Source organism: Cricetulus griseus, chromosome 4, assembly GCF_003668045.3.
Source record: "Cricetulus griseus strain 17A/GY chromosome 4, alternate assembly CriGri-PICRH-1.0, whole genome shotgun sequence".
Classification (NCBI taxonomy): Eukaryota; Metazoa; Chordata; class Mammalia; order Rodentia; family Cricetidae; genus Cricetulus; species Cricetulus griseus.
In genome coordinates, this window is record NC_048597.1 from 37,613,974 (window position 1) to 37,686,062 (window position 72,089).

Consider the following 72,089-nt stretch of genomic DNA (forward strand, 5'->3'; position numbering starts at 1 on the left):
TCTTAACCTCTGAACCATCATCTCAGCCATTCCCATCTTAGTATTTTGACATAGAATTGCTCAACAAATCTGGAACTCACTGATTCTGCCAGACTAGCCAGCAAGCCTCAAAATGTTCACTGTTTCTGCCTCCCAATTTTTGGATAACAGGACTGAACATTTTAACAGGTATTGTTAGCTGGACTCATGTCCTTATGATAGTATAGCAAACCTTTAACCCAATGGATCATCTCCATAGCCTCTAAAATACTAGTTATCACTGTATTAGGAAAATCACGATAGAGAACTTTCAAATTTAATGTCAAGTTATTGAATGGAGAAACAATAATGTGAAATATATAATATATAATTTTATAACTAAATATTCATATTAGGCAAATTTTCAGTTACGTATTTTCTGCATTTATGTTTGATCATAAGAGTAATATTTCTTGTTTGCTTACTGATCGATTTATCAATTGTTATCTTTCCTATCATTAATATTTCCTAAGCTAATGCAAAAATCTTAATTGATAGTGATTGAGAACTCACACAATAATCAAATAAATTATAAAGAGGTTCTGAATTATTATTAACCGTGTATTTTACCTATAGATTAAGTAGAGAATTTTTAAGATTTATTTCACTTTTAATTATCTGTACATTGGATCTATGTACACAGGTGGGTACAGCTAACCTAGCATTCACTTTAGCAGGCATTGTGAGCCATTGTAAATGAGTACCCGAACTCCATTCATCTGCACAAACAGCACACATTCTGAGCCTCTGAGATGCCTCTCTTAGCCTGAGAGACCATCTAATTATCTGCCTGTTACACCTATCTCTATTTTTCCTCACCATTTAATGACTTTTGATGGATCCTCAGGTTGTGGGACAAATTTGAAAATAGAACAAGACTTTATCAAATCTTTGTGGACCATTAAGAAATACTGATGCCTAATACAAGCTTGAGCTCTTTCCCAGGATTCCGCTCATGTAGCCACACGGCTTTTGGGCAACACAGTTTCTCAAAATTATGCTTTCCATGTTATGTTTTTCTTCATTGTGTTTATAAACATATCACTGTAAGGAACAGGGTTCATTTAATCTAATGTTGGTTCTACTACAGCCACAGGACTAAAGCTGCATGCGCAGATCATCAGAAAACAAAATTGTATTGTTGAAACACTCAGGTACATTTTCTTTTGTAGGTGGATACTAACAACAAAGACAACTTCAAACAAATTGGAAGAAGAAATATTAGGAAATGAGAAGCCGTCTAAGGGGTGTATGAACACAGAGGAGAACAAAGTAGGGAAGGTAGTGGGGATTGGAGCTGTAGTCAATCCTGGTGTACCCTAATGTGAAAATATCACTGTAAACCAATTTCTATGGGCACTTAAAATCAATTACTAACTATAATAAAGTTTTCAAATTTTAATAATAACAATAACATCAAATAGTGGTTAAAGACACATTCACAGTTTAGAGTAAATCACTCTATCTGAGGATGCAAATTTGTTACAAAGTACTCTGCAGAGCCTTGTAAGTCTAATTCCAGAGGATTTGAGACCTTGCTCTGAAGAGACAATTGCCCCCATATGCACAACCCGCTACATAGTCACAGTTAAAAACAAAATAAAATATTTTAAAATAGGTCTATAAAACATGGTAAACGTATACTTTTTGGCTTTCAAATCCTTCTATATAATCTAATATTTATTTTCCGAATCTGTTCCTATGGTTATATTTAAACTTCCTGCAAACTTTCTATCTCTCATGAGTGTCTGCTTAGTTTTTTAATATTCATGTAAAAACTTTAAATTTTGTCTTTTTTTGCTCATTAATGCCTGTAATACATGCTATGTATTCCATTATATATCTTTTTCTGAGCATGTATACACACATCTGCATATAATTCCTATTACTGTACTATAATAAAGTCAAAACCATAATGTGTACTCAGCTGTCAAGTGGTAACAGGATGACCAAGTTCAAAGGCTCCCTTCTTTGACAGAAGCAGGAAGTTCAAATACTGTATATTAGATGTATTTCATGTGTGTACAGTGAATGAATGAGAGTATTGAATAAGAATTCAATATAAAACCTAATATTGGCTTGCAATTTCAATAATCTTTCCCATATCCAATACACTAATTCACCTAAAATAAAGGTAGTTACAATAATTATCAGAATCAAGTGATGAGAAGAAAAGATTATATGATTGTTACAGGTATGGATATTAATATTATTTTCCATTATTCACAAAGCTCATGTATAATTCCACTAAAATTAATATTTTTATGGTGGATATGATCACCGTGCAGTAACTGGCTTATAACAGAATGTTCTCCTGATGTTTTTCCTTCCAAAACAATCAACTTAAAATAGAAACTGAAGGCAAATAATATACAAAAGATACAAGGACATGTCAAATCTGTAGTTCCTGTAAAAGAAAATAATAAGCACAATGCACAACACTTCAAATCTTATTTCCTTCAGAAAGAGAGTTTAATCAGAGTGTAATGAGCATTGAAATTAATAAATTAAAAATAAATGTCCATAAGAGAAAAATGTATTTCAATCAGAGAGTAATTATGTTTTCAACTTTGTAAATTAATTCCCCAAATGAATATATTTCAGTGTACCAATTTATTATCCATTTTCATCTTATTTTAAGCTTTGTGTTTTTAACTTGGCTAATCCACATTATGAAAAAAACATAAGTGTTCGTTAATATTCCCCATAACATTCCACCCTCTTTTAATAATTTCTTTCGGGTTTACATGTTGAATTCCAGAAACTTATTTTTAAGGGTGATACAGAAACAAATGATGGATCTGTATTTGTAGGGACACAACCTGTTGAGGTATTAATCTATCAATTTATTGAAGATAGAGAGAACAGGTTAAAATATTAAATTACTAATCAATTCAAATATATTTTCTCCCTATAAAACAGTTCAGCATCAGGCTTAGATGTTTAAATACAATCTCACATTAATATCAGTTTTAGTATACAGTATATATATATATATATATATATATATATATATACATATATATATATATATATGTGTGTGTGTGTGTGTGTGTGTGTGTTTGCTTTATTACATATATAATCATCACAAACATATGCAGCTTTTTCTAAAAAGGGAAATGAGAAATATTTATCTTGCAAAATAGTCATGAAAAGGAGTTGACATTTTCCATGCATCCTTCATTTACCACAATGTACCACTATAACATGATAGTACATATTCTTTATTATTTAGCTTACTTATTAAATTACTGCTGTATATCATCATGTCCCTTTTTAATTTAAATTAGAAACAAGCTTGTTTAACATGTAAATCCCAGTTCCCTCTCCCTCCTATCCTCCCCTGACAACACTGACCCCATATCCCTTCCCTTTTCTGCTCCTCAGAGAGAGTAAGATCTTCCATGGGGGATCTTAAAAGTCTGTCATATAATTTGGAGCCGGGCCTAGGCCCTCCCCAGTGTTTCGAGGATGAGAGAGTATCCCTCTATGTAGAATTGGGTCTCAAAGTCCATTCATACATTGGGGATAAATACTGGTATACTGCCAGAGGCCCCATATATTGCCCAGGCCTGCTAACTGACACTCATGTTCAGGGGGTCCAAATCAGTCCTATGCTGGTTTCCAAGCTATCAGTCTGGGGTCCATGAGTTCCCCTTGTTCAGGTCAGCTGTTTCTGTGGGTTTCTCCTTCTAGGTTTTGACCCCTTTGCTCAAAACTCCTTTCTTTCTCTCTGCAACTGGGTTCTCAGAGCTCAGCTCAGTGTTTAGCTCTGGGCATCTGATTCTGATTCCATCAACTACTGGATGACAGCTCTAGGATGGCGTATAAGCTAGTCACCAATCTCATTATCAGGGAAAGGCATTTAAAGTAGCTTCTCAATTATTGATTAGATTGTTACTTGGGGTCATCCTTGTAAATCTCTGGACATTTCCCTAGTGCCAGAATTCTCTTTAATCTATAATGGCTCTCTCTATGATAGTATCTATTTTCTTGTTCTCCTCTACTCTTCCCTTACTTGATCTTTCTGCTCCCTCATGTCTGACCTCTCCCCTCCTCTTCTCCCCTTCTCTTTCTGATGACTCTCTCTCCCCTCCAGACATGCTCCCAAATAGCTCAGGAGATCTTGCCCCATTCCCCTTCTCTGGGGACCTCTTCGGGTCCTCCTTGTTTCCTGGCTTTTCTGGTGGTGTGGAAAGTAGGAGGTACCATTAATCAAAATTGGTAAGGGGATCCCTTCTGAACATAACACTAGTAGCACAGACACTGAGATAGACAATTAATAAATGGGACCTCCTGAAAGTGAGAAGCTTTTTTAAGGAAAAGTAAACAGTCAGCTAGACAAAATGGCAGTCCCCAGAATGGGAAAAGATATTCACCAACCCCACATCTGACAAAGGCTGATTTCCAAAATATATAACCACCTCAAGAAGCTACCCACCAAAACACCAAATAATCCAATTAAAAAGTTATTTACAGAAATAAATAGAGAATTCTTAATACAGGAAACTAAAATGGCTGAAAGACACTGATGAAAGTGGTTAACATCCTTAGACATCAGGTGTCTCATCTATCTTGACCAGCAAGGGAAAGACGACCACGACTCTTTTTCAAGCAGTTTATTCAGGAACTTTGTACATCAGCTTCTACTTCCCCCAGCCCCCCAGAAAGCCCTTAAAAGTAAGCTCATTACCCAATTAACTCACGCCACCTGGCGATCCTGGATAGGTCACAGCTGGAGGAGGCACACCAGATCCACTAAGCGCTTCCAAATAAGGCTTGTTTACAGCTAAGCTCCGTCTCCCTGGCATCCAGCCAGGTGCCATCTTGGGGCTGTGGCTCCCCACAATCAGGGAAATGCAAATTAAAACAACTCTGAACAAATGGGAGCTCCTGGACCCCAGATTGATAGTTGGGAAATAGGCATAGTACGGTTCCAGACCCAGTGAACAAGGATGTCAGTTTGGAGGTCTGGTTAATCTATGAGGCCTCTGGTAGTAGATCAGTATTTATCCCTAGTACACAAATGGACTTTGGGAGCACACTCCACATAGAGGGATACTTTCTCAACCCATAGGCATGGGGGAGGGCCTAAACCCTACTCCAAATGATATGACAGAGTTTGAAGATTCCCCCATGGAAGGCATCACTCTCCCTGGGGAGCAGAAAGGGGGTGGGGTAAGGGATCATTGTGGCGGGGGCATCGGAGGAGGAGAGAGAACTGGGATTGACATGTAAAACAAACTTGTTTCTAATTTAAATAAAAAGAATAAAACAACTCTGAGATATCATTATACTTCTATCCAAATGGTTAAAAATCAAAAACACCAATGGCAGTTTATGCTGGAGAGGATGTGGAGAAAGGGAACACTCCTCCATTGTTGATGAGAGTACAAACTCATACAGCTATTTTGGAAATCTGTATGGCAATTCCTCAGGAAAATGGGAGTCAGTCTACCATAAGATCCAGTGATTCCACTCTTAGCCATATACCCAAAAGAAGCACATTCATACATCAAGGACATCTGTTCAACGATGTTCATCGCAGCATTATTTGTAATAGCCAGAACCTGGAAGCAACCTAGATGCCCCTCAACTGAAGAATGGATGGAGAAAATGTGGTACATTTACACAATGGAGTACTACTTGGGCGGGGGGTGGCAATGGAATCTTGAAATTCACAGGCAAATGGGTGGAACTAGAAGAATCCATTCTGAGTGAGGTCACCCAGTCACAAATAGACAAACATAGCATATACTCACTTATATATGGATTTTAGACATTGAGCAAAGGATTACCAGCGTACAATCATCTTGCCCTTTTTGCCTTCTTCTGCCCAATGACTTGAAATTATGTATGGAATCATCTTGGAAATCCATTGCTCTGTGTGTCTTTAAGATATACTACAATGTACAACACTGGATGTAGTACACAAAAAGACCTATTCTGGGAAGGATCATGAATTAATCCACCACAAGAAACTCCCCATGAATTAAGCCAACACAAGAAGCTGCTTGTGCTGAGTAGGATTGACTATCAACTTTAGAAGATTTAAATCACTTCACCAAGTAGGGGACTTATCTCTGAATACATCTCTGTGTTTTTAATGGTTGACTATGAACATTTCTCAAAAGGTCTTTAAAATGTTCAAGACCTAGTGTTGAAATCCTTTATTTGAAAGCATCTTCTAAGAAAAATCATCCAGATATGAAGACATTGAGAAAACATCAGTATACACCTATCTTCCTTTATCTCTTTCTGAGAAAATAGGTATATCATTCTTTATATGAGACTGTTTCAGCCTTCCAGTGTGGCTCAGTTCCAGAAAATTTCCAGCGAATTTTCACCCTGACAAACTTACATTGGGAATGCTCAGGCATCAAGTCACAATAGCTGAATAGCTATCCAGCCAATTCGACAAATTTTTGTATATAAGACATGGGTATTCTATTGGGTATGTTCCACTAGAAAACCCTACCAATACAATACATTTAGTTTGGGTTACTGGAATCCAGGAAAGATAGCTAAGTGGTATGTGATTCACTTTGTGTCAGAAATAAATTTCACTTGAAGAAGTAAGGATTGACTTCTAATTTTGTTTGTAAACTCAATATTTTAGGAAGCTAGGTTACTTTATAGCTCGTTAAGTAAGATTTTGTGATGATTAGAAGATAGATAACAGTACATACTCATCTTTGGTAGTCTTTTGCTACTACAGAAAGAACATTTGGTAAAAGGGAGAGCACATAGCTTCTAATTCCCTCTATTATGAACTGTACATAACCAATACTCAGTTTTCTTTAATAAAACAATAATGAATGTTGTAACTATAAGTTGCTTCAGATTCAGAGACTGCATTAATATATGGGAGGATATTTCTCAAAGTGTAGGATGAGAACATGCCATCTACATAAATAGGGGATTTTCTTTATAAATTTCAGTAAATTCTATTACAATAAGTTTAGTGCACACAAAAACAATATCTCACCTCTCTTCCACTGAACTTCATGATATATATATATATATATATATATATATATATATATATATATTAAGACCAATGCTTTAAATATTCTTCTTTTGCAAACAGTTGTTTTCATTAAATTCTTATCATTGTAATCATATATTTATTGCCTTATCTTTATTTTTGGAAAATGAGAAACTGTTATTTTAAAAGTTTTGTAAAATGATATTGCTAACATGAAAAGGTACTATATGATTCATCTAAAATAATTAGAGACTGTTGATGACTTGGATGAATTAAGATTTTATTTGTCAGCTGGGCATTGGTGGCGCATGCCTTTATTCCCAGCACTTGGGAGGCAGAGGCAGGTGGATTTCTGTGAGTTCGAGGCCAGCCTGATCTCCAGAATGATGCCAGGATAGGCTTTAAAGACACATAGAGAAACCCTGTCTGGAAAAACCGAAAAAAAAAAGATTTTACTTGTCATATTTGGCCAGTCACTAAAGCTATTTCATTATACTTCTCACTATAATTTCCCTCAAAAGTATTGTATACTCATAATATTATAACTATATAACAAACTCAATTTGGTGTTTGGAAATAGAATACTTTGAAAATATGAAAAAATACTATTTCATGAATTAAAAAATAAAACTAAACTATAATTTAGTATTTGGTTATCCTAAGAGAAATTTTCACTTCTTTTACAAAAGTATTGATATCATGGGAAAATATGGAAAGTTTTTTGAATAATACACTTTATTATGTGAGGATAGCATCTTGCACAAACTTTCAATCATTCTAGGATGAATTTCTGAACTTATTTGTTGTTCTCATTTGAGAAATGAGAAGTATAATTAATTTATTTTTCCTTTATTGAAATTTTTCTCATATATCTTTATTACTCCTTTTTCTCCTTCTGTTCCTTTATGTTCTTCTCCACTTCCCCTCTATATGGAATATACTCCTTTTATCCTATAATTAAAAAATACATCAGGCTTCTTAGGAATAATTCAAATTAAAAAATAAGATTTTTTAAAAGTAATAATTGTGAATTTGACTAAACAAAGAAAAGGAAAAGCGCCTAAGAGAAGACACAACAAACAGCAATGCAAGTGTTTGGAAATTGAAGAATCCCATAAAAACCACCCACTTGGAATCCTTAATATATAATCAAAGGACTTTGTGCCAAACCCTGAAATCCCTGTGCATGCTGCCTCTGTATTATTGAGCTTATATAAATTTTGGTCATTTTGATTTAAAGAGTCTTGTTTTATTGGTGTCTTCCATCCCTTCTGGCATTTACTTTCATTTGACTTCCTTTCCCATGAGGTTCAGTGAACCCTGAGGTAAGGGATTAAATAGAGTCATTCCTTTAGGACTGAAGGTTCCCAGGTCCAGCATTTTCTTCATAATGTCTGGCTGTGTGTCCTCTCTCATTTGTCCCTGTCTACTAAAGAGGAACTGCCTGTGATGGTGGCTAATCCAATTTCTGATCTATAAAGCAGAATGTCATTTTACCACTACTTTTGTATTTGTTTGTTTGTTTTAGAGAGGGTATATTGGTGTTACTCTAGATCCATGGGCTATTTATTCTCAGGTTCTTTGTCACACAAGCAGTGTTGTGTATGGCTTCCATCTCCTGGAGAGGACCTTATGTCAAATGAGTTATTGGCTGGTTAGCACCACAAATTTAATGCCTCATTACCCAAGGTTATCATAAAGGTAAGATACCATTGTAGACCAAAGATGTTGTTGCTTAGGTTGCTCTTTTAGTAGCATGCAGAATACACTTCTTTAACAGAGAGGCTGATACATAGATTTGAAGGTTCTAAGAAGGCATCTTCTTCAAATTCCAGGTTCAATATAGGTGTTGACTTTTGTAGTGCTGCCCTGTCATTTTATAGAGAGCATTCCCTAGTCTTGGTAATAACATGGGTGTAAAGATCAGTCTTTACTCCATCAGCCTGAGCCATGTGGGTGCCCAGAGTCTTATATTAATTTACAATGCTGCTGGCTAATTGACTAGGATTTCTTATATGCTAGCTCAGTCTTAATTATCATCCATAATCATAAGAGTTATCTTATGGAGGACGCTGGCAGTAAGCACCTTTTCTTGCCAGAGGATCACAAGGTGGCTGTGTAGAGAAGAGAGCCCAGGATGAAGAGAAGAGCAAGAGAAAAAGGATGACTTCCTGTTTGTCCCTGCTTATATATGAGTCTGCCTGGTATGTTACTTCCTGCCTGTATCACAAGACTTCTTTTTACTACATTTCCCAGAATCCTCCTCGACTCCTAGTCCCTCCTAAGTTGCTCCCCTATTGACCAACAGTGCTTTATTCAACAACCAATAAGATAAATATAAACATTGAAGGACATTCCCCATCACATGGGATTTTAAAGTATTCCCAAGGAACCACTTTAACCAACAATTCAACTAGATGTTGCCCAATTCCAGCACTGAAAGGTTCATTTGGTAAAAAAAAACAATATATATATATATATATATATTATTATATATATATATATATTCTGTTGAGGCCCTCCCTCCATTATTTGGCAATTTCTTTAACAGAGAATTTTAATTTAAATTAGAAACAACCTTATAATCCCAGTTCCATCTCCCTCCGATTCCCCCTTCCTCCCCAACAAAACCCCTTTCCTCTCCCCAGGGAGGGTGAGGTCATCCATGAGGGATCATTAAATATCTGTCAAGTCATTTGGGGCAGGGCCTAGGCTCTCCCCTGTGTATCTAAGCTAAGAGAATAACCCTCCATGGGAAATGGGCTCCTAAAGTCCATTTGAAGACATCCTGGTTCCACTGCCAGATGCCCCATAGACTGCCCAGTGCTTCTATCTTATACCACATTCAGGGGGGCCTTGTTTGGTCCTATGCTGGTTCCCCAGCTGTCAGACTGGAGTCCATGAGTTACCACTTGCTCAGGTCATCTGTTTCTGTGGGTTTTCCTGGTGTGGTCTTGACCCCTTTGTTCATCACTCCTCCCTCTCTGAAACTGGATTCCAAGAATTTGGCTCAGTGATTGGCTGTGGATCTCTTCTTCTGCTTTCATCAGTTACTGGATGAATGCTCCAGGATGGCATTTAAGGTAGTCGTCATTCTCATTATTTATTTCTTATATATGTGTGGGAGCAACACAGATGCTATGACCTATGTGACACATATGTGGAACACATAGACCAACTCAGTGGAATCTATTCACTCTTTTTATACATGAGTGAGTCCTGGGGATTTAATTTAAGCCTTCAGGCTTGGGGTGACCAGCCTCTTTTGCCTGATGATCAACCTCACTTATACAAGAGATAGTTGCTGTAGCCTACCTATACAGAGAATATGATCTCCAACTTTAAACTTTCAAAATGTAATGTGACAATAGTGTCATAGAAGCAATCCAAAGTGTTCACACCAGCTGTGATTATGCACATAGGCTGACTCTCTTCCCATCTATATCATTGAGATGATATTTTAAAGCCTAGAATTTTTCTACCATATAGCATATATTCACATAGTCAGTTATTTTTAATTTTCCAATTTTGTAAAGAAAAATTTAAATCACTGGATTGTTTTCCTGTCTATTAGCATTTGAAACATTTAATGATGACTCATATCTCCTGATGATAAGCTTCTGGTAGCATTTTCCCCTGATTATTTGATGCTTTTTTCTTTCTATGTAAGTACCAGAGAAATCACCTTACTACTAAAATAAAACTGCAAATAAAAGAAAATATCCTGAACTACTTAGAACATGTACTTAATATCAATTAGTCCTCCAATGTGAAAAAAATTCTAATTGAAATATGGCATAGTAGGTATAACTTAAAACATATCATGATTTTTATATATTTTACAGCTACAGTATATTTGATAGTGTTTAAAATCTCCTTCAACATTCTTTGAAGAAAAGTGTTAAGTCATTTATATGGAAGGACATATAAGTGACTTATACTTTTGTTCAAAGGGTGTTGGAAGAATCCTTAAAGCATATTTGAGGGCCAGAGACATGGCTCATTTAATAGAATTACTTGTGAACTAGTGTGAGGTCTTGAGGTTGAATCTGCCAAACCCACATAAAATTCACTATAATCCTAATGTTTCTACAATAAATTTAGAGAATACCAGAAGCTGGTAGACCAGCTAGTCTGATAAATACAGTGGGAAAACAACAAGTAGCCGTTCTCAAACAGGGCATGTTAGGAGATCAACATTAAAGGTCTTCGACTGACCCCCACACCTTCACTATTGCATTTGTATTTGGGTGTGTGTGCGCACATGCACATACCCACCCCCCCACACACACACAGAGTGTGAAAAGTCAGAGAGAGAGAGAGAGAGAGAGAGAGAGAGAGAGAGAGAGAGAGAATATGTTAGACTTTAAGGAAGCTAAAGAAAAATTATAGTGTCCACATTTTCTTTTTGGTAATAAATCTCTAAATCTATTTTAGACACCAGACTTATTCATTATGTATGAAATAAAATATTATGAATTTTAAAAAAAATTATTACTTATAATACTTTGAATAACAAAATAACCCTCAAATAACAAAAACTTAGTAGTTGCAGGGTCTGCTACTACTTTTTTCCTCATATTATTTCTAAATTACAATGGACATCTCTATTTTTATTTTTACCTGCTAATAAAAAGGTAAAATTATAAAAGTTGAGATTTTACCATTTAAAATTCCCTAAATTCTATACTAAAGGGAATCCATGTAATGTAAACACCAATTCAATAACTGATTTTGAAATTTACATTACACAGTAAACAATTAGTCACATAGCAATAGAAAAACAAATAAAATATTATCTTCTTAGACAAGCTACAAACTAAAATATGTAGAACACAAGGAAGAGATCACAGAAATATGTAGCCAATTTAATGTTTTATACTGTGATGTGCTAATACGGTTTTGACTTGCTCAGTTAGCAATCGTTTCTCTGAGAGGTAATGAGATTTCTTCATGTGCCTAAATGCTGAGGCCAAAAGACCAAGCTCCCAGTATCTGGATCTTTTGGAGGTTTTGTAGTCGTGTTCAAATGTGCAGTATATAGTACTTACATATCTTTGTTGTCAATGTGACCAAATATTTCAACAAGAAGTTAATTAAGGCAGAAAAGGTTTACTCTGCATACCATTTTAGGGTGAGGTCCAATACTGAGAAGTCATATAAGTGTTGGTGGCAGCAGGAACATGTTTTCATGGAAAATAAGCACAGAGAAGCTGGGATCCTCAAGGCAATTTGCATGGGCTCTTTCCTCCAGCACTGATCCATGTCATTATGGTTACACAGATTCCCAAACAGTGCTACTCACTGGAGACCAACTTCACTTTCAGGTGAGCCTCATTATTTTACCCCTTTATTATCAGGCAAAATAATAATAATTATAATATTTAGGAAAAACACCTCAGGAGTCACCTTCAGTCTGGAACTTTTTGAAGCTTAATTGCAGTATCCTGGAGAGTGATAATGAATTAGATGGTTTTTCTTCTTTCTTCTCAATCAGTTGGTGCATGGTTGCATGGCATTATTGGCATCTTTAGCTTCCAACTAGGGACACCATTCCACTATGTAAGGTTTAAGAGAGTGAACTACTTTAAACAATTGCTCTTGTAATTGCTAAGAATTTTCAAACCATAAGATTTAAGTCTCTGAACGTGTTTGTTGGTTAGAATAGCAAACTTTGCTTAAAAATTTTGCATATGTTGAATTATAATAAGGATTTTTTCACAGGCACCAGCGCCAGCGACCAAAGAACCGAACCAGGTGAGAGTCTGTGGATTAAGAAGGACACAACTAGGATCATTCGCCGTTGGTTTACTGAAGCCAGAAGTTTATACACCAAGAGGAGATTTAAAAACATCACCTGCTAGCAGAATGCATTCCCATCCTCATCATAAACAAGGAAACCACAACCCCCACCTATGGCCAATGAAGCAAGAAGGGGATGGGGGCAAGGCAAAACAAGAAAGGTTCACAAAGGATATTGATACTAATGGTCAAGGCAAGAAAAAAAGGAGGTACCTGTGGTTATGCTGGGAAACAACTCACAGAGACCCCGTGGGGGCTGGGTCCCAACAGTTTTTCATCTCCTGAATTTTTTTTTTTTTAGTTTTTCTTTTAAATCTTATTTTATGTTTATATGTGATTTGCTTTGCATGCATATCTGTGTACTACACGCATGCCTGGTGCTCAGAGATGTTAGATGAGGATATTGAGTCCCTGGAAACTAAAGTTTTACATGATTAGGAGCCTCCACATATCATTTGGAAATAGGACTCTGGTCATCTAAAAGAAGAACAAATGATTTAAACCACTTAGTCATCTTTCCAAACACTACCATACATTTTTTGACTAAGAAAACTATAAAAACAATTATTGACTAGACAGTGATGAGTCAAATTAGACATTGAACCACTAAAAAAATGTTAAGTGATTCATACAAATATTTAAAACATTATAGAAAATATTTTTTACTACAGAAATATCTTCTGTCTTTGCAAATTTTGTCTTTCTCCAAGTAAACACAAAGGAATCATGACACCTTAAAATTTTTACTAGACTGAACTTTAAAGATACAGAATTATCCTAGTTGGGAAAGCAATGTTCTCAGTAATCAATCCACATTACTGGTCTTTATTTAAAAACACAAGTTATGAGATGATCATTGTAACTAGTTTCTTATAGCAAAATGAAACTTTTAATTGTAAACAAAATGATCTCATCAGAAATGGTTTAACATGAATGTTGCTGAATTGTTGATAACTATGAGGCTGTAGATCTAAGTAGATCTATGTAGACCCATGTAGCATGATTATGTAGTTTTGCTTAGGAAAAGGCAATCACATTATTAACGCTTTATTAACAAATAAACAGCTAAGGTACATTACTATGTACCTTATTCATTAAACATTATTCAATATATGACTGATAAAATGGGTCTAATCATTGCTGCTTTAGACATTAGAGTTCTGTTATAAAACAAATTAATTTTTTGTCTTGATTAGGAACCTATTTCTCCTGAATCACATATTTTTAAATAAAATAATTCTGCTCTAGACAGTGGCTAGCAGCAAATTCTCTTTGCCTCTAGTTAATCAATAGTGTGAAACCAAAGACCTAATGTGACCTGCTCAGAAACAGAACTACACAACATGGAGACATGATGCTGCAGAGCGGAGAGTGTATTCAAACGTTCTAGAGAGACATTGCAGCTTTCTCCTAATGTACAGCTTCCTTCCTCCTGCATCATCAGAGGACAAATTTTCCCACACTATAAAGTGATATAATAAATTTGTGCTAGCCATATCTATGAAAGGAACATGTTTTAGTGTGCTTTCAAATTTTGGAGAAAAATTAAAATATGCTTCAAATAGAAGTCTTTTGCTGTTCCATATAGAATTTTATCATGCACTTTATCTGATTCTAACCTTTTTTATTTAATTACTAAAACTTCACCTTTTTTCTATAAGGAGGAAAAAATAGTCCAGTGAAATTGACAAGGGTTTCTAGTAATAAGGAGTATGTTTTTGAAAAATCTACTGTGAATAATCTACTGTATAAGCCCAAACATGCTTCAGAAAACAGTGGTTACAAGCTAATCACAATTTATAGCAGGCAAGAGAGTTTATCAGTTACACTTGGTAAGTTTTAAATATTGTTTCCCTGTATTCTTTCTACATGAAAGAGTGTAATATGTTCCCTCAGGGCTTGCTTGATTTATTGGGAAAAATAATATGTATTTTGAAAAATGAGGTCTATGAACATTGTTGAAAAATTCTAAAAGAACACAGAAGGAGTGGTTACAGTTGGCTGCATAAATAATGCATTAGAAATCTGTTCCCACTCAAAAACACAAGTGAAATATTTCTGATGGAACCCAAATTGTTAATTCCTGAACAGCTTTTCTATTAGAAATGCTGTCATCATTCTGTGTTTGAAAGATAATGCAATTAATTGTTTAGAAGCTAAAGAGGATGTAATTTTTAACTAATTGCATTGTAACATAGATTATAAAGAATGAAAAATACCCAACTGTGAATATAGGTTAAAGATAACAACTTCCTGGCTTACTTATATTTTATTAGTTTACACAGAATTTATATATATATATATATATATATATATATATATAAACTTGTCAATCACTTGGGTAAAGAAAGGAGTTAATATGAAATAAAATAATTTCATTACAGAAAAATTTCAAAATAAGAAGTATAACATGTTGAATTTACAAGTTCATTTAGCCAAATATAAATTTAACTTTATTATTTGTTTACTAACCTCAATTAATAGACAAAAATAAATGACATGTAATTGAAAAAATACTTATATTCACTGTAAGATACTTTATGTCTCCAACCACAAGTTTTCCTTTTAAAATTTTTACTATATTTATTTTCATTTATATTTTTCTTCAAAGTGTAAGGGGAATAGCTTATACAATTATATCAAAGTCACAAATTAATAGGTTAGCCAGAAAGTATAATTAAGATGAATTTCATTAATGACTTTTATAGAATTAAAAATCATTGCTTTTGAATACATTATTATTTTATTCTGCAATGAAAATTATTTAACATTGTATGTTTTATTAAATATTCTTAATTCCTTACTTTTTTGTGAATGAGTGAGTTTATTGCCATTACTTAGGGAAGTGTTGGTGAGGGGTTCCCCATAGGCCTATGGATGACTAAAACACAGGTGCTTCACCAAAAAGGCCACCCAAATCCCCAGTCTAGATAGTGACTTATGCAAATAACACACCTAGAGCTCTCTGCAGCTCAACAGGCTGGAGATTCACCAGGAAGCTTGGTCAGTGGAAGAGTCCCCTGTAGGCAGATCAGCCAGTCAAGTGTTCTCTGCTTGTATAATCCCAAGGAAGGGCCTTGTCAATCATGTAAATTTCAGTTTCCCTTACACTGAGTTGGTTTACTTCCTGAGTCTCCTGAGTGTCCAACATCCTTCCATGAAAGAATTTTTTAATTCAGAGGAAATTGCTACTCAAAACTATTGCAAAGGGACACTCACGTTTTTAGTTTTTGTATGTAGCTATTTTCTCACTTAACTTTTCTTATTTCTTTTTATTTAAATTAGAAACAATCTTATTTAAAATGAAAGTAACTAAATAATTTTGAATTTTTTAAAAGTTTGTCTTAGTGTTACTTTATATATTTGTCTAACATCCATATATGGATAATAATAGTTTAAATTTAAATGCTTATAAATCCTTATTGTTTTGCTATGTACTATAACTTAACAATGTCTTTCTGAATTCCTATCCTAGAAATATCTAGTATAAATTCAACACTCCAAAGATAGAATGGACAAGTTGGCACTCCCACCAGCAGTGGAGGAATGTTCCTCTTTCTCCACATCCACTCCAACATAAACTGTCACTGGTGTTTTTTATTTTAGCCATTCTGACAGGTGTAAGATGGTTTCTCAGAGTTGTTTTGAGTGCATTTCCCAGATGCTAAGGATGGATGTTAAACACTTTCTTATGTGTCTTTCAGCCATTGTAGATTCCTCTATTGAGAATTGTCTATCTAGTTCTGTACCCCACTATTTAATTGGATTATTTAGTGTTTTGGAGACCAGCTTCTTGAGTTCTTTGTAAATTTTGGAAATCAGCCCTGTGTCAGATATGGGGTTGGCGTATATCTTTTCCCAATATGTGGGATGTGGTTTTGTATTGACTTACAGAAGCTTCTCAGTTTAATGAGGTCCCATTTATTAATTGTTGATCTCAGTGTCTGTGCTACTGGTGTTATGTTCAGGAAGTGGTCTCCTGTACCAATTCATTCAAAGGTATTTTCTAATTTCTCTTCTAATAATTTTAGAGTGGCTGGGCTTATGTTGAGGTCTTTGATCCATTTGGACTTATGTTTTGTGCATGGCGATAGACATCTGCAGTCTTCTACATGCCAGCATCAAGTTATTCCAGCACCATTTGTTGAAGATGCTTCTTATATTCTGTTGTATAGCTTTAACTTCTGTGTCAAAAATCAGTTATTCATAGGTTTGTGGGTTAATATGAGGGTTTTCAACTCCATTCCATTCGTTTACCTGTCTATTTTTGTGCCAATACCAAGCTGTTTACTTATACAGCCACTCTAGAAATCTGTATGATCATTCCTCAGGAAAATGGGAATCAGTCTAAAATAAGATCCAGCAATTCCACTCTTAGGCATATACCCAAAAGAATCACATTCGTACCACAAAGGACATCTGTTCAAAGATGTTCATCGCTGCATTAGTTGTAAAAACAGAAACTGGAAACAACCTAGATGCCCCTCAACTGAAGAATGGATTCAGAAAATGTGGTCCATTTATACAATAGAGTACTATTCAGTAGAAAAAACAATGGATTCTTTAAACTCACAGGAAAATGGATAGAACTAGAAGAAGCCATTCTGAGCGACGTAACCCAGTCACAAAAAGACAGGCATGGTATTGTACTCATTCATATGTGGATTTTAGACATAGAGTAAAGGATTGCTAGCCCACAGACCATGATGCCTTAAAGGCTGCTAAACAAGGAGGACCCTAAGAGAGACGTACATGGTCCCCTGGAGACAAGGAAAAGGAGAAGATCTCCTGAGCAAATTGGGAGCATGGGGCTAGGGAAGAGGGAACTAGGAGAATGAGAAGGGGAGAAGAAGGGGGTGAGGAAGACATGATGGGCCAGAGAGGTTGAGTTGGGGGAAGAACAGAAGAGAGCAAGATAAGAGATAATATAATAGAGGGATACATTATAGGTTTAAAGAGAAATCAGGCATTAGGGAAGTGTCTGGAGAGCTACAAAGATGACACCAACTAACAATCTAAGCAACAGAGTAAAGGCTACCTTTAATGCCCTCTCCTGATAATGAGATTGCTGACTAATTCATATGCCATAGTATAGCCTTCATCCAACAGCTGGTTGAAGTAGAAGCAGACACCCACAGCTAAACCTTGAACTGAACTGAAATCCAGTTGCAGAGAAGGACTGATGAGCAAAGGGGTCCAGACAAGGGTGGTAAAACCCACAGAAACAGCTGACATGAATAAGGGAGAGCTCTTGGTCCCCAGACTGATAGCTGGGAAAACAGCATGGGACTGATCCACACCCCCTGAATGTGGGTGTCAGTGAGGAGACCTTGGAAATCTATGGGGCCTCTTGTAGTAGATCAGTACTTATCCCTAGCATAGGAATGGACTTTGGGAGTCCATCCCACATGGAGGGATATTCGCTGAGCCTAGACACAATGGGGTTGGCCTAGGCCCTATCGCAAAGAATATGACAGACTTTGAAGACCCCCTATGGAAGTTCTCACCCTCCCTTGTGAGCAGAAAGGATATGGGATAGGTAGGGGGTTATTCAAGGGAGCAGGGGAGGAGGGGGTAGAGAGGGACCAGGGAATGACATGTAAAATAATTTTCTTTCTAATAAAAAACACAAAGATAGAATAGAAAGCCTTCATTATTAATATATTATTATGCCCCAAAATAAACTTCTTCACTGATAAATGTGAGATTGATTTTTTGAATGAACCAGAGTGGAGAGCTGTACCTGGAAGACCACAGTAAACGTACATGCAAATATAAAGATCATTTTTATAGCTACAATGTATTAGTGGTTGAATTTTGTTTCAGTGTCTAATGGATTCTTGCCTGTCATGTAACATTAAATAAATAGATAAATCACAGAAATCTTCTTCTATATGATTTTGAGTAAAAAAATCTTCATTATCAATCATTTACAGATGAAAATCTATAGTTACTCAGAACAGTATCTTGATGATGAAAGTATTGAACCCAACAATTAGTAAATGGGTCACTTTGTTAATTTACTTTATTCATTACTCAATCTTGAATGAGAAATATTTACCACACTTTTCCCTCAAGACTTGGATCTATGTGAAAGAATGGGAAAATGGTGATAAGGGACAGAGGTGGTGGGAAATTTTAGAGAAACTCATTTTACCAGATACAACAGGGCTAATGCACAGCATATAAACTATATCCAGATGCACAAGACCTGCACACCCTCAACCTGGACAAAATCCCAGCACAGAAGAAGCAGAAGGGAACAGAATGTGCAATCTGTAGTCAACAAAGCTAGTCACAAATGTTAGCTGGTGGAAGAGAGAATACCTATTGTCTTCAATGAAGTGACACTGGGCTTATCAATTCCTTTCCAGGACATGCCACATGTTAAAGAATATTGGGCTTAGTGGTATTTTCGTGGCTTATTTTCCTTTCTTAAGTTAAAGAACATCAAGTTGGTAAGTTGGAGAGGGTCCTAGTTAGGGTTTCTATACTGTGATGATACACCATGCCCAAAGCATCTTGGGAAACAAAAGGTTTATTTGACTTACATGTCCACATGACTGTTCATCATTGAAGGAAGTTAGGACAGAATTTCAGGCAGGACAGGAAACCGGAAGCAAGAACTGATGCAGAGTCCATAGATGAATGCCACCAACTGGGTTGTCCTCATGGTTTTCCCAGTTTGTTTTCTTATAAAATGTAGAACGGCAGTTCAGGAAGAGCACCACCAATAATTGGCTGGGCCCACCCTAGACAATCACATCTTAAGAAAACTCCCTCCCTCCAGCTTGATTGAATGGCAATATTTTCTCATAAATCTATAGAATGAACCAGGCAAGCAGCAATTAGAAAAATTTTCCACATGCAATATTAATTCATTTCAATTATAAACTTATGCACATATATACAGAAAGAATAAAGTTACTTACTATTTCTTTACAAAATAGCTTTTGTTCTGGACGTGGAATGAACTGGAGAGATGAAAGTCCTGTTGAATTCTCATTTAATCCTTCCGAAAATTTTCTGTGAAGAATAAAGCTATTAATTCAACTTTTTCAGCCAGTTGTTATTCTAGAAAAATAAACTCTAGTATAGAATCTCTGGATATGAAAAATGAGAGGAGAAATGCTGAACTAGGGTGGCTGAAATAGTTTAGTCTCAGTAAGAAATTCACCGAGTATTTAAACTCACTGTTTAAGTAATCACTTACAATTAAAACAGATATATTGAGCTGCAAGTCTAAATTAAAATGTTGTTTAAGTCTTGCTCAACAGGTTAAAATGCTGGACCAAAGATCGATTGAAATTAAATGGTTTATCTTGCTTTTCGATGTCTGAGGAAATATTGAAACATGATTTCTGTATATAGTCTTTGAAGAGTATGTTTGCTTTGACACCCGAAAAAATGCTGACCACTTCTTGGGGTTAATATTAATTTTTATGTTTTAAATGAGGCATCAAATAATTAGATTATAATTGTTACTAGAAGGAATTTCAGGCTGTGTAACATTTCAGTTCATTTGGTGAAATATTTTATTGATCACCAAATCTCTCCTCCTTTAGAAACTATTGCTGAAATGAAGTTTTTAAAAATATTTTAGTTTTCAGTCATATTTTCTTCAGGTGCATATAAAGAAATAGTAAGTAACTTAATTCTTTCTTTATAATGTGCATAAGTTTATAATTGCAATGAATTAATATTGCATGTGAAAATTATTCTAATTGCTGCTTGCCTGGTTCATTCTATAGATTTATGAGCTATACACTAAGCATTTTATACAGAGTTATGTGACCAAATAGAAAAGCAAATTTCATTATCACCCATGGTTGCATGTCTCTAGAGTGCAAATATGGGCACATTGCCTATTTCATTTGTAGGGCCCAGGATTACTTAGTAGAAATAGCATTCACCATGTATCATGCTGTTAGTGGGCACTAGAATAAGTAAAATCAATAAAAGTTTATGAAAGCATTCATCAATCTTAAGCTCTTTAAATAAAATCTGTGATATTAAGGATCAGAGGAATAACAAGAAATCTTTTCTGCCTATGTATCCTTCTTAAAATGTCAAAAATATCTACTCATCTTTGTGGATATAAGTTTTAAAAAATTACCTCATTATTTTTTATCCTTGCTCAATAATGAATTTTCATAGGGAAAGATTTTTAATATTTTTTCATTTTTTCTATTGTTTTTGATATGACAGATAATTACAATGTCTTTTAAAGTGAAATTCAGCTTCAAACAGTGTAATTCCAAAGTTAGTATATTTTTGACAATGTAGACCTATTTGTTCTTAATATGTCATAATTTTCATGTAATTCCTTGGCAGTTAATAGAAGTGGTGACTTTTTAATATAATAGCATCACCTAACAATGCATAGCTCATACTAATTTTGAAAGGTATTTTTACACACATTGTTTCATAGGTATAAATCAGTGACAATGTACCAACAATTGCAAGGGAAAATCGTCTTAGGCTCTTTAGCCTCACATTTATGGAAGATAGCTAAGAAGTTCAAACTACCATTGATCTATTACACTATCCCATTATCTATATTCTGTATTATCCTTGTCCTTATACAGTAGTAGTAGAAAAATGTCTGCAGGCAAAGATAGACATAGAAAAAGAATCCTGGTTAACTCCAGAAATGAACACTACTCATTTTCATCTACTGCTGTTTATATACAATTTACCTAATTATGAAAAATGGCTGTGCAAGCAGAGCTTTCCCAGCTTCTTTGACCCCTTTCTCTGAGTCTGTCTTTTGCAGTTCTCTGTCCTTGTGTTCTTGCAGTGCCCTAGAGAACGTTTCTCTTAGACCTTATCACACACTTGCAGTTTTTTTTTTTCAGTTATGGACTCCATAACTGGGTCAGGGTTTGTACCTGAGGAAGAATTTCAGGCCATTTGAACCCCTAATAAACCCAAGAGACAAAGATACCTCGAATTTTTACCTCATTAAAAAAATTAAAACAATTAGGACTAAAGGGATAAATGAACATTGTACAGTATGTTCTGTTCTTATAGGGGACTGACTTTTGTTTCCAAAACCCACATTGGGCTGCTGGAAATTGCCTGGAACTCTAACTCCAGGGCATTTAACATACTCATGTGGCCTCCACAGTCAATTGTACCTAACCACCTCCAATGCAAATACAGTTAAAAAAATAAGAACCTAACTCTTTAAATATATGAGTAGTTGGAGATAAATATAGAATGACTATTAATTACAAGTGTTCAGATCTGTTTCTTTCTTTTGAAAATTTAAATTAAGGTTGAAATTAAGATCTGTACTTTAATAGCAAAACTTAAAAGCAGAAAGTTATTTCACAATTATGCCTCAGTAGTTATAATTCATGTGTGGATCTTGCTTCACAAAAGAAATATAGTTCAAGTAAATGTCCATAGTCAACAGCCATTAGGGCATAAACAAACAGAATGCACGTAGCTATCCAGTTTTATTAGCACCATTTGATGAGGATGCTGACTTTTTCCAAGTGGGCATTGTTTTCTTTGTCAAAACATCAGTTTCTGTTGGAGTTCAGCCTTATATGTGGGTCCTCAAATCTATTCCACTGGCCAATTTGTCTATTTTTATGCCAATTTCATGTTCTTTTTAATCACCATGTCTCTGTAACAGAGCTAGAAATCCAGGGAGTGAATAACTCTATACTGTGGAATCTAAAGGGTAACCCTCAGGGTTCTTTTGGATATTGAAGTTCTCTTCTTTCTACATACAATGTAATCTTTGTTCATTTCTGTGAAGAATTGTATCGGTATTTTAATTGGAGTTGCATCAAATCTATTGACTGATTTTGGTATGATGGCTATCTTAATAAAATATTAATCTTCACAATCCCAAAATATGTACAAGCGAGGTTTTTGGGTGTTTGTCTTGTTTTGTTTTTTGCTTGTTTGTTTCTTTTCACCATCTTTGGAAAAGGGAGAATTAGTTTTCTTTACTGTGGATTCTTATAGATTGAACAAGCTTCAGTAAATAGCCATACACTAATTGGACCTGGATAGGTTTAAAGAAAAAAATAATGAGGAAGCAAACTCAGATGTGTATGGTATGGAACATAGATCTAAGAGAAGTCTTGGATTTATAAAATTCTCCAAGAATATATTTGTGAATATATATATATATATATATATATATATATATATATATATATATATGATTATGCACATTTACACATATATACTGATATAAAACCTCAAAGTTAAAGATTTTTGACCTGAAAAACCAGGCATTATAAGAATGGGAAGGGTTTTAATATTCTCTCAAATAGACCCAATCACAGTCTTGGTTCCCATGCTCCCCAAAGTGGAGCAACTCATAGAAGACACATTATTAGAGTAAGAAGTTAAGAATTTAATTTGAACAATCAAGGAATCAAGAGCACATTCTCTAGGAAAAGAAGATGCTGAGCTGAGCTGTGCAACAATGGCAGGATTCTTAACCAACAGAAAAGAACCTATAGCTCCACCTTCTTATTTGCTATTTGTGCCTCTCACCAGATGGGCATTTTCCACAAATGCCCATGCAATTTGTTGAAAACAAAGTTTTGCTGCTATCCAAATTACCCTAGGACTGTCAGTTTACTTTGTCTTATTTTCTTTATCCTGTATTCACCTATTCATTGCCATTGGCATCCCAGTCTCATGTGTTATCTGTTTGTTACCACTAAAAAGAAAAAAATAAATACTTGGCAACTTATACCATCACACTTCTCAGTTTTTAATGTAGAGATACTTTTAAAACATATCGTATTTGTGTTGTGACTAATATTCTATATACCATTTGTATTCTTTAATCTTTTTGTATCAGCTTTAAAATAGCTTAAAAGTATTTTGTCATCTACTTAGCATGCTGCAAGAGTTTATTTAAATATTATCTTGTTATTACCCACAAAATGTCTTGATCCATCACTTCTTACCCATTGTGTGCACTTAGTATAGAATCTTATCTCTACTTATCTTTTCATATTTTTATATTATTCAGAAGGAAATCTATGAAACTAAAATAGTAGCTACTTCTATTCATTCACTAGTCACATACTGAATAACTTTACATAGACAGAATCTGGTTGTCAGTCTTAAACCCTAGATGCAAATGGTGTTTTTTTAAGCCTAAGATAGTTCGACAGATATTTACACATCACTGATTGTTAGCATGCATTGGTATCATTTGATTTCTACACTCTCTAGGAGATTGTATCAAAGATTGAAAATTGTTTTACACACAAGACCTATGGAAACACACAGCATATGGCTTCCTTACTGCTCAATTCCTTGATTGTCTCATAATTCTACAAGAAATAATAATCAAAGGGCTCTGTGAAATTTGTTTAATGGAAGCCTGGTGAAGTACCATCCAGAATTCATTTTGCATTTTATTTCAACTTACATAACCTGCATTGATGTTTCAGGCTAACACCTCACAGAATAAATAGCTTTGCAGAATCAAGTCTTTATTGGTATAAACTATTCCTGTGTTCTCACAGATGTACCATGGACAATTGATTTGTCAATCTTGTTACAATATATTTCTACCATGAATAAGCAGAACAATATTTAGCAGAACAATAAGGCTTTGGCTTCATAGACCATATTCATTATGTTCCTTCCAGTATTTAAGGAATAAGTAGCATTTGACATGCATAGAACTATGCCCTGGGAAAGCAAACATTTAAAACATGTCTCTCGTTCCCTTATTCAGAATATTTCATTAACTTATGCATATTCATTTCCATTGAAATTTACCAAAAAAGAACTCTTAATGTAACATAACAACTCTAGTTCAAAGGAAATTGAAAAATATGTTATTCTGAGCCAAAGGCAGTTAAGTATGAATGACAAACACAGATTCAAGTTACCTTGAATGACATGACCTAATGCACAAGCAGTTTTCCTGAACTATTGATTCAATGGTTCAAAAGAAAGTAAAAAAATCTCCACATATTTATCATTTTGGGGAACATCATAGAAAAAGCTACAGCAAGGTGGCTGTATTATTATTCTCATAATAGAGAATGGGTAGTATAACAAGGGCCATCTGTGTAGCAGAGAGGTGGACAGCCAGGAGCTTCTTAGTTCACTAAGCTTGGTGCCTTGGTAATCCCAAAATGGCACTGAAGGCCTGAAAGTTTCCTAGAGAGTTGTCAATATTGAGTCTACCACTTACAAAACCAAAATATGTAGTCTGGTCTCACTCAAAAAGAAACAAAGTTAGGATGATGGGTGCTATTCTTTTGAGAGCTCTTTATTGTGTATGGTCAGGCACTCACTCTGAGGGTGGGGCTTCTCAGTTCATTCTCAAAAGATGGAGTGAGTGGCAAGTGTTATAAGTGTTTCCACCTCAAATCATTTTGGCAACAGAGATGAGTCTTCACACTGAAACTTCACAGAAACATCTTTGACATGTTTCAGGTTTTATCTTGCAAGATCCATAACTTGGCTTGACAGACTAGAGGGGAGTAAGGTTAGTGGTGAATTCTAAATGCTTATATAATATTCACTAAAAAGTTAGGCCTAAGCCAACAGGTGGGGGCACTCACATTTAATCCCAGTTCTCTGGAGGCAGAGAGGATTTCTGTGAGTTGGAGGCCAGGCTGATCTATAAAGCTACACAGAGAAACTGTGTCTTGAAAAGAAACAGTTAAGCCTAAACTAAAGTTGAGGCAAATGGCTGTCGATAGACTTAATATAGTCTTTGGTAATTATTGCTTTCAACCTACGGTTTTACATTCCAGTAATGCCCATGATGTTACATCAGCTAGGCATTCAGCATAATATTTATGATAGATGAATCTTCCATAGAAAACGTCAAGTCATAGAATAGAATAATGAAGATTCATATACTTACCAGTCAACATCAACAAATGTCAACACTTGACAGGTTTTTTTTTTTTTCCATCATACTTAGACTATAGTTAATGATCTAAGTACTGTGGTTGAATGCTCGGCTACCCATGGAAGTTTCCAGGTTCCTTTTGCATGGGACAAAGAACTGAATCCAGACATATAGTAAGGCAATAGAAAAGCAATCTGATAAAGAGGAAACACTCCAGAGAATGGTAATAGGCTCCTGAGATGCTCATATTTCCTAGGTCATTTACTGGGCACCGATGTGTTCTATGGTTTGTGGGGGAGTGTGTGTTTGTGTGTGTGTGTGTGTGTGTGTGTGTGTGTGTGTGTGTGTGTGTGTGTGTGTGTGTGACAGAGAGAGAGAGACAGAGAGACAGAGACAGAGATAGAGACAGAGAGACAAAGAGACAGGGAGGGGGTGTTTGTGTGTGTCAGGGAAGCTTTACTTTTGTCTGTTTTGTTCCATATGGGATTTCCAATTTTCTGCTGTCATATAATTTGTTTCATGCATTAATGTGAGTCTCTTTCTCTCTGTCTACAGTCCCTATTCTTCTGCTACATTGTAAAATTTTGTTGCTGGAAAAAAATTAAACTGAATTTTTTATAATTTCTTTTTATTTAAATTAGAAACAAGATTGTTTTACATGTCAATCCCCATTCCCTCACCCTCCCCTCCTCCCCTGCCCCCCGACTAACACCCTACCTATCCAATACCATTTCTGCTCCCCACTGAGAGTGAGGCCTTCCATGGGGGTCTTCAGAGTCTATCATATCCTTTTGGATAGGACCTAGGCCCTCCCCCAGGTGTCTAGGCTGAGGGAGTATCCCTCTATGTGAAATGGGCTCCCAAAGTCCATTCCTATGCTACAGATAAGTACTGATCTAATACAAGAGGCCCCATAGATTTCTGAGGCCTCCTCATTGACACCCACATTTATGGGGTCTGGATCAGTTCCATGCTGGATTCCCAGGGATCAGTCTGGGGACCAAGAGCTCCCTCTTGTTCAGGTCAGCTGTTACTGTGGGTTTCACTAGCGTGGTCTTGACCCCTTTGCTTATCATTCCTTCTCTGCCACTGGATTTAATGCATTTTAACATGACATCTGTTTCTACTATATTATGTATGTGAAAACAGTTATTCACATAGATAATATCATTACTGAATCTCAGAAAATTAAGATAATTATAATATATTGTCAAGTATACAGTCAATAAACAAATTCTCTGAATCATTATAGATACTTAAAAGAATATTAATGAAGAAATTAGACTTTTGTGTCAGTGTTAACTAAAATTTTAAATTATTTCTGTCATAGGTATTAGTTGATATCAAATATGTACTAATTTGTATTGTTTAGTGGAAGGTAAGTTATATAGAGATATGTGTATGTTTGTGTGTGTGTATCCACACACACCATAAACAAATAAACAAACACACAAAAACATGGAGTCAGTTTTGAAGGTCTGCTCCTGAATGTGACTAAGATTTTATGTGGATAAAGTGTTGGGGACCAAATATGAATATGATATTTCAGATAGAGGCCTCAGCTAGATTCTAGGAGCTTGAATCTCCCGTTGTCTTTAGATGTCAGCTGGTTACCTCAGAATTGCCTGTCCACAGTAGAGAATGCCTCCTAGTTTGTGTAACAATAGGCCTAGTCTCTGGGCGAACCACATCCATGCTGAGACTGGTGAAGTGTGCCCTTGTGGAATATCTGAGGGCTTGACTACGTGCCCCCTAGGACTATCGTGATGATTAAAGGAAGTGTTTCCTAGTCAGCCCTATATACAAGATAAGAGATGTCTTATGGAATATCTCAGCTCTTGGAAATTTATTTAAGAGGACGCTTAAATAAACCATGGTCTCCAGTACTGACTGAGAGCCCTCCTGAGATGACAATATGTCTCTCTCTCCTCCTTAACGCTTTCGGGTAGCTAGGGCTCCCTGATCCACACTTCCCCACTCAAGGTCAGACCTGAGGCTGTTCACCTGGTTCTGGTCACAGCCCTAAAGACATCAGTCTGGAGAAGGTGGCCTCTGTAGTGTGGGACTGATACAGATCAGACCCCGGAAATAAAGTATAACAATGTATTTTCATGAAGAATATAATATTCCAAAATTATAGAAATTTCACCAATTAATTACTTTTATACTTCATTTTCTTTACAGTGAACAGTTTATGTTTTTAAACTTTTGAAACTTTTGAGATTATAACATAATTACAGCTTTTACCTCTTCTTTTCCTTTCAAATTCTCCCATACACTCATCATTTACACTTTCAAGTTCATAGCCTCTTTTTAATTTATTTTATTGCATGTAAATATATATATATATATATATTTATATCTATATATGTATATGTACATGTACATACACATATATTCCAAAAATCCCCTCAACATGCATTTATATATATGGGCTGTCAGAGATAATCATTTGGTATTAGATAATCAATTGGTATGTTCTTCCTTGGAAAAGACAATTTCATTATTTTCAGAATTCTTTAGTTATGAGTGGGTTTTTTGTGTAGGGTTTTAAAGATTGTGGCTATAAATTTTATGCTATGCACTCTGTACTATCCAATAGTTTCCAGTTGAAATGCTAGTATGTAGTAAGAATTACATTGAATAAAAATCTAGATTATCTGAATCCTGTATGAATGCTGTGAACCTCATTTTTGTGATGCCTATGGAAGCCAGAGAAGAGGTTTACATTCACTGAGACTAAAGTTACAACAGGGCAGTGGCCATAATGGCAGTTCTGGGAACTGAACGTGGGTCCCCTGGAAGAAGAGCTCTGGCTCTCAACAACTGCATCATCTCTCTAGCCTTGTGTTATACTTAGTTTTAACAACTTCTACTTGAATTACTAAAAGAAGTCTTTTTAACTGCATAAAAGCTAGATAGCTTTTAAAGGCAACATAAAGTATATTTCAAATGATGTGTATTTTTCATCATCTTTCCAGTATGAAGATAATATACAATTTGTGTGTAAACAAGGATAGATTCTTTAGTGGCAGAGCTTCAAAGTGTCCCTGATGCCAATTGTTTGAAAAGCTCCATATATATTTTATCTTCCTATTACTTATTAATAAAAGTGGCTTACAAATTTGGAGTCACATTCTGGGGCAACATTTACTGATAAAAGAATACGTAAAATAATCCACTGCTCATGTTGTGATTCTTTTCCTTATATATAAATGCAGAACTAGAAAATACAATTGAAAATACAAGTGATATATTACAACATTCACAGGTGTCAGAATTTGGATACTGTCAAGAAAGATAGAGTGTCTTCAAACTACAAAGAATACAGCCAGAAATTAAAACAAATGGGCAAAGAATGGTTGTAGTACTTTTTAGGACAATAGCCTCTATTGGCTCATATATTATAGTATTTGGTCTCCAGTTAGAAGAACATTTTGGAATGTCAGATGATAATTCTAGAAAGCTTAATATTGACTGTGCCATGTAGATAAGAAGTTGCCTTGAATAGTTAAGACTGCCATGTCAGTCATAGACTCAGCCTCTGGAATAGTAGCTCTATTAAATGCTTTATTCTATAAGTTACCATGTTCATATTGTCTCTTTATAGCAGTGGAAAAGTTACCAAGAAAACTGAGGACTGTTGCTACAGCTAACAGAATTATATAACACAGGTAAAAATACATATATTGTATTCATTAAATATTATATAATATTATATATATTCCTGAATATATGTTTATTATATATATTCACAAAGAAAGAAGAACTATATCAATAATCTGCATATAGACTTACACATCTAAATATTAGGCAACTGTAAAAATAATGATGTTCAGGAGAACAAAATAATAAGAAATTTTAAGTACCAAAAACTACAAAAATATTGGTAATAAGCTGGGACATTGAAGTACCTACAAAATATTTAATGGTAGATTAGACATGGGTAGAAAAATACCTAGTAAATGTTTGCTCTGAGCCCTAGCTAGGATAGAGCACACAGGGGAAATATTTAAAAGTAACCAAATTTATAGAAATTCTCTTTAAAAATTTATGATGTCTTTTGTAAGTGACCAAGATAAAGGGTCCTGTGAAACTACCTTTCAGTCCTATGGAGACAAAATACTTCAGACTATTCAAATTAGGATGAAAAACACAAAACAGTAGATTCAGGCAGACTATAAACTTCAAGTATTGTAAGCCATGCAGAAAGAAAACAGCATGTTCCCAGGCCCATTATGATAAAACTGAAAAAGGTGAAATCAAAGAAAAGCAAGAGCAAAATAAAGCACATTGAAGATTCTTTAAATCACCAAAGATGAGAAAGACTAGCTCTACCAAGGTAAATTTGACTGAGCAGTGGAATGAAGGATGTGAATAAAGCTGGTAATGATTGAAGTCAACCCAGATAGTTACAACTATCATAACAAGTAAAGAGACTTAAAGAAAAATAATCATAGTCATCTCTTCATAAAAACATTAGGTTACAAATATAAAGAATATATATATATATATATATATATATATATATATATTAGAAAGAGTGAATGAATCATTTAAAACATTCAAGATATTAGTATTCCAAAAAATGAACTATTTTCAATGTCATTTTAATCAAAAGGAATTTTGTGTGTACTTAAAATCAAAGTAACTTAAAAACATATGTGATATAAAAATCAAAGTAATTAAAATATATCTGTGATATATATGAGCTAGAAACTATCAAGACTACCTAAGTAAGCATGGAGAAAGCCGGGCAAGGCATTATGAAGACAAACAAATCTTCCATTATCAGATGGTATATCTCATTCTAACTTGAAAGGGACACATAGTAAGCCATGCATTGCATTTGGTATTCCTGGCTCTGTTTTTCAGAGTCTAATTGTTGGTATCTCTGGGAAGCTGTTAAAAAAGATTAGTAGACAAAAGAGAAAAGGGTATTGCTTAATCTTATTCCCAAAGCCAGACGACAGAATGTGGGTAGGTTTGTCACCTAGGAGACATGGGTAGATGGTATCCATTGCTTATAAATTTACTCCTTAACATATGTCAAATAGGTGAGCATGTATTTAAGTGATCCAAAATGCTATAAAAGTTATTCATATTTTTTCCCATTCTGTGGGGCCACCATTTTGTCTTGTTCACAGTGTCCTTTGCCTTACAGAAGCTTCTCAGTTTCAGGAGGTCCCATTTACTAATTGTTGATATCAGTGTCTGTTCTACTGGTGTGATGTTCAGGAAGTGGTCTCCTGTACCAATTTGTTTGAGGGTACCACCTACTTTCTCTTCTAAGAGGTCCAGTATGACTGGATTAAGGTTGAGGTCTTTTATCCATTTGGACTTAAGTTTCGTACATGGTGATAGATATGGGTCTATCTGTAGTCTTTTATACTCCAAATGATGACAGCTTTTGAAGATTCCCCATGGAAGGCCTCACCCTCCGTGGGAGGCAGAAAGGAATGGGATTGCAGGTAAATGGGGTGCAGTGGAAGAGGCGAGGGAGAAGGAACTGGGATTGACATGTAAAACAAGACTGTTTCTAATTTAAATAAAAGAAAATTTACTTAAAAATAAAAATAAAATAAAAAATATAAAAAATTATTTATAACCAGAAATAAAAATTTGAAAAGTACCTAATACATAATTATAAACAACTTTTGTCATAGCCATACAATGTATCTCATATAGCAATTAAATATAACAAATTTTGTGATACACAACTTAAAAATGGAGGTCACAGGAATTTCAGTAGTGAAAATAATGAAACAATAAGAACTGTATAATTTTAATTAAAATATAAATACACAGTATGTCATTTCTCTCCTTCCTTTAATCCTTCCATCTCCTCCCATGTGACTATTTTCCTGTTCCCTTTCAAATTCATGGCTCTTTTTTCTTTGTTACTGTTTTGAACACACACACACACACACACACACACACACACACACACACACACACACATGCACATATATTTACATTGATTCTCTGGATCTCACAGTTGTTCTGTATTCTCTTCTGAGTTTTAGGTGCAGATGTTATGTTGTGGGTGTGTAATTGGAGCTGATGACACAAAGTCTATACAGAACTAAATTTGTAAAGGATGGTGAGGTTATTCAATGATTTCATATGGTTACTACAACAAATTATTGCAAATAAGTAATTTATAATAATACACATTTTTCCTTTATAATAATGAAATCTAGAGTTTATGATCCAGGATTGTCATAGGCAGATCTTCTTGGAGTTTCTGAGGAATATCTAGTGGTGGCCAGAAATCCTTGCTGTCCCTTGAGTTACAAACAAAGAAAATGTTTATCTGTTTCCATCTTCAGATCACATTCTTTCTGTCTCTGTAGCCTTCTTCTGTTATGTAGAATAAGAGTCCTAAGACTATCAACCTTAATCTAGCCACATTTAAATTTAACTATTAATATTGGTAAAACCCAATTTCCAAATGAGGTTCTCTTCTGAGGCTCAATGTGGACATGTTTACTGGGAGGACATTACTGAACTCCATTTAAACCCTGAAGGGATTTCTCAGATTACTGCTAATGTGAGGTATGCTTAGTATTTTTGATAGCATAAAATGCTTCTTGAGTTGTGGTAAAAGTTTCATTTCCTAAATCTTATTTTCTGTTTTATTTCCACAATTGTTTGAAACAGGAAAATATTTATTGATCAACCAAACATAAATGCTAACAAAATAAACAGTGGGAACATCTACACAGTTCCAGTATTATGAATTGCAACAAGCAGATTACAAAACCAGAATGACTGTTGGAGTTAAAATTGCCTGTGATTATTCTCCCACAAATTTACTCCTAGGTAGAAAACTACTGTAGGATTACCTATAGCCACACCTGCTTAGCGTCTGCCTGACCATGCATGCGAGGGCGTGGTCAGGATGACATAGACTGGGAGGCGATCAATGGCTGGTCACTTTCAGTTTTCCTTTTCAGCTTGCTGTACAGACTGCTGAAATGCCGGTTGGCTAGGTTGCTCTTTAAGTAATGCTTTTCCCTATTAAATACCCTTATATTTCTACTTGGTGTCAGGAGTGGGATATTGGAAACCTACACCCCATTTGGGACAGGCTATGGATTCAACCAGGCCTGTGGCCTAGGCCAGTAAAGCTCCCTCTCTCCACAGGTGCACCTGGCTCCCAGCTGACCCGCTGACCTGCTGCGCCACAGAAGCACATTCCCACTGCCGCTGAGCTGCTCAGAACCATCCGTTCAGCTTGGAGACAGTTTCTACCTGCCTATTATCAAGTAGGACTCGGCTTTCAGCAGTGGCTTCCCCTGGCTGCTGCTGTAGTAAAGCCGCATCTTTTTCAGTGGTTGTGACCACAAGGCTGTATACGCTCTAAGAAAAGTGTAGCCGCTTTGTGACCTCTCTCCACTGCTGCCACTAACCTCTGCCAAATGCCCTGCCAAGTAGCTGAACACCTGTACCACCTGCTGATCAAAGATGGTTACTGTATCTGGAGCAGAATTCAGGTAAAATTATAGCAGAATATTTATCATTTGCTAAAATTGGTAAGATTTTTGATTATTGGGTGAATTCAATGTTTGAGGAGGATGCTAATTTGCCAATTACTGGCCTATATGCCATAATGGCAGCTAGCTTGCTGGTACAAATAATATTACTAGCCAGAGGGCTCAGGAACAGGGACAGAGATAAACTCTCCACCTGCTTGCAGGAAATAACAGCTTCACACAATGAGGTTTTGGAGAACAGATTAGGTGAGACAACAATTGTGCAACAAGTGGAACAGAAATTTTATGATAAGCTTGGCTCTGTGTCCAATATGCTAAAGACAGAGCTGCCTGTTACTCAAGATGAGATGCAGCATATTTATGATAAGATAAACACAGAGAGATCCTCCATGTCTGAGGGCTTAGACACTAAGCTGTCAGAAGACCGTGACGAGCTAAAGAATATCTGCAGCCAGCTAGAAACTCAGATAGGCAATGTCACCCAGAAACTAGATGCAAAGGTGCAAAATACCCAGGATAGGGTTGAAGAATTGGACAATGCCATTCAATCAATTATTGAAGCATCCAAGGTAGCAGATCGCAAATTTGAGTCTAGATTTGAATGTTTGGAAGATAATTTACAGTACAGGGCTGACAGATTACATACGTCCATACAGTCGATTGCTGAGGAGTCAAAATCAGCAAATCATGACATCGAATCTAGACTCCAATATCTAGAAGGCAGTTTCCATACCATCCAGATGCTGCCTAAGGAAGACCATATTAAAGACCTAGAAAAACATGTAGAGGAGCAGTTAGAGCAATTTACAGATTCACTAAAATGCTTGGAATCTTTTATGATTAAGGACATTAAAACTTTTCATAAGGATATCATTACTATGCTTAAAGATCACTGGGACGCCTCAGAGGCAGGATCACTCCAATCTGACGCACCTACTGCACCCAGGTATCATGACTATTCCTCTAAGGTTGGTACTCATACACCATTAGTGTACCCAGCTTCCATGGTAGAAAAGCCAGCTTAAAAAACACCCTCATGGACGGATGGCTTATGAATGGCAACCTATACAGCTGAAGGATCTTAAGAATATTAAAGAATCAGTTGTCTCATATGGTCTCCATAGCCCATATGTAAAACAGCTATTACATTCATGGGCAACCTTCAATAGGGTGACACCCACAGATGGGGTACAATTGGTAGCAGCAGTACTTGAGAATTCTTGCCAAATCCAGTGGAAGGCATTCGTGAGGGAAGGGGCAAAGCTCCTTGAGTGTCAGGGCATGAAGGAAGGATTTGAAGCCCCTCTAGATAAGATTCTTGGTGAGGGTATTTATGCTAATCCACAGGCTCTGGCTGAATATGATGACGATATACTGTCCCTATGCAGGAAAGCAGCATTAAGTGCCTGGGATAAGGTTCGTGAGCCAGGAGAATGCCTAGAAGCTTATATCAGAATAGAACTGGGACCTACAGAACAGAATAGGGCTTCTTACAATGGTTAACTAGGGCAGTAGAATTACAGGTAACAGATCCAGAAACAAGACAATCAATTATATATACAATAGCTTATGAAAATGCAAGCCCAATATGCAATAGAATACTTTTGCCTTTAGAGATCAGATCAGCTCTGCTAGAAATGGGTTTTGCATGCAGCCAACATTGACTATCCTGTAGAAGACACTGGAGCTTGAGTAGGAGAAACCATTTCGAAAGGTTTAAAAAGGCAACAGGAAATTAAAAGTTCTAGAAGTGAGGATGCAAGGGCTTGGAAAGGAGAAGCACCTTACAGAGGTCAACATATGTACCAAGAGGCTAGAGTTTACGACTACTGTGAACAAGAACTTTGGTTAGGAAGAGGCTTCCCCTGGAGACCATGAAAGTGCCAGGAACCTAGATGTTTCAACTGTGGTAAAATGGGACATACTAAAAGAAATTGTAGACAAACGAATTCTTACAATGTCTCATATGGATTGCCACTGCATTCTGGATTGTGTAGAAGAAGTGGTAAGGGTAGACACTGGACCAATGAATGTAGATCGACCAGTGACATGCAAGGAAACCTGTTAAGGCCAGGAAACCATGAGGGGGAACTCAAGAAGGGCCCCACTTCGAGAAAGGTCTGGTCATTCCCAGTAGTAGTGGGAGACAATCTTTCACAGGATGAATAGATAGTTCTTTGCCTATTTTGAAAAATGATGCTGCTCTAGATGGTAGTTTGAATAGTGATGAAGAATCAAGTGTGAATTGACAAAATGAGAAGCGCATATTTTCACAAACGTCTATTAATGATAAAAGGCCTCAGTTGAAAGTGAAAACTAATAATAAAGTTATTATTGGCTTAGTAGACACTGGGGCGGATGTAACTATTCTTACCCAAAAGTCTTGGCCTCAGAAATGGCCTTTTAGAGAGGCAGATGTACAATTTTTATGAATTGGAACTCTATGTAGAGTTCCACAGAGTGTTAACTTGCAACTGGACCGGAAAGACAGAAAGGGAAACTGAAACCATACGTGGCAGATATAGCTATAAATACCTGGGGTCGTGATCTCTTACAGCAATGGAATGCTCATATTAATATTCCTCCAATGTCAGATACAAATTATGTAGAAAAGATCTGGTAAGATGCTAGGGAAAATGTTCACCAACCATTCATGCTGTACAGAAACTGGGTACAAATGATGGACCTTCAGAGGAACCAAACGCCCTGCCATTGAAGTGGCTTACAGATGAACCAGTTTGGGTAGGACAATGGCCTATGAACTCTGAGAAGCTAGAGGCTTTAGAAAAGTTAGTATAGAAACAGCTGGATGCTGGACATATAGAGGAATCTACCAGTCCTTGGAATTCTCCTGTATTTGTTATCAAAAAGAAATCAGGAAAGTGGAGAATGCTGACAGAGCCATAAATAAGGTAATTCAACCAATGGGCTCTCTGCAACCTGGAATGCCATTGCCTTCCTTAATACCTAAAGGTTGGCCTATCATAGTCATTGATGTAAAAGACTGTTTTTTCACAATACCATTACAGGAAAATGATAGAGAACATTCTGCATTTACTGTAACAACTCTTAATAATTCACAGCTAGTTAGGAGATATCAGTGGAGGGTTTTGCCACAAGGAATGCTAACAAGGAGTCCTACTTTTTTCAGCACTTTGTACAGCAACCTTTGGAAATAATTTGTAAGAAATTTTCACAATATCTTGTTTGTCATTACATGGATGACATTCTTTTGTCAGATTCTAATAAGGAAACTTTGAAATAGTGAAGTAAGTTCTTCCTCATTGGGGATTACAGATTGCCCCAGAAGAGATACAAAGAGGATATTATATTAACTATTTAGGTTACAAGATAGATTTACAAAGGATCAGACCTCAAAAGGTACAAATTAGAAGGGATCATTATCAAACTCTTAATTCTTTTCAAATTGTTAGGGGAAATTTCTCAACTACAGACGATTATTGGTGTAGAAGGACAAGACTTAAAGCATTTAAAAATGGCCCTAAAAGGTGATAAGGATTTAAACAGTCTGAGAATATTATCTGCTGAGGCACAAAAAGAGTTACAATGGGTAGAAAACAGAATATTGGATGTGCATGTAGATTGGATAAACCTTGATTTAGACTGTATTCTGGTTATCTTGCCATTCAGAAAATACCCTTCTGGGATTCTGATGCAGAGGGAAGAAACTATATTGGAATGGATATTTCTGCCACATAAACAGAATAAAAAGTTAAAGACACATATAGAAAATATTTCTGATTTGATTCTAAGGGGCGAATTAAGACTTCGTCAGGTGACTGGAAAAGATCCAGCAGAAATTATAGTACCTTTAAATAATGAAGAAATTTCCTCATTGTGGAAGCATAATGAATATTCACAAATAGCTCTTATTGACTTTTTGGAACAATTAGCAACAATTATCCCAAAACTGACAGAATTAAATTCATAAAAAGACATTCTGGATTCTTCCATGTATTATAAGACAAACTCCCATTTCTGGAGTTCTTACCTTCTACACTGATACCAACAAATCAGGTAAGGCAGGTTATAATGCAGGTGAGGTAAGTAAAGTATTTCAAAGTTCATACATATCTGCAGAGAAGGCAGAATTATATGCAATTCTCATAGTACTTATGGATTTTACAGAACCTCTTAATATAGTTACTGATTCTCAATATTCAGAGAGAGTTGTGTTACATATTGAGACTGCAGAATTCGTTCCTGATAATACAGAAGTAACTTCTCTGTTTTTACAATTACAGGAAACAATCAGAATCAGCAGTAATCCTATATACATTACACATATCAGATCCTATATGGGTCTGCCAGGCCCACTAGCACAAGGCAATGATGAGACTGATTGTTTTTTAATCAGAAGTATGCTAGAATCCTCAGAATATCATAAAAACATCATGTAAATAGCAAAGGTTTGAAAAAGGACTTCTCCATCACTTGACAACAAGCCAAAGAGATAGTGAGAAACTGTCCTACTTGTTCCTTTTATAATCAAACTCCATTGCCAGCAGGTTGTAATCCTAAGGGCATTCGGAGAAATAAGGTTTGGCAGATGGATGTCTTTCACTTTGCAGAATTTGGAAATTTGAAATAAGTACATCATACTATAGACACATTCTCAGGGTTCCAATGGGCTACTGCTCTTATCTCTGAAAAAGCTGATTCTGTTATTATACACCTGCTAGAGGTGATGGCAGTTATGGGTATACCTGCACAAATAAAAACTTACAATGCTCCAGCATATGTCTCCACAAAATTGGAACAGTTTTTTAAATATTATAACATAAAACATTACACCGGTATACCACACAATCCTACAGAACAAGCAGTGGTTGAGAGATCTAATAGAACACTTAAGGAGATGCTCAACAAACAGGCTTGGAAGACTAAGCCCTCAAACATAGTTTGCTTTCTTAACACTAAGCTTTCTTAACGCCAAAGAAAAAAGGACAAACAGCTGCAGAAAGACACTGGACTACAGAAAAAACTGCTGAACTCAATCAGCCAGTATACTTCAAAGATATACTAACCTCTTTATGGAAACCAGGACATGTGTTATGTTGGGATAGGAGTTTTGCATTTGTTTCTACAGGAGAAGAAAAACTTTGGATACCATCAAAGTTGATCAAGATTCGAGTGGAAAAAGAAAAACCTCTCAACGATGACAAATGACAGGTATTCTACTGAGGTATATGTTATAAATGAAATAGAAACCTCCCACAGGAAAGGGAAGTGTTTTGCTCTTATCTTCACAGGAAAACTCATCTCCAGAAGGCAATGGACACTGCATGGGTAGATTCTTAAGAGAAGGTAACTATAACCATCAAACAAATGGAACGTGCCATATGGTAAACTTTACAGCTGTCTCTCAGAGAACTCTATTTCTCTTTTTCTAGTCCCTATTCAATTAAATCAATGCTGGATTTAGAGGTGGATTTGGCTTTCCTCCTCTAAAATCCAAGTATGTTATTTATCTAAAGTTTAGAATTTCTGTATTGTATCAAGAAGCCAATTGATGTAATACAGAATAAAAGAAGAATTTGGGGACTGTCTTTGTCTTCTCTTGGATCTTTCTTTCAAGGTGTACACCCTCTCATATCGTTATTCTCCCATGGTTGCCTTTCCCAATATGTATACATTGTAAGCAAACATTTCTCTGCTAACTGTTTATGTTTGAGTCACACACAGCCAATGTAGACCTGCCTGACAGCAATCCCTGAACACCCTGGAAAGAAAATGGTCCACACCTCCTCGACTGCACTGGATCCAACTTGCTCCATTTTAACTGACACTCCTGCCAGAGCTTTGGGTACTGACTTTAATCAAGTTGAGGATTTCAAGTGAGATCTTCAATCAAATAAATCACATCTAACATGGACTGGATACAATTCATTCAAGATTTTTACTGTACTAACATTTTCTTCCTACAGGACCCCATAAGGATGTCATCATTTCAGCAGGAAGTAATTTGGAAGACGCAATGCCCACTTTCCCCACTGTTGTCATTTAGGATAGTGTATATACCTAGTTAGGGATAGCTTCCTATTGTTTATGGTTGGGATTGGAAGGAGGTGTTCAGGCTTGGACACCTCTTTCAGATGACTTTAGGGTTTAGTTAAAATAGAGAGTTAGGATGTGACATAAGCAGATTGTTGTATCTTCTTGTATTTCACCTTTATGATTGTTAATTTTGGATACTTTACACTGTTAAGTTTTAATCCTCTTTTAGACTAAAAGGGGAATTTTAGGGGAACCTGTAGCCATGCCTGCTAAGGGACTGGCTACAGTTCTGCCTGACCACGCATGCCAGGGCATGGTCAGGGTGATGTAGAGTGGGAGGTGGTCAGTGGCTGGACACTGGTTTTGCTTTTCGGCTTACTGTGGAGACTGCTGCCATGCTGGCTGGCTAGATTACTCTGTAAGTAAGACTTTTCCCTACTAAATACCCTTATATTTCTACTTGGCTCCGTATTGGTAATTTCCCACTTTAAACTACAATAATTGTGTGTGTGTGTGTGTGTGTGTGTGTGTGTGTGTGTGTGTGTGTGTGTGTTTCTGTGAGTGTCCAATGAAGTACATGTATAAGACTGTTTAGGGCAGCAGTTTTCAAAATACCCTAAATCTGAAAATATCCACAAATTATTTCAATAATAGATCTGATGGATACTTGTGTCATGTTGTAGAATTAAACTATGAATTAAAAAACTAGTTTCAATTTTTTACACACAAAACTATGTAAACCTGGAGTTAACAGAAATAATGTGTCACATTTTTTAGTTTCACTTAAAGGTCAAATAGAAGTAACTACTGTGAGAGAGAGAAGAAAGGGAACTGGGAACAGAGTAGTTGATAAGGTAAGAGTCAATAGAATCCTGGTAGTTAAGCATGCAGATGACTGAGATTTTGCAGAATGTTTCTGTCATATCTTCAGATTAGATAGTGATTATACAGTAAGGACATATGTTCAACTATGTTCATAGCAGTATTATTTGTAATAGCTAGAACCTGGAAGCAACCTAGATGCCCCTCAACTGAAGAATGGATAGAGAAAATGTGGTACATTTACAAAATGGAATACCACTTAGCGGAAAAACAAAATAATGGAATCTTGAAATTCATAGGCAGTTAGGTTGAACTAGAAGAAATCATCCTGAGTAAGGTAACCCAATCACAAAATGATAAATATATTATGTACTCACTCATTTTTGATTTTTAGACAAAGAGCAAAGGATCACTAGTCTACAATCCACACTGCAAGAGGAGGAAACAAGGAGGACCCCAAGAGAAGATTGCATAGTCCCTCGAAGAAGGGGATGGGGACAAGAACCCCTGACCAAAGTGGGAGCCCAGGGGCAGGGAGAGGAAGGACAGCCTTCATCCTGTTGCTCTTCAAAGCAGAAACAGACCCACAGGTAAGCACTGAAACATGCTACTGGAATTCAGTTGTGGAGAGGCAGGAGGGATGAGCAAAGGAGCCAAGACAAGGTCTGGAGAGACCTGCAGAAACAGTGGATCTGACCTACTGATAGCATGGAGACCCTTGTCATAAAGCTGGGGAAACAGCATTGGACCAAACCAAGCCCTCTGAATGTGGGTGCCAGCTAGAAGGCCAAGGCAGTCTATAGGACCTCTAAAGGGAGTCAGTTTTCAACCCTAGAGCACATATGGATTTTGGGAGCCCATTCCCTATGGAGGGATACTGTTTAAGCCCAGATACAATAAGGAGGGTCTGGGACCTCCCCCAAACGATATGACAGACTTTGAAGGTCCTTGTTGGAGGGCCTCACTGTCCCTGGGGAGGAGTTGGGGGATAGTTTGGGGGGGTTGGTGGGGAACATGGAAGGATGGGAGGGTGAGGGGATGGGGGGGATAGATATGTAAATATGAGAAGTAATTAAAGAATTTAAATAAAAATATGTAGATAGTGATTACACAACTGTTTATCATATGAAAAGTCAAAATGTTAGTTATCTTTACTCACATATTATGTGTATTATGATTTTTCTTCTCTTTTTGGTTGTTGTTTTTTTCAATCAATACTTTTTATTTAAATTAGAAACAAGCTTGTTTAACTTGTCAATCCCATTTCCCACTCCCTCCCCTCCTCCCCTGTCCCCCACCAACCGCCATCCCTACCCCCTTTCTGCTCCCCAGGGAGGTTGAAGCCTTCCATGGGGGAATCTTCAAAGTCTGTCATATCATTTGGAGCAGGGTCAGGGCCCTCAGCTGTGGGTCTAGGCTGAAAGCTCTAGGATGGCATATAAGGTAGTCATCAATCTCATTATTGGACAAGGGCATTTAAGCTAGTCTTTCCACTATTGCTTAGATTGTTAATTGGTGTCTTCCTTGTAGATCTCTGGACATTTCCCTATTGCCAGATTTCTCTTTAAACTTATAATGTCCCCCTCTACTATATGTATTATTTCTTAAAGAATTTAAGTAATATTCAATTCTCACACTAATCATATTTATAAAACTATTTTCTTTCCCACTTTGTATTAGATTTTTGCTGACTATCTCTATTTCTGTTCACTATTTGTGTGTGTGTGTGTGTGTGGGTGTGTGTTTGGGTGTGTATGTTTTCATAAACTATTAAGTCTTACACAAAATAATCCATGCACTAGAGGACTCTATACCTTGTTTAATTAACTGATTTCTGTGTTGTAGAGTTATATCTATGTGCCTTTTCTGTTTTATAATTCCCATGTCTACAATGCAAGGATTAGAGGGTTTTGTTTTGGTTTTGTCTTTTGATAAATTATGCCTTTACTGTCTAACTATAGTAATTTACAGAGAAATACAGTGATTCAGTGGCAGCTACAAAGTAAGAAATCAAATCAGACAAACAAATGAATGTTTCCCTGCATGTAAGCAACAAAACAAAACAAAATTCAGGCAGCAGCCCAATAAGCACACATGAGCCAAGATTAAGACACTTCTAAAGGAAAACCCAACTACAGGCAAATCACACACTCCTGAGAGCTGAGGCATTGCATTTTACAACATTTATGATAAGAAAGGATCTTCAAAATCTCAACTCTCAAACTGAAACAACTGAGTCTCTCAGAAAGGCATGATGTCTCTTTCAAAATGCAACTTCAAAATGCAAAATGTGCTGACTAAGTGGATTATTATCTAATCAGGTCAGATCCAGACCACATGAGTGTTTTCTTAGTAGATAGACTGCAGTTCCACTATGCAAAAGTAGAATTTACAAAAAAAGAAAAAGTAATGACTTTAATATACTATTGTAATTTCTTTTCTAAGGAGAAGATAGGGTTTTTACTGAACAAAGAACTGAGTGACCAGAATGCAAACAATGCATAGAAAATCATTACAATGTCAATTTCACATGATTTCTGAATTCTTTGGAAGCCTTCTGTAAGTCTGGAGATATATGTCTCAATGACAAGAGGAAAAACATATTTTTCTTTTGGTGGGAAATGCAAGTTGGAAGGGAATGCTTGAGTTTATACCTTCCCCAAACAATATTAATATACACATGATATGTATAGTATTACATAATGAAGACTAGCTCATACAAATTTTGTTTTACATCTAAATTAAGCAATATTTTAATTAGCAAATATAGGTAGATATAAAATTGAATGCATTTATATATTAACAGTATCTAATGATATTCAAATGCTGAACATACTGCCCTATCCCAAGCTGCATGACTAGTAAGTAGGTTTTCTATTTTGTGATTACAAACATATGAATTGAAAAAGAATGGAGATTCTCCATAGAAACCTACTATATATATATATATATACATATATATATATATATATATATATATATATAAAGAGAATTGCTTTATTTTTTGAAACATAGAAGTACCCTAACTTTGTACCTTTTGTGAATTCTCTATGCTTTTAATGTCAAAAATGGTAGCGGAATTTTTATGTCCTATTGGACAGATGTAGTCTCATTATACCTTGTTTGTAAAACTCTTACTTGCATTTCCTGCTTTTTGCTGGCTTCTCAATCTGTATGAAAGAATAGCACAGTAACATGTTTAAAATATGAGACTTAAATTAATTGATAAGCGACATTGGGGATTAATAATCATGAAGCCAAAGCTGAGAAATGAATTTATCATTCTTTAAAACCTTTGAAGTTCCTTCTGATAGGTAATTTACAGACTATGTAATTGCAGTGAGCATAAGTTACCAGTGATGGTAACTATTGTTTTAAAAAAAGTTTATGCCTTCTTGTACTTTCCATGTAACTGCTTCCACTGATTCCTACATCATTATTTAAACAAAAATATTTCTTTTATTGTGATTAGAAATCAAGCTTAAAGGAAGGAAAATACATCTATGGCCTTTTGAACACTGCATTTGATACATTTGGGAAGACTATAAATCTAACTGAGCTGTATTTGAATAAACAGCCACTAAAATAATGATAGTTTTGATAGAATGTACAAAATTCTATGATCATATATATCAGATGGCTTTATTATAAATGGCTTTAAGAAGTGGAACCAGTAATAATCCCTAGTGTATGAATGCACTTCTGGGGACCATTCGCCACGGAGAGATAATCTCTCAGCCTAGATACATGGGGGAGGGCCTTGGTCCTGCCCCAAATAATGTGACAGATTTTGATGATCCCCCATGAGAGGCCTCACCCTCCCAGAGACGAGGATGGGGGTTGGGATGGGGAGATTATTTGAAGACAGGAGGGAGACGAAATGGGGATTGTTATGTGAAATAAGATTGTTTTTAATTTAAATAAAAATCAATTAAAAAGAAAGCATTTATATGTTGAAAATCAAAGCACTGTGAAGAGTTAGTCATACAAAGAAATATGACAAAAGACTGAAGAATATAGAAAGCAAAGCTGAAAACATAGATAGTCTGACAGGACAAGGAACACAGCTGGGTGAAAGGCCTAGGGCTTGGAGTCTACAAGGTAGTAGACTCCATGTAGAGAACGTAGAGAGTGCATTGAAATGAGTCATTCATCTCTAGAAGTGATATGTATGATTATACTTATCACAGAGTGTACAACTATGCAAATAATCACCAAGTAAGCCTCATTCCATTGTTCTAAAGAAAAAGAACCAGTAAGAAACATGAAGAAATAATCTATGCTATTGTGGGGTTCACAGGTCAATGCCTGGACCTCATCCATGACACATTTCAGGAAGGTTAGCCCAGTATCTCTGGCAGCAGTGAAGGTACAGTCTGCAGGATGATTGTCCTTGTTCCTAACTACATACATTATTCACATCTATTAAATCCCTTCATAGCAGTAGCAAAATCAGTCTTCAACTGAATAGTTGTGGATGACATCATCTTACATCATACCTGAATTCTGTTTGGAAGATCTTACCAGTTATTGTAAACAGAAACCATAGTCTGACCTCACATTTAGAAACTCAAAGAAAACTATGATGTGCCTTTAACTTATATGATTCTTTTCTAAAACTAAACTTCCAAACAAGTTTTCTTAAAGGCAGTTAAAGCTATTTTTTCTCATCCTTCTACTGATAACTGTATTATGTAATTAATATTTAAATATATTAGTTGTAACCTAAATTTGGACAGTTTTATTAATTTATTTATAATAAATTAATTCATTGCATATTCTAATATATTCCCGATGATTTGAAATTAATCAGTATTTCCAGATTGAATTTTAGGAGCTTTTATTCAAGCATTACAATAATTAGAACATTTTACCAAATAATTATAGAAGATAAGCCTATAAAAATTCAAAATGTGCTCAAATAAATCTTAGGCAACAATAATTAAATATTAAAGTACATGATGAACAGTTTAAAATGATCGTGTAAATTAGTATCTTTTAATGATGTATTTTAATTAAAATTATATTTTATAAAATTTTAATGACATGAGGAAATTCTAGGTTAACCTTGATAATACTAAAGAAATAATAAATCTTTTAAATGGTTTCAGTTTTTGAGAGCAACATCGCCTAGGTCCCTGGACTGCCACCTTCCCCAGTCTTGTCTTCTATAGGACACTGCCATCAATGTCTCTCTCAACATCTGTAGTAACTGGGTAACTGCCAATTCTCTAACCCTGCTTTTCTGAGACTGGTCATATTGCCCAAACTATAAAAGTATTCAGCCCAATATATGAGCAGGAAAGACCCTATACTATTACCAGAGATCAGAGAGAATCTGAAGACACATGACTTCCTGAGTGGTTTCTTTTAGCCCACTACCCGTATATCTTGCTCTGCCCAGCTATATTTATAAAGTATTAAGTGTTCTTCCCATCTAAAAATCAGCATTTTTCCTTAGCATAGGATATTCATTTTAAAAGGCTCCTTGTCATTTAAAGCATAATTAACTAAACATGACAGCCCACAGACTGGGAAAAGATATCCACCAACCCCACATCTGACACAGGGCTGATCTCCAAAATATACAAAGAACTCAAGAAGCTAGTCCCCCAAACACCAATCAACCCAATTAAAAAGTGGGGTACAGAACTAAATAGACAATTCTCAATAGCGGAATCTAAAATGGCTGAAAGACACATAAGAAAGTGTTCAACATCCTTAGCCATCAGGGAAATGCAAATCTAAACAACTCTGAGATACCATCTTACTCCTATCAGAATAGCCAAAATTAAAAACACCAATGACAGTTCTTGTTGGAGTGGATGTGGAGAAAGGGGAACAATTCTCCACTGCTGGTGGGAGTGCCAACTTGTAGAGCCTCTTTGGAAATCAGTATGGCAACTCATCAAAAAAATGGGTAGAATGAGTCTACCACAAGATCCAGCAATTCCACTCTTAGGCATATACCGAAAAGAAGCACATTCATACAACAAGGACATATGTTCAATGATGTTCAAAAATTCTTTTTAATGGATATTTTACTTGTACAACCAGGAATCATTAGTGTGAAGCATACAGGTAGGTAAGAGTCTCAAGATTGGAAACTTGATCTTAGAATAAGTTTGTTGCTTCGATGGGACTTCACAAAAGAATTACCAGACACCCCATATTGTGTAATAGTGTCAGTTTTACCTTTGAATTAACCAGTAGCTGTCTAATTATAATTAGGGTCTACCGAATGGTAAGGACTTCATGTCTGGTACTATTAACATAGCCAACTAACCACAACTGGTGAGGCCATTTAACCTAGACAATAGCCTACTACTGATACTTTCCTAAACTACTATAATTTCAAATTACCTTCTAAATATATCCTTCTCTAAAATTAATGAATATGTACAGCTGTCCTCATCAAAAAACCTTTATTTTGCAACAGATGGAGAATTCTGCAGAATTCCACAACTGGTCAAAATGCATAAAAGTGGAGTGGCCAAACACAACTGTATGAAACTTTCATTCCATTGTATTGGCAAAAGCTCAAATATAATTTGAAAAACATCAAAATCTTCTTTTTTATATATACTTTTTAAATTTAATTTAGAAACAATCTTATTTTACAATCAATTCCTGTTTCCTCTCCCTCCCATCATCTCATGTGCCCCACCAACCTTCCTATCCCACCCCCATCCAATCACCAGGGAGGATGAGGCCTTCCATGGGGGAATCATCAATATCTGTCACATCATTCCGGGGAGGGCCTAGGCCCTCTTCTGTGTATCTGGGCTGAGAGAGTATTCCTCCATTGGGAATGTGCTCTTAAGTCCATTTCTGCACTAGGGATAAATACTGGTTCAAATGTTCTTCTAGCATTTCAGCTAAGAAGGTTTTGATCTTGCTTTGGAAAAGCAGTCACAAAATTTTGAAGTATTTTTAATTTATACTTTTATAAAACTAAAGTAACTTACATTTATTTAGCATTTTGTCCACTGAAAGCACATTTTCCTACTGAACTACTGAATAACTTATTTTTTAATCTAATATTCTCTATTAAGTCTTTTGCAGCTATGTTGTTATATTTTCAACAGTATTCACCAAATACTAAAATGAAATAAATTATTATTAATTGAATATAATTATGATATGAGCTTTTAATATAATACACACTATGCAAATGCATTATAGGAAGTATATATAATATAAAAATAATTACAATAAATAATTTAGGACTTGGGGCAAAATAACATAGGTGCCATTTTTGTCTCAAACTTACCATACTTATTGGGATAAAAAAGGAAATTCAGGGTTTGGAAATTAGACTGATAATCCCAAGTTTTCCTTTAGTAGACCACAAAACATATCTGCTCTTCTGTACTGTTAGGTAACAGATGAGTTAATTTGAAAATGTCTTAAACTCGAATATCTTTGACATTTCATCAGCTCTGACATAGGTGAAGGAACAAGGAAGGAATGTAACTCTTTGGGTTCTCTCACACATTTTGAAAAGTATGTACTTTTACAGTGTCCATTTCCCATCTATCCATATGAATCTGTTCATATATCCAGCACTTTCTCAGTACCATACCAGAGTCTAACGACAAAAAATTTGTGTTTTTAGGTACTATGCATCAATTAGCATAGTTCAATATGCTTCTATAACAGGCTGTGTTATACAGTTAAGAATAAAATCTTGTGCTATGTTCAGAGCACAGAGGAAGACTTTATTGAATCTACCAGGGTGTTTTTTACCTCCTTGTTGAGGAATGCAGTACAACTGTCTGGAGCATATACCCTAGCCTAAGGTCCCACCTGAATTTTGGTGTAGGGACAATTCCTACTCACTCAGCTTGAGTTACCAGCATGCAAGCATCTCAATTCATAGAATTTTATAGGGTTCACAATTCACAGATAAGGTTTTGTAGAATTTTCCTTTTATATTTATGTACATATTTCAAAAATTATTTGTGGCAGGATTTAATAAAAAATGAGGAACAGAGACTGATGTCCTGTTTGTCACTATTCTGTTTCTGAATATATGATTTTAAATTCTTTAAGTAGTTGGATAACTGCTTCTTAGTGAGGAGGGTTTGAATACATTCATGAAAATTATTGACACAGATTATGGTGTCAAAGTCAGCCCATTCTGTTCCATTTACTCTATGGTTTTATCTTTAATAATACTATTTTGTACAATATCTTATTTATCCCCCTTAGGTTTTTAAAGTAAGCATCCTAGTGTTTATCAACTTTAATAAAGGATATTGAATTTCTGTAAGCATCCATATTAAGGATCCAGAGAGGGCTCAGCTGGTTTCCAACACCATAATGTGATGTTGTCTTGGAGTCTGTCTGTCAGATCATTTAGTGATCTTCAGTGTGAGTGGCTATACTATAAATACAAAGCACAACTACCTGCAAAACAATGACATTGCCAGAGATTTTTGAGTACAAGTAAATCACTCTGCTAATGACCTACATCAGTATGCCACTATTTTATTTTCAAAAAGCAATTTGAGTACACATGCAGAGGAACACCAAAATACAGGATGTAGTCCTCACAGAAATGATGTTTTATAAGAACATTCTATTCTCATAAATGTCAACCCAACAAATTCAAACCTAGTATAAAATTCTAAGTATTGGAAGTTATTTTGTACTTCTAAACACTCTAAGAAAAGTGGCATTCTTATTACAATGAATAATTTTTCACATATTTACATGGAATTCTAAGAATGTCTTTGAACCTGAAACCTAAGTTAAATCCTGAAATTCATCTTTGAACTCAGCAATTGGTTTCTTTTTCCTGGGGAAGATTACTTCTCACATTCTAGTCATATTTTTTGCTTGCCTGTAGTTCTTGGTGTAGGGTTGAAGATTCATGGGCTTTTTGTATCCACTTTACCATGTCTATTGTTTTTGTACTAGTTCAGCAGATGTTTAGACAGTCATACTGATTAGACTTATTGTATGTCACTTTTGACAGTCCCAGAATACTCCCTGAGCTAAGACACAAGGGGGTGGGCCTAGGCCCTGTCCTAAAGGATATGAAAGACTCTGATGACACCTTAAGGAAGGCCTCACCATCCAGGGGGAGCAGAAAAGATATGTTACAGATAAGGTTTTATTTGCAAGGGGGGTAGGGGAGGACAGGTGGAGAAGAGAACTGGGATTGTCATGTAAAACAATGCTGTTTCTAATTCAAATAAAAAAATTGGAAAAAAAATTGAAGATTTAAATCTCCTTCCACATGTTTCCCTATATACTGAATCATAGGACACTGGCAAATCAGCTTAGTGGGTGAATATATTTGTCTCGGAGTCTGGCGAGCTGAGGGCAATCCCTGGGATATACATAGTGCAAGGAGAAAGCTGACTTCACCATTTTGCCCTTGGCCTTCCACCATAGTACCTGTGCACACATGAATATGCAAACACACAGACACAGACACACACACACACACACACACACACACACACACACACACACACAAAGAGAGAGAGAGAGAAACACTAAACAAATAAATAATCACAACAAAATACTATGAGACAATAAATTGCTAATTGATATCTTACAATTGTTATTTAAATTGAAATAAAGTAGGAAAGCCAGAACTGATTGGACATGACCATAATCCTATCATTTGAGTGGTTGAAGGAGAAGGGTTAAGAGTCTATTTTCAGTCTGGACACATAAGGAGTAATTCCAAAAAAATCTAGGAAAGAAATGATGTTATTTTCTCTAATTTGTTTATTGTGATATGCTTTTGAAAATTCTTTCTTTATTGAGTGACTCTGCTGGTGTAAAATATTTATGTATTAGCAATTCACAGCTAATGAGTGTGCAGGATTTGAATTTATCTCAAGTCACTGCCAACATTCACTGATAATCCTGCCTTTCAGGGTAGAAATTGTGGAAAACTTGTGGGTTCTGGTTTCAGATTCCTACAGGAACTGCAAACACCTTTGTTTTATGGCATCATGGATTCATTTTGGTCTTAACCCTTTATGATTTCTACGCCTTCTACAGCATCTCTTTGCTGCTGTTCCTGTACTCTGCATAAGCCATGTTAGTCTATCTCCAGAGCTTCATCTTCTGTCCCCACTTCCCACTTTGATCTTGGCATGGATTCATCAAGGCTTATAATACTATGTTCATTACTTATGTGGATTTCAAAACTTCCTAATGCTGTGACCCTGTATTCCAGTACATGTTGTGGTGACCTCCAATCCTAAAAATATTTTCATTGCTGCTTAATGACTATAATTTTGCTACTGGTATAAAATGTAATGTAAATACTTTTAGAGCTAGAGGTCTGCAAAAGTGTTCATGAGCCACAGGTTGAAAACCCCTGGCTTAGAGGCACTGAACACAGTCCTTGTATTTACAGGACACTTTTCCCACTGAGTCATATCTCCAATACTAACTATTGCTATTTTTTTGAAATCATAATATAACCAGATTAATTTAAATTGATTTTCCTATGAAGATTCATTTGCTTACTAAATGGTATTCATACAATATTTTTAAAATCTACATATCTGACTGGATACTTGGGGTTTGCAATGTGCACATTTGATGAAATTCAGTTTATACTTGTATTTTCCTTTACCCAATAAAGTAAGAAAGGGGCAAAGGGCACTAAAAGCTAATATTAAATTAGTTACCAACCTTATGGTCCATCTTCACAGAAGCACTTAGTATCATCAGCTTTTCCTAAATCTTCATTCCATTCTTCTATTATAAAGGAAGTCTGTAGTAATTGCCCTTTGTGAGGTTGTCAAACAATGAGATAGAATAGCTTACTAGTTACTAAGATGCCAGGAAGAGAGGTTTTATGTTATTCCCGGCTGTGACTAATGGATGAAATGGCATCAGAGTGGTGATGCAGAGGGTCACGTTATGTTACAATAATAACTCCTGATGGACAATTGTTCATCTGTGACTGCCTGTACTTTGGAGGGACTGCACTTTTCCTTGCTCCTCTGCCACATGTTAGCACTATGGCAGTGCAGCCTCTCACTTTAAGTTGGCAGCACCTTTTCCCAGTCAGTGAATCTGCCTCCGCAAATAACCTTGCAGTTTACACTCCTCTTTGAAGTCCAACACTCAGGGTAAAATAAGTAAAGGTAATAATCACTCAAATATGAGTACAGATATTGACTGTAGCCATCTGATGGAATTAAACATGCAGTAGGTAAACTAACTGAAACCAAACATAAATACTATTAAAGAAAATGGCTACTATATATTATGACATAACCAATTATGATATTATAAGTTAGTATGTTTATTGAAGCATATTTAAATATGTATACAAATGTATATTATTGAGTAATTAATATAAATCAATACATAGCATATCAAATATAAATCACATGTTAGCCATTAAATATTTGTTTAGATAAAATATCTTAAGATCAGTTTACAGTCTTTTTATATTTAATGAAATAAAATTGTGCTGTTTTTCTAATCTTAATCTACAAGATTAGTGATGGGGGAATGACATGAAGAATACTTTTTACCAACATAGCATTGAGTTAAGAAACATGGTTGTTTGTTTCAGATATAAATGTGGCTTCTTTTTGTATTTCAATGAGTTTCTTTTTTCTTCATGTATTCTAGAAATGACATATTGAAATCTCTATTTACCTTCTTTGCAAAAATTACTTACAAAGAAATAATCAGATGCTTACGTTTAAAATAACTAAATGCTGCTATAGAAATTTATAATTAATAATTATTTTGATCTGTGCCATAAATACACCTCATGCTTTCAGATGTAGAACGCTAGTGATTTTTCCTACACACACACACACACACACACACACACACTCACACACTCACACTCACACACACAAACACACATTTGAACATATGTGTGATTTAAATTACACTAAATATAGCAATTGGATGATAAAGAGACAACCAACACGAACAATGATTTTTAAAAATATTTTATTATGTTTACAACAGTCTGCTTCCATGTATATCTGCATGCTAGAAATGGGCAGCAGATTTCATAACAGATGGTTGTGAGCCACCATGTGGTTGCTGGGAATTGAATTCAGGACCTCTGGAAGAGCAGTCAACGCTCTTAACCTCTGAGCCATCTCTCAAGCACCAAACAATATAATTTTATTCATTGTTTCCAATAAAACAATCTCTTTATCTTGTTTTTAAATAAGAAATTTACTGGATATAATTAGTTTATGCAGGAAATACACCAAAAAAGTAATCTAAAAATCATTCAAATCCATAACACATCAATCTCTGTATCATTTCCATATCTTGAAAAAATGGATAGTGATACATGAAGAAAGGTATATATAGTGGCTCTAAAAATCATACCATAAATTCTTGATACTTTATATTTTAAAATCTTAAATTGGACTTAGCCCTACTCCTGCCCAAGGTGCCCATCACCCCCAAGATCTCTCTGGGCATGCGGCTGCAGAGATCAAACCCTCCTGTATAGAGTGGACCTGCACAGACAGGAAGGACCACTGTGAGTCTGGAAATACTCACTCTTCCTTCCCCTTCTGCTGCCCCAACCTCTCTTGAGTGAGGAGACTACCAAGAGAGGCAAAACCATCCATATCTGCAGACACTGAAGTCTTGGCCCACACACACCATTGGATAAGAGGAGATAGAGAGATCCCATTGGAAGAAGAGATGGGAAGAAGGCAGAATGACAACACACTCAACAGAAAGACCAATATGACGCAACCAGAATCCAGGGACTCCACAGCAGCAAGATCTGAAAAGTGCAACACCTAAAAGTCTACTTCATGAAAATGTTCAAGACCCTTAAAGAGGAAACAAGAAAATCTCTTAAAGAAATAGAAGAAAAAACAAACAAAAACTTCAAGAAATAAGAAATTCTCTTAAAAAATCTAAAGAAAAAACAATCAAACAAGTGAAGGAATCACTGGAAACAATTCAAGGCATGAAAGATGAAATAGAAACAATAAAGAAAACACAGAAGGAGGGGATGCTGGAAATACAAAGGCTGGATAAATGATCAGGATCTAGGGATGTGAGTATAACCAATAGAATACAACAGATGGAAGAGAGAATCTGAGTTGTTGAAGACTCGCTAGACGATATACAGCCATTGAGCAAAGAAAATCTCGAGTCCGACAGATCTCTAACACAAAATATACAGGAAATATGGGACACCATGACAAGGCTGAATCTAAGAATAATAGGTATAGAAGAAGGTGAAAAAATACAGCTCAAAGTACAGAAAACATATTCAACAGAATCATAGAAGAAAATTTCCCAACCTTCAGAAGGACATGCCTATGAAAGTACAAGAAGCTCACAGAATACCAAATAGCCTGAACCACAAAAAGAAGTCCCCTTGCCACATAATAATCAAAACACCAATATTACAGAATAAAGAGAAAATATTAAAAGCAGCAAAAGAAAAAGGCTAAGTAACATATAAAGGCAGACCTATCAGAATCACACATGACTTCTCAAGGAATCTTTGAAAGTCAGACGGCCGTAGATAGATGTCCTACAAACATTAAGGGAACATGGATGCCAAACAAGACTCATGTACCCAGCAAAGCTTTCAATAACTATAGATGGAGAAAACAAGTTTTCCATGACAAAACCAGATTTAAACAGTACATATCCACAAATCCAGCACTACAGAAAGTCCTAGAGGGAAAACTCCAACCCAAGGAAGATAAATACATTCACAAAAACACAGGTAATAGATAATATAACTTTACAAAACAGGAAAAAGAGACAGGAGGGCAAAATCCACACAGAAAGACACCACCAACAATAAATCAAAAACAAACATGAACCAACAATCAATGGACACTAATATCCCTCAATATCAATGGTCTTAACCTGCCTATAAAAAGATACAGGTTAACAGAATGGATATGAAGACAGAATCCATCCTTCTGCTGCATACAAGAAACACTCCCACCTCAACTTCAGAGACAGGCCTTACCTCAGAGTAAAGGGTTGGGAAAAGATTTTTCCAACCAAATGGACCCAAGAAACAAGCTGGTGTAGCAATCCTAATATCTAACAAATTAGACTTTAAACTAAAATCAATCAAAAGAGATGAAGAATGGCTTTTCATACTCATCACAGGAAAAGTCCATCAAGAAACAAGTCTCAATCCTAAACATCTATGTTCCAAATACGAAGGCACCCACATTTGTAAAAGAAACATTACCAAAGCTCACACCACACATAAAAACACACACACTTATAGTAGGAAACTTCAACACCCCTCTTTCACCACTAGACAGGAACAATAGACAGAAACTTAACAAAGAGGCAAAGGATCTAACAGAAGTTATGACACAGTTGGGATTAACAGCCATATCAGAGAGAGCCATTATAGGTCGGAGGAGAGTTCTGGCACTAGGGAGATTTCTAGATAACAAGGATAACGTGAATTGACAATCTAGGCAATGATGGAAAGAATAACCTAAATGCCCTTCCCCTATAATGAGACTGATGACTACTTTTATGCCAATCTAGAGCCCTCATCCAGTGGCTGATGAAAGCAGAGGCAGACATCCACAGATATACACTGAACTGAACTCGTGACCCTAGTTGCAGAGAGGGAGGAATGAAGATCAAAGGGGTTGGTACCATGCTTGTAAAACCCACAGAAACAGCTGGACTGAACAAGGGGGAGCACATGGACCCCAACTGCTGTCTGTGAGGCCAGTACAAGACTGATCCAGACTCCTGAACATGGATGTCAATGAGGAGGCCTCTGCACTCTAGGGTGCCCCTGGTAATGGATTAGGGCCTAGGGGAAGGGCCTAGGCTGGGCCCAGTATGATGCGATGGACTTTGAGGAGCCCCTGTCGATGGCCCTACCCTGCCTGGGTAGTGGAGGGTAGATGGGGTGGGGGGAGCTGTTGGGGAGTTGGGGGTGGAGGCTTGGAGGGAAGGTCAGGGGAGGGGAGGGGGAGGGAGAAGGGATTGACATGTGAAGCAAGCTTGTTCCTAATTTGAACTAATAAAATAATTAATAAAAAATCTTAAAACGAAAATAAAAAATAATAAGTTTTAAAATGTTTTGAAATATAGTTGACTATAACTTTATCTAAAAGAAAGAATATTTCCTTTTACTTTAAACTTTAATTATCTTAAGGGCAACAAAATTCATAATATACTACAATGTAGAAAATAATTTATTATTTTTTGAAACAGCAAAAAATATTACCATAAGTCTTTGATCAATCAACTGCTATTTTTCCCTAAAACCAAACACTATGTAGAGTTGTGAAGCTCAGGCCCAGTGAAAACATCTACAAAACACTCCCCCACCTAAGGTTTAGGTAACATTGAAAGAGGGGCAGAAAGTTTGTAAGAGCCAGTGGACCAGATGATTTGATCTGAAATTGTGTTTCCAAGCAGTATCAGAAGATCCACCCATAAAGTCTCACCAGCATGCCTTCCCAATTGTGCGCTATACAAAGACTCCAATGAACTTACCAAACTGGATGGGGAAATGGCCCATGATGCTTCAACTCTGCACAAAGTACTACAGACAACTGAGTAAAGCTATAGTAGGAGAGGTGGCCTTCCCATGGAAGAGCACATCAATTAGTTGTCCATTGCCCAATGGTCAGCCTTAAAAACCTACATACAAGTAAATTTACATTTCAACTGATTATATTTGGGAATATATATGTCTGTACATGTATGTATGAAATAGCACTTGGTGGATAATAGTCCACAAGTTGAGAGAGAGCAGGGAGAGTTATTTGGGAGGGATTTGAGGAACAAAATGGAAGGGAGAAATGTTGTAATTAAAATATAATCTCATAAGCAAAGATAAACAGAAAAACCTTATTGTACTTAATTGGATAGGCATAAAATGTAGATTATGGCAATTTAAAATTGTTATTTCTTAAGACAGCCTTTTAGGTTAAAATTTCATAACAACAATTAAGCAAATAAATTGTGGACATTTTTCAAATGACATATCACAAAATTAGAAATAAATGAATCCCTAAAATGAAAATAATTAGCATACCATTTACAAATCGCTTCTCACCAACTTCTAATTATTTCTCAATTTTGTTAATTTTTATTCTTTTCATATTTGAAAAATGCTTATCTTTAACATTGCCTTAGGTAATCATGGATCCAAAAGTTTAACTTTTACTTTACAAAGATACAAATAAATGTTTTATCCTAGTCATTTAACTAGAAAATTTAGTTATTACCTTTTAGATTTTGAATTTTTCTCAAGATTGCATTGATTGTATGTTCAGTATTTTTACCAAGGAAAAACTAATGGCATCCTGTAACCCTGTATATTTGCAAAAGCTGCTTATAAAGAAGTGAATACAATTTAGGTTGGGTGAGTACTGGCCATGTAAAGAGTAGCCAGTCTGCTTCCAAAATATTTCTGTTCTTCATTCCCATTAATTATACTTTTTGCTTTTAAAACTCTTTCTTCTTCTCTTGTAGTACTTGAATAGTTAAACATAGCTTCAAGGTCCTTCGATATTTTGCTTAGAATTTTCTTCTACCAAGTTCCCTAATTTGCCACTTTTAAACTCCTCCCTTTTCAAAACCTTAAGCCACAGACATAATCCTTTTAAAACTTTTGTAGTTGTATAGCACAGTATATAGAACTCTACCACCCTGCCCTTTGTTCTTCATGACACACTACATCCATCAGAATAGCCTAATTTCTATACAAATTATGACTGCTTAGGAAATGTCTAAGAAAGTATGTATTTCTGTATAGTCATTTTCTTTTGAACCCTTATCAGCTTCATCTTTAGCATATGCATTTCTTCAGTACATATATTTCTTGCTAGTTTCTTTGAACTCTTCATGATTTCTTTTTTTTTTTTTTTGCTGTCATAAATACATGTCACTTACTGCCCCTCCATCTGTGTGTTTTATGTACATGTTCAAACATGAATTTTAATGGTCAGTTTGATAAGATCCAGAGTTTATAAGTGTATGCATGTATAAAGGTTAATTTTAATTGTGAGCTTAATAAGCCCTGGGAGGCAAGCTTTAATTGCATTATTACTTGTGATAATGGTTCTGAAGTTGAAGGCATAGGGTGTTGCACTGTTCAGCTTCTGGTAGAAACTTCTTGCTGCATTATCCCATTCATGAGAAAATGTGAGTGATGATTTTGAAAGCATGAATTAACAGGGATGAGATAACTCAGATAACAGTAGGTCATATTATAACATAATACAATTCCCAAAATTTCATTAGGCATTATTTATATTATGCACTGCCCTCCCGATTAGGTGTGAGCCCCAAAATTGTTGCCATAAAGACCGAATTTCTAACTAATATTTGAATGTTGGAGAATGTATTCTAAACAAATTCAAACATATGTAGAAACTCTTAGTTTATAGCACCCTGAAACATTGAATGCAGCTTGTTTCTTCCTCATCATTCTTCCTCTAGTTGACATAACACAGAATTACCACTTGGTGAAATGCAATGAACACAGTGTTTAAGACATAATACTACTTCCTACTTGAAAATGATTCCCACGTTAGGAATATATAAGGTCTAACTTTGGGTTTGAATAACACATTTGGAAAAATGTAGAAATTTGCTTGGAGTTATTGATTTAATATAAGTAAAACTTTCCCCATAATATTAAAAAATAAATTTTAACAAGATACCTTTTACTTCTTGTCCACATGCTTATGACAAATACAATATTTTAATAGATTATTATACCAGTGAACTTCCATGTAAATTTCCTTTAGCAGATGATGAAGAGCAGATGAGAGGATTCTAGGCAGATGACAGAGTAGGAAGTAGCAAAAATATAACTTCCCACCTAGACAAAATTGAACTGGAGGATTCGGTCTGATGGAAGTATTTTGAAACTCTGGTATGAATAAAAGGCTTAAAATGTCAGTGGGATGAAGGCTTTGGTTCTAAAGGGGAAAATTAAATCTTTGCGCTGTGTGTGTGTGTGTGTGTGTGTGTGTGTGTGTGTGTGTATGTGTGTGTGTGTGTGTCCACATGCACATGTATATGCGCATGAATACCATGTCATGCAACCATACATGCATATGCATGTGTTCCTTGGTGCTTGCATAGAGGCCAGAAGACAGTTTTTGAGAGTTGGTTCTCTACCTTAGCTTTGATATCTAACAGCAGTTTCTGCTCATTGTGTTTCAATGGCAACTACCTTTATACACTGAGGCACAGAGTTGGCAATTTTATTTAGTCTTATTTCCTTTTATATTTGCTCTCTGTGCCCTCTTACAGTAACAAAAGCATTTGGAGATGGTTCTTTAATAATTGTCAAATAGCTTTCAAGAGTTATAATTAGCAGTAATGACAATGGTTCTGATTGAGTTTGATTAAGTTCTCTGATCACCTATATCCTCTCTCCAAGATATTTTTCACCAACAGGTTCATATTCCTGCTGGTTTAAGCCATCTTAGGTCTTTCTCATCAGAAGCAAAGAAGTAAAACTGCATAAAAAATGACAAAGAGTACCTCTTGCTAAATTTGCTATTAGTATCACTGTAAACTCTGAATTTTGGAACTCTTTCCATTTTTACTATTGGTATATCTACGGTTCCTATTCTTCATTAAACCGAACACAAACTTACATGAATATGATAAGTTAAGTCAAGAGTTTATCTAAACTTTTATTATTAATAAAACTCTGGAGTCAGATATCAGGTTAAAACCCTGATTGATCAGATAAGTGCCAGAGATGTGACAAGTAATCACCTCTCTCTATCCTTTCCAGATCCAATAAAGTTTATGAAACTCTCTAAACCCTTCCTTACTACTCCCTGTGTTTCCCTGTATGTATCCTGAGTACACCAAAACCTCTATGACTGCTTCTGGTCAGCCAATCACTGATTCAATTGTCTGACTCAAGGTAAATATTTTTGACAGTCTAGGAGTCCGTGAACAAATATCCTGCATCATTTCTCCTTTCTAGTCTAAGTGAAAAAGGAAAGGTTTTAACTCTAAGATAGTAAAAATATCAACAATTAGGAAAAGAACAAAGCAAATCAATTATTCCTGGCTGATATACTTTCCTTGTTAGGATAGGTTGATGACCAAAGGCAATGGTTAATTGCTTATATGTATTTCTGCCCTCAATCTCAATCTTAATCTCAATCTCAGTCTCAATCTCAATACCAATAGATATAGATATAGATAGATATATAGATATATAGATATAGATATATGGATATGAACCCTAAAGATTTAAAGTTTAATTGACTGACTAATTTTCACATGTAAAAGTTTAGGTTTGTGATTCCTGTAAGATTGAAGATTTATAAGCTTTAGGGAATAGAGTTATTGAACTTTTTTTTTTGTAAATGTAAAACTCAGCCTGCCAGTAAAAGACCTGACAAGAATACTTTGCTTGCCTACACAGTTAGTCTATAAGAAGTTGCTTGGGTATGAATGTACGTGAGTTCTTGGGATAAATTGTTTTCCAGATGTAACACATAAAATGTTTAATCATGCGATGAAGATAAAAAAAAACTTGATTTACCTGTAATCATTCACTTGAGAAATTGAATGCAACCACTTTGACTCTTGTACTACCTGGAAGATCCTCTTGGGGTATGAAAGCCGTGGAAACACATGAGAGGAAAGAGAGAGAATAAAGACAGAGGGAGAATAAAGAAGGGAATCATGAAGAGCTTGTGAGTGCCTTTTCCTTATCCCCTTCTGATAGGCAAGTCAAGCCTTGCTGACTCTGTGCATTCCTATCTAAGCATTGTGCTGCTCGAGGCTGGCTCCCAGATGCAGTAGGTATGGCACACATACTTTAATTTTCCAAACTCCACAGAATGCAACATATCTATTTGCCAAAGCTCATTTATTTTAGTAACTTGGGGTTATTTCCTTCAGCTAGTGGAGTATGGTTATGCAAATAGCAAGTATGACATTTCTTTATAATTTTCTTGACTTATGGCTAAGTGGTACAAAATTGTTTCTTTAAACCTTTGCTATTAATATTGCATTTCCTATGGATCAATTTCATCATTTACCTTGTGATAGAGGGCCTGGTAGAACCACATGGATTCTGATATCTGTTATATATATACAGGATGATTTATACTTCTGAGTTTTTCTTGTAATTGAATAAGTAACAAATTTAATGCTGAACAATCTGTGTAAGTTCAGTGTTTTTAATATGTAAAACAACTCTTTCTGCATTAGCAATAGAATATATAATACCTTGAAGTGCCATGAATGAAAGTCAACAGACATGAAGATTCTAGTTGAATCTCATCTCTGTTTTTCCCCATGTGGCTGCATAAGCAAGTGGTGTCTTCTGCCACAGTGTCTTACCATCATGCTGTGAAAAAGTAATCAGTAACTTTAGCAATAACCTGTGATATTTGGGTGGAATTTGTGAGGTCCCTTTGACCAGTGACTCATCAACATATATCCCATTCCAGGCAATCAGAATTTTACTTGATGGTATAAGATGTATGGATGAAACATTATTTCCCTCATTATAGGTTAACTTAATTTAAGTTATATATATTTATATATATATATATATATATATATATTTCAACAGGATTTTAGTATTTAATTTTCAATGGTCACTCTTATTCCCTTCCCCATTCAATCTTCCTATTATATTCCCCTTTATCTAGTTATAAAACTATATTTTATCTTCCCTACTTTAATTTGAAATATTTTCTATCCCTCTATAATCATGTGATTATTGTATTTTAAATACCAATCTCTAAAACTTAAAAGCTAACATAAGAGAAAATGTGCAATGCTGTATTTCTGTGTCTGGGCTACCTTGCCCAGGGTGATTGTAACTCCACCTATTTGCTTGCAAATTTCATAAGTTTACTTTCATAACAACTGAAAAAAATCCATTGTGTAAATGTATCACCTTTTCTCTATCCATTCTTCAGTTCACTGACAATTGGGAAGATTGTCAATTTCTGTCTTTTATGAATAGAGCAGCAATGAACATTGATGTAGTCAGATATACAGTTCTTTTTTCTATTCTCAAGAATGGTATATTTGTATCTTGTGATATATCTATTTTAGACTTTACAAAGCTTTTTAAAACAATGAAGAGTAATTAAAGATACAGAGTGGACTACACAAATCCTGTTAGTAAAGCATCATCATGACTTTGAAGGAAATAATCTACATTAAGTACTTGAGATTTCATGCTTAGATAATGAAATGTATTATTTACATATTAAACACAAAAAACTGTATTGCCCAGTGTTTCAGTTTTCAGGTACATCAAACTTTGTGTTTGATCTTGTTGCAATAAGTGTAGGACTTTTTGATGCTTTAATAGGTGGAATTATTTCAGTGTTTCTTGAAGCAATAACATCTTATTCTTTTACCTGTTTTGCTTCATTATAATTATTATGACTAGAAACCCCCTTGCAAAAAGTTAAATTTTGCAAATAACAGAGTGAATAAAACCATGTCAACTTGTATGCCTATTAAAAAATTCCAGCACTTGGAAGTATTGACATGTAAATTTAAACATCAAAGACTACAAAAACAGGAAAAAATCAATCACTTTAGCACTGTTTAACCTATGTCCCATGACAGTAATTATCAAATTAATAACTATGTTAATAGTAATTTTCCATGCATAATTATATAAACACACACACACTATATATATATATATATATATAAATATTCCACACAATATATATATATATATATATTAGAAGATCTATAAAACTATTTGAAAAATGTTATTATAATGTGGCCCATTTTGTTCAGTGATATTATATTAGTTATATGCTCATAATTTATAGGTAAAATGGTTACCATATTTATATGAAGTTAGTTATTTTTCATGAAAATACTTTTATTCTTTAATTACTACTCATATTTACATATCCATCCCCCATTCCCTACCCCTCCCATCCTCCCATGTTCCCCACCAACCTACCAACCAAGCCCCCCCATTCTTCCTCAAGGATAGTGAGGCCTCCCACCAGGGACCTTCAAAGTCTTTCAATTCTTTTGGGGGAGGGCCTAGGCCCTCCTTGCTGTATCTGGGCTACAATAGTATCACTCCATAGGGAAGGGACTCCCAAAGTCCATTGTGTTCTAGGAATAAAGATTGGTTCCACCATTAAAGATCCCATAGACTGTCTTACCTCCTATCTGGCAACCACATTCAGAGGGCTTGGTTTGGTCCAATGCTATTCCCCTTGCTTTATAACAAGGGTCTCCATGCTATCAGTAGGTGGGATCCACTGATTCTGCGGGTCTCTTTAGCCCTGTCTTGGCTCTTTTGCTCATCCATCCTCCATCTCCACAACTGAATTCCAGTAGTATGGTTCAGTGCTGAGCTGTGGGTGTCTGTTTCTGCTTTGAACAGCAACAGGATGAAGGCTCTCCTTCCTCTCCCTGCCCCTGGGGTCCCACTTTGGTCAGGAGTTCTTGGCCCCATCCCCTTCATCGAGGGGAGGGTATGCAATCTTTTCTTGGGGTGCTCCTTGTTTCCTAGCTCCTCAGGTAGTGCAGATTGTAGACTAGTGATCCTTTGCTCTATATCTAAAATCAAAAATGAGTGAGGATATACCATGTTTATCTTTTTGTGATTGGGTTACCTCACTCAGGATGGTTTCTTTTAGTCCCACCCAATTGCCTGTGACTTTCAAGATTCCATCCTTTTTTTTTTTTTGTTCCCTCTGAGTAGTACTCCATTGTGTAAATGTACCACATTTTCTCTATCCATTCTTCAATTGTGGGGCATCTAGGTTGCTTCCAGTTTCTGGCTATTACAAATAATGCTGCTATGAACATAGTTGAACATATGTCCTTATTGTATACATATTTGGGGTATATGCCCAAGAGAGGAATTGCTGGATCTTGATGGGGAAAATACTTCTGTGTATGTTTATAAATAAAGTACTTGCTTGGCCAATGAGACAGCAGGTTAGGCTGGACTAGGAGTCAAAGAGTATTCTGGGAAATGTAGTAGAGAAGTGGTGTTCCAGACAGGAAGTGCCATAGCAAGGAGACTCATATTTAAGAAGAGGAAAAAGGAAGTGTCGCTCTCTTTTCCCCTTGGCTCCTGCTCCAGCGGCACGATGTGATTCACCAGCAAGGAGGGACGCCAATAAGGCGTCCAAAAAGATAAGTCCCATAAAATATATAGATGTATGGTAATTGAGACCGAGCTAACAAATGAGAATCCTAGTCATTGGCCAAGCAGCTTTGAAACTAATACAAGTCTCTCTGTGTATTCATGTAGGCCTAACTTGGGCGGGCGGCTGGCGTAAAGCTCTCACGTGGCGGTGGGCCTCAGGTGGCTTTTGGCAAAAAGATTTATCGTAACAGGATCTTGAAGTACACTGATTCCCATTTTCCTGAGAATTCCTCATACTTATTTCCAAAGTGGTTGTACAAGTTTGCACTACCACCAGAAATGGAGGAGTGTTCCTCTTTCTCCACATCCCCTCCAGCAGAGATTGTCATTGATGTTATTAATTTTAGCCATTCTGACTGGAGCAACATGGTATCTCAGATTGGTTTTGAGCTGCATTTCCCTGATGGCTAAGGATGTTGAACATTTTCTCAAGTGTCTTTCAGCCATTTTGGATTCCTCTGTTGGGAATTCTCTATTGAGTTCTGCACTCCATCTTTTAATTGCACTGGTTGGTGTTTTGGTGGCTAGCTTCTTGAGTTCATTGTATATTTTGGTGATTAGCCCTCTGTCAGATGTGGGGTTGGTGAATATCTTTTCTCATTCTGTGGGATGGAGTTTTGTCTTCCTGACAGTGTCCTTTGCTTTACAGTAGCTTCTCAGTTTCAGGAGGTCCCAATTATTAATTGTAGATCTCAATGTTTGTGCTACTGGTGTTATGTTAAGAAAGTGGTCTCCTGTACCAATTTTTTTTTCCAAGGTACCACCTCTCTTCTCTTCTACGGGGTTCAGTTTCACTGAATTTATGTTGTGGTCCTTGATCCATTTGGAATTACATTTTTGCATGGCAAAATATATGGATCTAACTGCAATTTTCTTCATGTCTGCATCCTTTTATGCCAACACCATTTGTTGAAGATGCTTTCTTCCTTCCAATGTATAACTTTAGCTTCTTTGTCAAAAATCAGTTGTTCATAGGTATATGGGCTAATATCAGGGTTTTCAATTTGATTCCTTTTGTCAACCTGTCTATTTTTGTGCCAATACTAAGCTGTTTTCAGGACTATGGCTCTATAATATAGCTTGAAGTCAGAGATGGTGATGTCTCCAGAAGTTCCTTTATTGTACAGGGTTGTTTTGGCTATCCGGGGTTTTTTGTTTTTCCATATGAAGTTGAGTATTATTCTTTCAAGGTCTGTGAAGAATTGTGTTGGAATTTTGATGGGAATTGCATTGAATCTGTAGATTGCTTTTGGCAAGATTGCTGTTTTTACTATGTTGATGCTACCTATCCAAGAGCATGGAAGATATTTCCATTTTTTGGTACCTTCTTTAATTTCTTTCTTTAGAGACTCAAAATTCTTATGGCTTGAGTACCAAGGTAATTATAGCCCCATAGAAAGAGCTTGTCAATGTCCCCTCTGCTGCTATTGTGTGGAACAATTTGAGGAGTATTGGTATTAGATCTTCACTGAATTTCTGGTAGAATTCTACACTGAAATTCTGCACTAAAATCTGGCTCTGAGCTTTTTTTGGTTGATAGATTTTTGATGACTTCTTCTATTTCAATAGGGGTTAGAGGTCTGTTTAAATTGCTTATCTGTTCTTGATTTACTTTTGATATGTACTATCTATCCAGAAAATTGTCCATCTCCTTTTTAGATTTATGAATTTTTTGGAGTACAGGTTTTCAAAATATGACCTGATAATTCTCTGGATTTCCTCAGTGTCCGTTGTTAAGTCCCCCTTTTTCATTTCTGACTTTGTTAATTAGCATGCTTTCTCTTGGTCTTTTGGTTAGTTTGGATAAAGGTTTGTTTAGCTTGTTAATTTTCTCAAAGAACCAACTCTTTGTTTCACTGGGTCTTTGAAATATTTTCCTAGTTTCTACTTTATTGATTTCAGCACTCTGTTTGATTATTTCCTGGTTTCTACTCCTTCAGTGAGAGTTTGCTTCCTTTTGTTCTAGAGCTTTCAGTTGCACTGGTAATTCTCTAGTGTGACTATTCTCCCGTTTCTTCATGTGGGCATTTTGTGCTATGAACTTTCCTCTTGGCACTGCTTTCAAAGTGTTTCATAGGTTAATTATGTTGTGTCTTTATTCTCATTAAATTCTAAGAAGTTTTTAATTTCTTTCTTTATTTCTTCTTTGACCCAGGAATGGTGCAATTGTGTATTATTCAATTTCCATGAGTTTGTAAATTTTCTGCAATTTGTGTTGTTTTTGAATTCTAACTTTAAAGCATGGTGGTCTGATAAGATACAGGGCGTTATTCCATTTTTTTTTTTGTATCTGTGTAGGTTTGCTACATTGCCGAGTATGTGGTCAATTTTAGAGACGGTTCCATGTGGTGCTGAGAGGAAGGTATATTCTTTGTGTTCAGATGGACTGTTCTATAGATATCAGATAAATCCAATTGGGTCATAACATCTGTTAGCTCTTTTGTTTCTTTCTTTAGTTCTGTCTGGTGGTCCTATCTAGTGGTGACATTGGGGTGTTGAAGTCTCCTACTATAAGTGTGTGGTTTGAGCTTTAGTTATGTTTCTTTTACAAATGTGGGTACCTTTATATTTGGGGCATAGATGCTCGGGATTGAGACTTCCTCTTGATGGAAGAAGGGATGAAATGCCCTTCTTTATCTCTCTTGATTGAAGTTAATTTGAAGTCTAATTTGTTAGATATTAGGATTGCTACACCAGCTTGTTTCTTGGGTCCATTTGATTGGAAAATCTTTTCCCAACCCGTTACTCTGAGGTACCATCTGTCTTTGAAGTTGAGATGTATTTCTTGTATATAGCAGAAGGATGGAATCTGTCTTCATATCCATTCTGTTAGCCTCTGTGTTTTTTTAGGCAAGTTAAGACCATTGACATTGAGGGATATTAATGACCATTGATTGTTGATTCTTGTTTGTTTTGGATTTATTGTTGGTATTATTGTGTGTGGATTTCCCACTTTTTTGGTGTTTGGTAAAGTAGGATTATCTATTGCCCATGGTTATTTGAGCATAGTTACATTCATTGCCTTGGAGTTTTTCTTCCAGAAATTTCTGTAGAGCTAGATTTGTGGATATGTATTGCTTAAATTTGGTTTTGTCATGGAATATCTTGTTTTCTCCATCTATAGTGATTGAAAGCTTTGCTGTATATAGTAGTCTAGGCTGGCATCCATGTTCCCTTAGTGTTTGTAGGACATCTATCCAGGAGCTTCTAGCTTTCAAAGTTTCCATTGAGAAGTCAGGTATAATTCAGATAGGTCTGCCTTTATAGATTACTTGGCCTTTTTTTGCTGCTCTTAATATTTTTCTTCATTCTGTAAGTTTGGTGTTTTGATTGTTATGGGGCAAGGAGGCTTCTTTTTGTGGTCCAGTCTATTTGGTGTTTGGTACTTCTTGTACTTTCATAGGAATATCCTTCTGTAGGTTGGGGAAGTTTTCTTCTATGGTTCTGTTGAATATGTTTTCTGTACCTTTGAGATGTATTTCTTCACCTTCTTCTATACCTATTATTCTTAGGTTTGGTCTTTTCATGGTGTCCCATATTTCCTGGATTTTTTTTGTTAGGGATTTGTTGGACTTGAGATTTTCTTTGGCAGATGACTGTATATCCTCTAATGAGTCTTCAACACCCGAGATTCTCTCTTCCATTTGTTTTATTCTATTGCTTATACTTACTTCAAAGTTTCCTTTACCCAGCTTTTCTATTTTCAGCATCCCCTCATTCTGTATTTTCTTTATTGTTTCTAATTCTGCTTTCAAACTGTGAACTGTTTGAATTGTTTCCTTCACTTGTTTGATTCTTTTTTCTTGGCTTTCTTTAGATTCTTTAAGAGATTTGTTTATTTCTTAAAATTTTTGGTTTGTCTTTTCCTACATTTCATGTAATTTTTTGCTTCTTTTTTCTTATATTTCTTTAAGGGATTTTCTTGTTTCCTCTTTGATGGTCTCTATCATCTTCATAAGACAATTTTTAAGATCCATCTCTTCTTCATCCTCTGTGTTGGGCTTTTCAGTTCTTGCTGGTGTGGAGTCCCTAGATTCTGGTGGTGTCATATTGGCCTTTCTGTTGTTGATTGTGTTCTTATTCTGTCTTCTTCCCATCTATTCTTCCAGTGGTTGCAGGTGGGGTTGCTCCCTTTCTCAGGCAAAAGGCAGAGGGCTAAAGCTTAGGCAGAAGGTAGAGGGGGGACAAGGTTGAGGTGTGTCCAGACTCAGGATGGGCCTTCCAGTCTGGGCAGGTCCACTCTTGTCCAGGGGAATCTCAGGAAGAAACAAGCAGGGATGTTATGGGGGAGGTTGAGGGCAGAGCAGTGTCCAGACTTACCTCAGGCTCAGGCAGTAGGCAGAGGTGCGGAGGGAGGAGTGGACCTAAATGAAATTAGTTATGATTAATGTTATTTATAAACAGACTTTTCAGGGCAAGCACATAGTTTGTTGTCACTATGTTTGATTCACAGCACATTCCAAGTGTCTCTTGATACACACAAATATGATGGTTGTGATTTAAACAGATGTCATATTGAATATTACGTGGATCATGCTTGTACATAGTAAGCAGATAGGAGTTATTCATTCCTAATGGTGATGACTATTATCCCTTATTCTATATATCCCCAACACATTGCCTGGTCCCAATGTTTCTATATCCTGTTGCTATTAAACATTGGATATAAGCCAAAAATAGGAGGTATTATTTGACACTTGGGCAAGCAAGCAAATACTGTTCCATGAATAGAGGGCTTCTCTTTAAATCTTGAAGGAGATCATGATGTTAAGGTTCCTTCTCCAATTTGAGATGATTGGCTCTATGGAAAAGAAGCTTTACTTTTTACTTAATCAGCTGTGTAGATAATGATGTCCTAAGAGAAAAAGACCTTGAGGGTAGCAGTCAGAGTTAGAATGTAAGAATGCAGAGAGAAAGTACTTGCTCCTTTCCCAGTAAACTAATAGCATTGCTCAGAGAATATACTAAGTTCTTACTGCTTGAATTAGCATATCTTCCTCATGGAAAAGTAATAAGGCAGGTATATGTGCTCAGTGTGCAGACAAGGGACCAATGTGTATACTTGACTGTCAGCTGTTGTATACATATTTGTCTCATAAAAAAGAAGAAATTTAGTTTTATTTTACTCTTGTACATTATGAAATCATTATAACTTTTGGTTGCTTTTGAGACAATATATGCAAACCCACAATATTACAATTCAAATTTGTTTACAATCCTTACAAAGATTCACATTGTAAAGAAGTATGAAAATACATTGATTTTTCTCTATCCATTGCCTACGTTTTATTCCCTTTCCCAAAAGATGATAAAATAATATAAGATTAATATATACCTATGGAAACATGAACAATTTAGATTCATGTTTAACATGAAAAGGTTTCCTAGCCAAGTAGTTCTGAGTAAATATCTTTAACTCAGTATGTATCTGAGGCTTAAATCTGAAGATGAGGCCATTGGTACTCCCTCTTCCCACTACCACCCTTGAGTTATTTATTCATATACCTTTTAACAAAGCAACTCAGACAATATTTCATTGTAAATCTATTGAGAAAATTTGACACTAGCATCATAGACAGAGTGATCAAGAAAACACCTGATGTGTTTTAAATTAAGTAATGTCTGTGGCAAATGAATGATGTGCATTTTCTGCTATAATCTGAAATGCATTATGCTGTTTAAATAGCAGTCTTAGTGCAGAATGAAATAGATAGTTACTGGCAACTTAAAAAAAAAAAAAAAAGAGGCTGCTGGTTGGCAGAGTTCTACCATAATTAGCAATCTGAATTTTACTAAAATTTGCAAAAGAGCAGAGTTCGGGTGATCATTTATCATTTAGGAACTTATTAATGTAAGTTGAAGATGTATTGAATAACAGTAGTCTTGGGACAGTTAAAAAGAATTTAAGAAGGGAGGAGAATTTAAATTTAAATTTAAGAATTTAACAGGAAGGAGGCAGAGAGAAAAGATGTATGGAAGGATTTTAGGGATGATGCAGGAAGGTAAAAGACATGGTTTCCCTTTGTCTGCATGTACATATTATTCATTGCCAGGAAACCACAGTATAGTAAACAGTAGGTGATTCGTTTTTTTGTTTTGCTTTGGTTTTGAGACTGGGTTTCTCTGTATTGCTTTGGAGCCTGTCCTGGAACTCATTCTGTTGACCAGGCTGGCCTCAAACTCAGAGATCCACCTACCTCTGCCTCCCGATTTCTGGGATTAAAGTCATGCCTCACCAACACATGGCAAAGTAGGTGATTCTTTAGAAAAGTTGATATGCTATTTGCTTACAATTCTTACCAAGATTCACATTGTAAAGAATTATGAATTAATTCAAAGAGAGAAGGCCATCCTTGTTAACTGACTGTGGCAGCTATGAATTTGCAAATAGGAAAATAATTATATTAATAGAGAAAGTCCCCTTCATCAAAATACCTGTGATGTTTCATCTTATCTTATTATCGACCTTCAGGGAATAAAGTGTCAATGTTTTTATTTCCTAAACATGTTTGAATCTTTGAAATGAACTGGTTAATAAATTCAGTGTGATTTATTTCATGTTGTTAATGCCTTAGTACTTCTTCTTTTGATATTTAAGCAATCAAAACTGTTTTTCAACAGTAAAAAAAAAGAATCCCACAAAAGAAAACTCACATCATAACAAAAATCCAGGCAAGGGGGAAATGGTTACTGAATGCAGGCTTTCCAAACTGCTGCTTGTGAGCAGTCCCACCTGCACTCAATTCTACAAGCTGCTGACTGATTTCACAATTGCTTCCTATTTCACTCTGTGAGCACAGTTTCAGTTCTGTTCTGATACTGTTTTGGTGGGAAAAAAAGGTGAGAAGAAAATAGGAGAGGAGGGGAGAGAAGTGGAGGACTACGGCTGGGAGAGGAGGAGAAGGTAGAGGAAGAGAGGAGAGACTTCAAGGAATATTGACCAAACATTATTGAATGCTGGCTTTTCTAATCTAGAAGGAAGTGTAAATTTCAATAATTTTTTTCATGTTCAATTTAATAATACTTCTGAATTTCACAATGCAAGACTAAAAGGGTGGGGGAAAACAGGTGTAATATTGAGCAGGAGTACAAACACACTGTTACAGTACTTGGCTTCACACTGTTATTCTAAACTTCGATGTGTAGACTTTCTAGAGGGTGGGATGATAATCCTGCAGTGCCATGAACCAGGACCATGACTAATCATAGCAAATACCAAACATGCGCTTTGCTCATGGGGAAAAATGTATTAAAATCCATTACTTGTGGTGAGTTGAGCATGTTAGTCGGCATTTTATTTTTTTCGTATTTTTACCCAGGATAATCATTCATGGCACCAAATGCCACTCTTGCTCTTACTGCACTCCATTCATACTGGCATTTTAAACATTCCTGCAATGTGACAAAAACTCTTTCCTTTTCTGGAAAAAAAAAAAAAACATTTCAGACATTTTCTCCCCACTGCTTCACTTTCTGTGTATGCTTTTCCACCCACTGTCCACCTGGTTGTTTTTGTTCACTCTATATGGAAAATTTTATATGTTGCTTCTCTACAAAATAATTACAAGTAATCTGTCCAGTCTAAAATAGGACCTGTGTTTCTTTCATTGAATCTATGATTTTTCTTCTGTTTTGCCTTTATCACAAAAACTGTATTTATGTAATTAAACTATCTCTTAAGTAAAATGTATAAGAAAAATAATTGAGTCAGTTTTCCCATGTATTTCCAGTGCCAAATAAGTTTTAGAAAACCAAACAAGTGAGGTCTGGTGATGAATCTCTTGAAAGCAAGATAAACAGATCCTTGTAAGTCAACTTGCTTTCTTTCTGAAAGAAGGGAACTTGCTTTTTTCTTAACAGAGCATGAAAAAGAGGAACCAAGGGAGATTTAACACTCTCACATAAGTGGAGAATGAACTAACTGTGCTAGCAATCTGTCCTGGGGTATGCTTTATATAATATCTTAAGTTTCACTCAAATTGTGGGTGCAAGAAAAGAAAACAAGATGGTACATATTTTAATTTAGTTCTATCTGAGTTTTAGGCACACAGTTAATATGAAAATGAATCTAAGAATGCAGTGTTGAAATGAACACTAAAGGGGAGGCAATGTGAATATTGAGACCATGTAAATTGAAGTTTTAATCAATATACGAAGATTTACAATAGACTGGATGGGCAAATTTGTATGAGGGAAGAATGCTATGATAGGCACATGTGACTTGTAAAATTATAAGAACAGTGGAGCTCATTTCAATGCTGCATTTGAAATAGATTGGCAGGGTGTAACGACTCAAGCTTCTGGGTATGAGAGACTCAGAGAATTCAGAGTTTGACTTCTGTAAGACTTTGGATACCAAGAGTCAATAATCTTACACATCACAACCCTATATTTAGCAATACTGTCCCTTTATATCATTCAGAGATGAGCAAAAGCAAACAGACTTTTATATTTTTACTTCCATGGCTTTAATAACAAAGCACATGATTCTGTTTAATAGGTAATTGTGTCTGTCAGCCAATTCCCCAATTCATTGTGATTATTATCTTTCCTTTATTTATACAAAGAATAATTTGTTTAAAATACATTATAATCACACACACACACACACACACACACACACACACACACACACATATATATATATATATATATATATATATATAAATTTAATTCCTGGGAATTTAATTTCTATTAATCATTAACTAAGAATTCCATACTATATATTTTAATTGTATTCATCCTCCTTACCCAGTTTAATGCAGATCTAACCACCACATTTATTTCCTAACCAAATTTGTGCCTTACTTATTTTTAAATATGTGGTGGCATAACTAACAATAAAGACTTTTAAAACATATGGATACTGGTATTTTAGAAGCTTCCTAATATAAGAATATATACATATAAATGTCTTTAAATGAAGCTACCTTGTAGCTGGGTAAA